Consider the following 69,535-nt stretch of genomic DNA (forward strand, 5'->3'; position numbering starts at 1 on the left):
AGTGAGCAGAAGGTTAGGACTCTGTCAGGTGAGTGCCCATCACTGAATGGGCCCCCTCCCCAGCCCTGAGCAGGAAGGGAGAATGTCTAAGCCCACCCTCCACCTTGTGGGATACCCTTTATTGTGCCTTTTGTACTCCCAGCCCTTCTGTTGAAAAATATTAATCCTAATAACTTCATCTGAACACTTTTTGCTTTGTTTTGTTTTTTTTTAATTTTTTTTTTTTTTTTTTTTTTTGAGATAGGGTTTCCCTGTGTAGCCTTGGCTGTGCTGGACTCTTTCTGTAGACCAAGCTGGCCTCGAACTCATTTTTGAACACTTATTAAGGACCAGGCTGAGATGTCCCCTGCCCCGTGTGTGTGTGTGTGTGTGTGTGTGTGTGTGTGTGTGTGTGTAGGCCAGAGGTCAGCCTAGAATAGCTGAAGTATCATTACTTAGCTTGTTTTTGAGACAGGGTCTCTCACTGGAACTTGGGGCTTACTGATTAAGGTAGCCTGCCTGGCCAACGAACTACAGGGCCCCTTCTTTCTCTACTTCCCAAGTGTTAGGTTTACAAGTGTGTGCCACCACACCTGGCTCGTAACACGTGTGCAGGCATCAAACTCAGGTCCTCAGGTTTCCATGAGGACTTTAGTGCCTTGAGCTAGGGCCTCAGCCATGCATTGATTTAGTTCTGACTTTGCATGTGTGTTTTGCTGAGCAATGGATGCTTTAGATCCACAGCAGCCCTGGCCTCATGGGCCTGACCCTCCAGACAGAGGACTGACAGCCAGCTTGAGGGAGTTTCATGCTGTGCCAGGAAATAAAGACACCCCACATATTAGGTTGACTGTGAGTGAGTAGGGAGGAGGGTCAGGAGTGGGGAGGCAGAGTGAGGCAGAGTTCAGTGTTCAGTGAGTGACAGGGCAGGCTTGCTCAGAGTTGAGTTCTCCATGGTGATGTAATGGAAATGGGAGAGTAAGTTAGCTCAGTGACTTCTGGGGAAGGAACCTTACAAATTGGAAATAGCCAACTCTGAAGGCCTGTAGGGAGGGCTATGTTCATCACAGAGGACTGACCCAATGATGGGACTGAGGACACCAGGACATGTCCAGAGGGCCTGCTGGCCCGCATAAGGACTTGAACTTTTCTCAGATAGAATCAGGAAACCAGTACAGGGAGTGCAGCACCTGGGAGGCATTGCCTCAACCTCCCTGATTAGCAGAATAAGAGCAGCGGCAGAGGAGAGAAATGGGCCTATTAGAGTCACCGCAGTTTTCCTGAGGACCAGACCCTGGTGCTCCTTGACACTCACTTTAATCTTGACCTGGAAGCTATAACCTGGGCTCTGTGCCCAAGGCAGCCCTTGGTGACCAGCGGACACTAAGGAAGTAATTAGGAAACAGAAAGAGATGAATGCTGGCACTCAGCTTGCATTCTCCTCTTTCTGCAGCCCAGTTCTGCAGCCTTGAAGAGCGATGCCACATTTCAGATAAGTCTCTTTCCTCCAGGGTAACCTAGTCTAAAATTTTCCTCACAGACATGCCCAGAGATTTATCTTCTTGCTGATTCTGGATCCCGTTAATTTGACAGTCAGTATTAACCCTTACCCACGGTTACTTCCTGGAGGAGGGACCTACAGGTGCCTAGCATCTACAAGGGTAGGGCCCCCTAGATGAGGGCATCACGTAAAAATAAGGACACCTGCCTGGGTAGCACAGAAGGAAGAAAGGGGCCTTGAAATGGAAGCAGGGAGGGTTTTCCAGCCTGGCAGAGTCCAGGTGGAAGGCCAGGGATGTGAAAGGTTGGGGCTGGGGTTACAGGGAGCTGCGGGTTTTGAGCAGGAAAGCAGCAGGGCATTATTTGCTCAGTTCACCCTGGCCAGGAGAGTGTACCCAGAGGGAAGGCTCTGCTGGAGGCAGGCTGAGGCTTGAGCCGGCTGCACTCTGGCAGATTCCTGCTTCTCTCTACATCCACTAAGCTCAGAGAAAGGCTACTTGGAGGGGGAAGCTACTGAGGGTGGGAGCTTGGGCCAGGCTGAACCAGCTGGCTGCCTGCTCTCCTCCCCCAAGCCCACAGCCCCTGGGAGCCCCCAGACTTGTTTGTTTTCCCTATAAAAGGGAGGGGTGGGGGAACCCTGCCCTTTGTGGGATTTCTGCTTGGGATGGGGAGGAGATGTCTCCGTGGGCTGTGCCTGGATTTCCAGCTATTGACACAGACTCCGACAATGAAAGCAAAGGCCAAGAGAGGCAGAGACAAGGTGGCTGATTAAAATGTTCTTCCAGGGGCTTGCTCAGCCCTGCCTGGGAAAACTGACTGGAAAACCTGGGCTGGAGCTCTTCCATCTGGAGCTGAGTGGCCCAGCGAGATACAGGTGGTGCCTCAAAAATTCTTGGGTAGTTTTTGCATGCCACCCCAAACCCTGAAACCCCTGCTTTTGTTTTGCTCCTCACAAATAACCACACTCTAGGGTTGAGTTTTCTGTTTCTGAAATGGGGGTGCTGCTTGTTGAGATTTTGGAGCAGAAACCCCAGGACAGACTTAGGGTAGAGTAAGGCTGCCAGGCAAACAGGCACAGTCAGATCTGAACGTCAAACAAGCGGGTTTGTTCGTTTCCTTTTTAGTAGGAATTTGTCCTAGGCAATATTTGAGATACCGGGGGGGGGAGGGGCTAAATATCAGCCAATTATTGTTTAAAGGAATTTGACCAAACTAGAGGCTGTGCATTTTGATTTGCTCTCCCCGGCCAAGGCCAAGTATGCAAGGTTCTGTGTGCCTCTTTGGAAAGCTGGATGGGGAATAGGCCATCATGGTAAAGTCTCACAGAGGCCTCCCACGGGGAGTCTATAGACCTAACAAGTCGCTCTCAGTAAGGAGAAGTCACCACCGCGGCGAGGATGTGGTCTGCGCGTACCCTGCCTGGAGTCCCTGGGTGCTGTCTTTCCTGAGCAGGACACATGGCCTTGGACGGCAGCTGTCTTCCACCGAAGGCTGTCCCTGGGGTCTTTGGTCTGGTGGTGCTGGGAAGCAGCACCTCTGCAGCTGTGGCCCTGAGGAGCTGGTTGTGCAAATATGGCCGAGCCCAATCCTGACACCTACTCAGCTGTTATTGATTTTAGTAGTTTGTGAACAGGGGCCAATTTGCTCAGCCAATAGCAGAGCAGGGCCAAGGCGTATCCTTCTGTGGACTCAGCTCCTTTCGGGGAGTCCTTCCTAAATATGTACGTTGGCTTTTCATCTAAGGCTCAGAGCTCCCAGGCCCCAGATGCTGGTGCTCTCGTGAGCATCTTCTCCAGCCTGCAGTGCTGTGCTTCCACCAATGTGAAGTCTCAGAGACTGAGACCTCTGCAGCTGGGGCCCACAGACCCGCTGGGGAGAGCTCCTCCTGCTCAGCCGAGCTTCCTTGAGTTAGGAGTCCCAGATCTCCAACTAGCCTGGCTGCTGTGGGCCTCCTGCTAACTGGAGCCCCGAGTGTCAACTTGTGAGCAGCTTGGTTCTGCCTCCCAGTCCTGAGTATGGCCTCCGTAAGGGAGGTGCTGCGGGAGCTAAAGACTGGATCCCGCCCTTTCACTCACATCACAGGTGTGCTATGTTCCGTTACTTCAAAAAGCCATCATGCTGCTTTGCATTGCTGTTGTTTGAGACAAGGTCTCATTGTGTAGACTACGTTGGTCTTGAACTTGTAGAGATCCTTTGCCTCAGCCTCCCGGGTTCTGGGATTAAACCCATGAGCCACCATGCCTGATTCCACAGTATTTTCTCCTAGAGCTCTCAGGGCCCTTGTTTACCCCTTACCCGCCCCACACATACACAGACGTTAAATAAAATAAAACAAAAATAATAATGATATAAAAAGGTAAAGAGAATCAGGAGTCCAACCTGTTTACCTGTCTGTGAACAGCTTGAGGGTCACGTGTCACCGGTATCAGAGCGATCTTTCTTAGTGTGTGCACATGTGGAGCCCAGAGTTCAACTTTGGGAGTTGTCCCTTAGGAATTCATGAACTTTGGTTTTGGTTTTGTGTGTGTGTGTGTGTGTGTGTGTGGTACCTCTATTACTTTAACTGTAATAAAAACCATCGTACGTAAAATCTGCCAACTCTGTTAATGTACAAAGGATGGTGCTAACTGTCCACAGCCACACAGCTAACTTGTAGGCTTCGTCTTGCCAGGCGGAAACTCTGCAGCCCTAACCACTGCCCACTCGTTCCTCCCCGGCAGGGCCTGGCAACCAGCAGCCTACTTCCGGTGTCTCTGAACCTGCCTACTTTAGTAGCTCATTAAAGCTGGTTCATGAATCACTTGTCTATGACTGCCTTCCCTGAGTGTCTCCCTCTCAGGATTCATCCGCGCTGCAGCACGTGACTGGGTTTCTTCCTTTTTAAAGGCTGGATAATATTTCATTGTCTGTCTGTGTCATATGCTCTTACCAGTTCGCTCTGCAGCGTAAATTTCGGTCCTGCCTCCTCTTGGTCATGGCGCACAATGCTGCAATACAAACACAGTTGTGCAACTGTTTCTTTCAGGTTCTGTTCTCAGCTCTTTGGGGCGCACACAGAAGGCGCGGGGCCGCTCTGTCACATGGTAATTCTATTTTTAACAACTTGAGGAACTGTGGCACTGACTTCATGACACTTGCACAACTCCACAGCCCCACCAGCAGCACACAAGGGTCTCCACGGCCCCAGCAACACTTGCCATTCTCTGTCAGATCTTAAAGTTTATTGACTTATTTATGCACTTATTTATCAGTGTGTGCTTGTGCACAGTGGGGGCGGCACAAATTTGTAGGTCAAAGGACAGTGCCCCTGAATTAATTCCCTCTTACTCCTGCTGTTTCAGGAATTGAACTCAGGTCTCGGGCTTGTGCACCAAATTACCTTTGCCCTCTCAGCTATCTTGCTGGTCCCCTGCTTATTTTTATTTTTTTTTCAGTAACTTTTCTTGAGAGAAAAGTTGAGAGGCTAGCCCTGGCTAGCCTGGAGCTCACTATGTTGATCAAGTCAAACTCAAATTCACAGAGATCAGCTTGTCTCTGCCTCCTCACTGATGGAATTAAAGGTATGTGACACCAGCCGAGGCTTCTATTATTGTTACTATTATTAATTTATGGAGTCAGGAGGTCAAGTGAGTACGTGAATGGATGTAACAGAAAACAGCAGGCCTTGCTTAGCAGCAGAACAGAACACTGTTTCCCTGGGACCTTTTGCAATGAGAAGGAAGCAGGATGCTGCTGGTGGGGTAGTGCAATGGTTATGGGCATCTACCCTGCAACTACATGAGGCTGGCGTATAAACCCACATCTCCCACAAGAGCCACTCCTACCTAGGTCAAAGGTGAAAGAAAGCTGGCTCCCTGATGGAGGAGCTTTCCCTTCGGCAGCTGCCCAGCCATTTCATGTTGGGCTTGAGCTTGGGCAGCCTCGATGAACTTGGGAGGCAAAGGCAGAAGGATTGGAGGCTCAAGGTCAGTCTTGGTTACAGGAGATCCTGTCTCAAAACAAAGCAAAACACAGGGCTGGAGAATGACTGGTTAAAAGTGCTCCGTGTTCTTGCAGGGGACGGGAGTTCAGCTTCGGAGACCCACAGCAGGCAGCTGGCCGCTACCTGCAGATCCAGGCTTGGGGGATCTACCACCCTCAGATGGTCTTCTTGGACACCCGAACACCCTTGGGTGCGCACCCTCACTGATAAGACTAAGGATAAAAACAACCCTGAGCTGGAGCCATTTCTTGGTCAATAGTTGTGGGGTGAGCAGTGCCCCCCACTTGCATAGCTACAGCTCGGGGTGAGCAGGGCCCCCTTCTCTATCAATAATTCTGGGGTAATGGTGCCCCACCTCTCTGTCAGCAGTTCCAGGGATGAATGATGTCCTTTGCTTCCCAGGCTACCTCCCTTGTAGGGCGGTTACACAGGAGTAGGGGCTGTGGAATTCGTGCCAACAGACTCCTTATGTGCAAAGATAGCACAAGGGCCTCTGGGGTGAAGCACCTCAGAACATGTCCCTGTACATGGAACTACAGCTCCACTCTACATTCAGCAGTCACACCAGGAACTCCTGCACAGACACTAGGAAGTTTAGAAACCTTCATAGTTTTTTTTGAAGCCCCAGGAATCCACCTGGTCCCCTAACAGTACTTTACGAGAAGTTAACTGACACGACAAGATAAAAATCAGAGCTATTCTGATAGCTGTGTGTGTGTGTGTGTGTGTGTGTGTGTGTGTCAGGGGTGCCTATGAGGTCACAGTCTCTACTTCCCCATCTTCTCTCCGACCCATCCCTTTTTGAAGGTCTCAGAACTTCCCCAGAGCTCTGTTGGAAACCCTGACTGGTTTATGGAAAGAATCCGTTTCAGTGCCAGAAGACCTAACTTCTACCATCATGTCCTCCCACCATGAAGGATTAGACCCTCCCCCCACCGTGATTTGGTCCTGTGTTTTGTGATAGCAACACTAAGGAGTTAATAGCATCTATTGTGAGTTACCCAGCTCCAGCCCTGTCCAGATTAGGAGCCACATCATTTCTCGCTGTGACGGATCTTTCTTGGCACTGTAGTATGCTTACAGGTCTCCACTCAGAGCAGATGCCAGCTGTAGGCTAGCAAAAATGCTCATTGGGTTAAGCCATTTGCAACCAAGCCTGGCTACCTGAGTTCCATCTCTAGAACCCACAGGGTGGAAGGAGAGAACTGACTCAAAATTGTCCTCTGACCTCCACATGCACACAGAAATGATGAGAAATTTTAAAAAATTAACAATCGCTAGCCAGATAACAGTGCACCCCTACTCTTGAGTTATGACAACAGAAAATGTCTCTGGATATTGCCTAATATCACCTAAAAGGCAAAATCGCCCACAGTGAGAACCAGCAGGTAAGCAGACCTGGTAAGCAAGCCAACTGTCACTGTGTGTGCACGACAAACACGCATTTATAAATCCATTTAATAAAAGGACAGAAAGAACAAGAGTAGAATTGGAAGGGTAAAACAAAAAGGCTGTCAGGCAAATCCCCCCTCCTCTCTCCTCCAACTCCAGCTCAGCCCCACCATCACAGAGCATCTGCACTGGGCCAGAGTTCTGCCTCAGCCTTCATCCAGGCTTTCTGCTTCCCTGAAGCACCCCCACCCCACCCCACACCAGCATGGGTAATTCTTCTCCACCCTTGCTAAGATGGATGCGTTAATACCAGCAAACTATTTCTTAATCTCCTAAGCCTCCGCTTTGAATCTTTAAAAAGGAAAGAGAAACGGCACAAATCTCTTAATTAGGACGCCCAATCACTTCGATAAATATTTACCCGGTTCCAGCATGCGGCTTGGAAACCCGGCGCCATTAGTCAATAGAGGTCAGCAAAGTGCACCTTGGAAACAGCAGGATGCAATTCAGCCTAACTCGGGAGGAGGTGTCGGGAGAATGTTTCCAGTCCCAGGCTTCTGCTAAAGACAGGCGAACAAACACATTCCGTGCCTACTCTGCACACCTGCCCCCAACAAAGCCCCAGGTGGACATGATAGCCTATTTGTAAATCATCACCTGGAAGTCTGGCTGCCTTAGCTTTCTGGACAGAGGCAGTGGGGCCACCAAGCAGATCCAATATCCAGGGCTTCTCCCGAGAGTAAGCTGCCTTGCTATTGTCGGGAGCTCAACTCTCAGCCACCCAGGGCCACAGCGCTTCACAGCAGCTGCCCCTACCGTCAACTCCAACTCTTCTACCCAGTATGATTTCCTGTGCAGACTTCCAGCGCTGAGGCCCTACCTGCAGCTGAGACGGAGAGCCTTGGGTCTACCCACGGCAAGGGCTTCTTTCACATCGCAGCCTGCATAGTGTAGGCTTTCCATAAACTCTTGAGGTGCCAGCACCCCGACGCCATGCTCCCCTGTTACAGCTGGAGAAGCCGAGGCCGCAGGACTGCGCTCTTCCCTCCTGATCTTAGTCTTCAGGGACAGCCTCCATTGGTTGAGAAGGCTCCTACGAGGGTTTTCTTCTTTTAGAGAAGCCAGTGCTTAGCTCCCTTCCTCACCAACTGCTGGGCGGTAAAAGAAGGGTGACTTCTGGCCTCCTCTGCCTACCAGAGCTCTTCTCTACACTCTCGGTCTGAACTCAATCCTACCTTCCCTTCACAGCACTCGCATTCTTCTCCGAACAAGATGAACTACCCTGTAGCTTCTCTCAGAGAACAGGACTGTGGTGGTACCCAGATTTCCCTCTGCCTCTATCCATTCCCAACCCCCTCGAGGGTTAGTTTGAATTAGCCCCTCCCCCATCCCAGTCTTTCCTTCCATCCTCACCCAAGGTTATCAAGGACGATAGAAAAGAATCGGAATTCCAGAGTCAGGAGATGGGTGTGCATGCTCTGTAACTTTCCTGGGGGTTAGAAGGAGCCAGTGCGCCTGGTGGGCCCGGGTCAGGACTATGCTTGGCTTTGCTGTCCTCTGCCTAGACCACATACACAAAATGCTCCAGATGCCGCTGTTGATACTTCTTCATCAGGGCCACCATAGCTAACTATTATCGATCACTTAATGTGCCAGGCCTACACCAAGTAGTACTTGAAGGATCTCCATTGATCCCAGGAGCAGTGCTCCAAGATGGACAGGACTCTTCTCTTCACTCCGCAGAAGAGGAAATGGAGGCTTAGGAAGAGTCCACAAGTGCCCCAAAGTCACAGAACTTGACCCAGCTAGAGAGTTGGAAGAGGGCGTAAGAGAGAGACCATGGGAAGTCCCTTCACCACCAGGAACCTCAGCTCTTTCCTGAGGACAGCTGGGCTCATCTCGCAGCCTCGACTGGCAGGGCAAGTGTAGTCAGTGAGGTTGTGGACTCTGGAGCTGAGCTGCCTGTGTCAAGTCCAGCAGCCACCTCTGTGACCCTGAGGAAGTCACTGTACCACAGAGGAGTGCCAACCGCCCATCTGCCGGGTGGGAGTGACATCAGTGGCTCTGCCCTCATTCCTTGGGCCAGGATTAAATTTGTTAATATTTGTCCAACGCTTAGGATGGAATCTGGTGCAGAGTGAGCACCATGTCAAGTTTGTTAAACAAATACAAATTCCCCTTCTTCTAGCTTCATGGTGTGGTGCCAGCTTTCAGGGGAAGATCTGGGATTACTGATGGATGGGGGTGGGGATGGGGGGGGCACAGACCTGCTCTAGAACAAAGGCAAATCAGAGGAAGGGAGACACACAATCCACCAGAGGGAGGGGAGTGGTGGTGAGGGAGAATGCTGTCTTTGGCCAGCTGAAACAAGAGGCTTCCCAAAAATCAACGCCAGTAGCTGTGGGGTCGGAATGACATGAGGGGAGGTTTACAGCCCCACCCTAGGCCTTGAGATCAGTTCCTCAAAGGGCAGGCCACAGTCTGGTGGCTGGCCAGAGGCAGTTCCCTTAATTCCGGAGAAAAACATATAGCACTCACCGAACGTGTTTTGGATTTATTTTTAAGGAACCAGAGAGGCGTATCTATCCCCACCCCAAGTTCCCACAGTCATCCTACATCCCAAATGAGGAGCTGGGGGCCCGTCCCTGCTGTAGATCCACCCCGGGCTTTCCATCTCACCGTGTGACTTTTTTTTTTTTTTTTTTTTTTTAATGTGCCAGGAATTCCTCTCCCACGTGGGGTGGACTCCGAGGTACTCAATTAAGCAGCCAATGAAAAGTCAGCTCTCCGGTAGCAAATGACCCTGACACTTCTTGTAACATAAACAGTTGAAACGCTTCCAATTAGAACTGGAGACAGAGCTGTTTGAAGTCTTTTTCTTCAGTCCCCTCCTTCTTTAAAATAATTGTCAAGCGCTTCGGACAGTGTGTTGTGTGCGTCTTTCTCTAGCAGAAAACAAGCACATTTTCATTTCTCACAAGATTTGTGGGGTGGCATGGGGGTAGGGGTTCTAAGCAGTGCCGAGCTTTGAGGGACCCGAACCTGGTCACCTAGGACTCTGCTCTCTTTCCGGCTCTAGGTTTTGGTAATAGGAAAAAAGAAAAGGGGGGGGGGGGAGCCTAGGTGAAGGGGCAAACCGGGAGCCAGAAACTCCACACCCAGACCATCAGGAAGGGCTAGAATGAATGAGCGGACGAATGGATGGATGGATGAGTGAAGGTCCGTCAGCAATGCGCAATCGGATTCGGCTTGCTCAGACAAAGGAGTTTCTGAGTTTGGCCGTGGATCTGGCTGTCCTGGATTCCAATTCTAACCTCTCTGCCCAGCTCGCGCGGCCTACTCCTACCCTTTGTTTGTGTATTTGTTTTCAGCCTCTCTAAGCCTATCAGGCGGGCCATCGGACAGGCCCGTGGAGTGAGTGAGGACGTCGTGGGTAAGCACGGCCTGCTTTCTACCTGTGAAACGCTGTCCTCCTCCACTGAGCAGCGCTGCCGCAGGTCGGCTCCGCCGTGGGGGCGGCGCTCTGCAAACCGCATCCATCGCTCCCATCGTCCGGGCAGCCGGCCGGGGCTGGCGCCGAGTTCGCGGCCTCGCTCACGCCGGCTCGCGGGGTCCTGGGACACCGCTGCCCCGGCAGGAGACGCGGAGCCTGCAGACAGAGCTGCAGCGCTTCCCTTACACAGCCCGCTCCCTCCGGCCTGAGAGCGGCGGCCGCGGCGGGAGGGCGCCGTCCCAGCCAGGCCGGGGGAGGCGCCTCGCCCGGGCATCTTGAAGGCATTGTGTTTAATAAATCTGGGCGACAAGCACACCCGCTGGCTCCCCCCTCTCCTCTCGGCTCCCAAATCAAGACCTTCTGTAGGACCCCAGTTTAAGGGGTCTTAAACCCCTGCACTTTGATTAGCGGCTTCAAAGAGATCCCTTTTAGAATTCTCTTTTCTCCCAACCCCACCTCCCCTCCCCCTCGACACCCTCCCCCTCCGCGCCCAGGACCAGGACCAGAAATCGCTGAACTGAGCTAAGTTTAGAGGGGGTGGAAGGAGCCTCAGACTTCCTCCTGATCGAGGCCCACCGAAATCACCGATTTCAGACGTGCGCGGGAGTCGGGACGCCGTGGAGTTTGGGCTTTTGATTTTCTTTCTTCTTCTTCTTCTTCTTTTTTTTTTTTTTTTGTTTCTTTTTCCCCCCCTTTTTCTTCTTGTTCTTCTTTTTTTTTTTTTTCAGGGTTTGTGTGTGTTTTTACCTTTTATTATTTAAATTGATACGTTTCATTACTAGGGAGAAAAATAAAATATTCCTTTGATACACAAAATCAAATTGATATTTAGCCTCTGCTTACTTTTTTATGCATGGCTCCTTTATACCACATGGTAGTGACAGATTGTTTGAGCTGGAAGGAAAAGCCATTCAAAGCTAATTAAGCAGCCATTCCAAGCACTATTTGCAAGCGGGAGGCTCAGAAGCCTCGGCATTTGTCAGCGCTCCCCCACCCCGCGTGGTTTTGACTGACAGCGCGGGCCCAGGACTGACAGCGCCCGGGATCGCCGCCAATCCGCGGGCGAGAGGCTCCCGGCCTGTCTGTGATTGGTCCCCGGGCTTGCTCGGGGCGTGGCTGGCGCGCCCCACGTGGGGCCCGGAGCGAGAAAGGGGCGGGCCGGCTGGAAGCGGGTGCGCCCACCCGTGACGTAAGGGGGAGGGCGGAGGAGGGGGGGAGGGAAGCTCCGAAGAGGAGCCATTTTGAGACTAATGGATGCTGCGGCCAGATGCTCGCATCTGTCGAGCTGGGCTTCTCCCTGCCCCCTCCCCTCTTCGGTGCGCGTCGTACACGATTTATGTTTTTATTTAGGAGAATAAATAAATGAAGAGGGGAGCGCGGTCGCGGCCGGAGCGGGCGCTGAGAGGCTCCATCTCGGGGCGGCCGCTCACGTGGAGGTCCCCGCGCGCTCCCAGCTCCTCATTAAGATGCAAACGCGAACCTCGCTCTCCTAATGAGGGGAAAATATAGATTCCGGGGGCGCGCGGCCGGCTCCCGCGCGCCCGCCGCAGGCCTGGAGTGCGTGCTGGTGTGCGTGCCCGCGGGGAAGGCCGGGAGGGACCCGGGGACACCTGGGCGGCCCCCTCGGCGGTGGCTCTCCGAGGCCCACGGACCCGGGGCGGACAGTGCCCCGACGTGACCCTTGTCTGAGCAAAGGTGCTCCCGAGGCGCATGTCTAAGCCTCCTTGGGCGTCCAGGCCGGCGACCGTGGCCGCCCCGGGCTCGCAGTGGCTCTTCCACGGGTGGCTGCTGATGCTCGTGGGACGGGCAGGCCAAGAATCGGGGTCGGGGCCCTAGCTGGTGGCCGGGAGGGCCCCAAGTCCGTGCCAGCCCCTCTCCACCGCTCCGGCCCGGAGCGCAGCCGAGGGCCCGCCTTGGCAAGGCTGCGGCCAGGACGTGGCTGCCCCCAAGGGCCGGAGCGCCAAGTGGGGCCCGCCGCACCGCCGAGCCTGCTGTCCGCAGACAGCCGGGCCCTTCCATCTGCGCGGCCCGCCAGGCCAGAGTTCTCAGACTCGCCCCTCGCAGCAGCCGCCTTGCCTCAGAGGCTGTGTTTATTTGGCTTTCCGAGAAGAAGGGCGAATGAACAAAGGAGGAAAGCGGGGCGCCCAAGGGTGGGAGAGGGGACGGAAACGGATGAAAGAAAGGGAAACTCGGTTTGGGGACCAGTCTTAGAGGTCGGAGGTAACTTTGGGAGCCAGAATTTTATCGGTTCTAAATCTTCTGAAGTGAAAACATTAAACTGACAAAGTGATTCTGTTTGTTTTATAGTATCTAATTGGGCTGCTTTGCAGCCCTAATGAGATTAGAGGGGGGCAATCGTTCGCCGCCTCTGCAGAATCAACTGATCCATTACTACCAGCCACAGGTTTTAAGGATTGTACAGCTTGTCCTTCCCCCACCCTTTTGTTGTCATTCGTTTTCTCTTTCTCCCCTCCCGCCAAATAATTATTTGCTAGTAGATCGTGGGAAAAAAGGAAAAAAAAAGCCAAGCAGCCCAGGACTATAATATATATCTATTTATTATATGTCTTTCGGTTAATTCCTGATGTGAGGAGCGCTGTTTTTCACTCCCAAGCGAAAGTCACCAGCGGGTAGGGCCTGATTGCTACTTTTCATGCATAGTTTTAGACACAAGAGGGCATTGTGACGTCGCGCCCGGCGGCGCCCAGTCGCCGTCCGCGTCCCGTGGCCCCACGTGGGAGCCTCGCTCTGCCATTGGCCGGCGCTAGGTGAAGCCGCCACATTATTTTGTTACTTTTCAGTCCCTATTTGGAACTGCTCTCGCGGCAGTTCAGACCTCGTGCTCGGCCCGCTTCGCCTGTCTGTGTGTGGTATCCGCAGGTCCGAGGCACTTTTTTTTAGGGGGGGGTGCGTGTACGTGTGTGTGTGCCGAGTGCCTGTGTTTGTGTGTTTTGGGGGTTTGTCGGGGCGCGGAGAGGAGAGCCAGGCTGGGAGGAAGAAAAGAAGCCGCAGAGCTCCCGGGCTCGGGCTACGGCTCCCCCTCCGGCGCTCTCCAGCCTGCGCGCTCCGAGGCGGCGGGGACGCCGACCGCGCCTGGCCGGGGACGCCGCCGCTTCACTCGGGAGCCGAGAGGACCCCTTCGCCGAGGCTTCCCGTGCCCGCCGGAGTTTGGACACCAGGGCGCAGGATTTGCACCGACTGAGCCCGGAGTTCCTCCTCGGCCCGGGGAAGGGCTGGCGGCGGCGGCGCGAGCAGACGGAGCAGCAGGCTCTCCCCTCCGAGGGGGGGCGTCGAGGCGCCCGCGCCGCGCTCCGGCCCCCAGCCGCGGTCCACAGCCGTCGCCCGGCGCCCGCCTCCCTCCCCCGGCCCCCGCGAGCGGCGGCCCGGGCCGCCCGAGGGACCCGACCCGCGCGCCCCGGATGCTCCGGGCTGCCCAGACGCGCCCCCCTCCAGCCTGGTCGCGCTGAGTGAGCCGCGAGGGGACAGGAGAGCGGCCCCACGCCCGGCCTCGGACCCGCGCACTGGAGCCGCCGGGGAGCCGACGATGTCCGCGCGGCCCCGGCCTCTGACACGGTCCACGCAGCCGGGGAACGGCCGCCGGCCGCAGCCGGCCGAGCCCTAGGCGCACAAAGCGCGAGCCCGCCGCCGACTTTGCCGCTCGCTCCGCCGCTCTTTGTCTGCACTTGGGGCGCACGCCCGACTCTGGGATTTCGCTGCGAGAGCGGGCTGGGGGGGCCGGGGGCGAGCTCTCGGTTCCCCGGCCGCCCCCCGCTCGGGCTCGCCTCTCCCCTCCCCCGCACGTCCCCGGCTCGGGCTCTCGGCGCTTCCAAGCTCTCGGAATCGCGACCCCTCCCTGCCATGTATCCGCAAGGCAGACATCCGGTGAGTAATTGCAACTCGGCTTATTTAAGCATCTATCATGGCAGGGTAAACGAGGCAGTTTACCCAGCACCTCCATTTTGCTTGTTGCTACCTTTATGGTGCGCGCGCGCGTGTGCGCTCACACAAAGGGGCTGGGGGGGGGGCGCCGTAGAGAGCCGGGGGTCACTGCGCCCGAGTGGCCGGGGCGGCCTGCGTGGGAGGGGGACGCCGCCTCCCTCCCCGGGGCCCCCTCCCGAGCCTTCCAACTAGCTCCGGCCGCACTTGGTCACGGGAACCCTCCCGCTTTGGGGATGGCCGGAGAGCCCCCTTGCCGGCCCCGGCGGAGAGCGAAGCAAAACTTGCTGGGAAGGCTCTGTGCTGTGGGGTGGTGGCCTGGCCGGGGGCTCCCGGCGGGGAGGGCCAGGGACCCCGCGGATTCGCGGGGCCGCGTAGAGCCCTCCTGATACGCCCTCTCCTCTCCCCTGTGTCGTCCTTGTGGGCTCCAGGCACCCCATCAACCCGGGCAGCCGGGATTCAAATTCACGGTGGCCGAGTCCTGTGACAGGATCAAAGACGAATTCCAGTTCCTGCAAGCTCAGTATCACAGGTAAGGCGGCCGGGAGGTGGGGGTCGGCTCCGGGCTGGCGAGGAGGGCGGCCGCGCGCGCTCCTGCTGTCCCCCGCGGGCACTGAGGGGGACGCCGACCCCCGGCAGCGGGGCGGCGGGGCCTCCGCCTTTTGTTTCCCCTCTCGGAGCGCGCAGCCTTAACCCTTTGTGCTCCGCGGTCGCCCAGCTTCCAAAGCCCGCCCGTTGGGGGTCGGGGCCTGCCCCCGCGTGGCCGCGACGAGTCCCCTCGCTAGATCAAGGGAAGTTTTGGAGTTGATACAGCCAGGCTCCGGGTGGCGAGCGGCTATCCCCGCTACCCGAAGGATGCTGGATAATAGGGGTGCTCTGGGTCCCTGGGAAGTGGAGAGAAGTGCCTCTCCGAGGCCCCAGAGTCCGGGTCTCGGAGGAGGCGGTGTAGGCGCCAGGCCTGAGAGCCTCCTCTTGCCCTCACAGCCTCAAAGTGGAGTACGACAAGCTGGCGAACGAGAAGACGGAGATGCAGCGCCATTATGTGATGGTGAGGAGCAGCCCGCAGCAGGGCGGAGGGAGGGCAGGGCCGGGCAGGGCACCTAGGTTGTGGGGCCAGCAGGGACCAGGCCAGAGCCAGGCCCAGCCTCAGGACAGCCCCCTGGAGGGCTCCCTTCTTCAGCTGCTGCTTCTCCTACCCTTGGAGGAGGGACCAAAAGAGAAACAAACCCGCATTCCTGGCCACCTTTGTAAAGAGCTTTTCATTTGTGTGTGGAGGTTTCCCTGGGGCCTGGTTGCCTTAAACTGGTTAGTAACAGTAAGAGTTGGACGAGAGGTGTCAGGGTTGATTTCAAGTCCCCCCGGGAGCCCTTCTGGGAGTGTTGGGAAACTTTCCTGTTTGGCAGCTGGGACCTAGCTAGAATGGGACAGAAGCGCCCGCCGTCCCCAGAGTTTTCCAGATTGGAGGAACTTTTTAAAGCCCTCTGCCTGGACCTCTCGACGACTTCCTCAGTTGGGAGTCTGGGCCTCCCCGGCTAGACTATCTTTTAGCCTCCGTTAAGGTGACATCTTTGTTCGGTAGGGGGCATGGGAGCCGCCAAGGGCAGGCGGGCAGCAGTCTTTCCACACAGGAGACCTTCCACCCAGTGCTAGGTAACTCTCCGAGGACAGGAGGAGGCGTGTGTGCAGCGTTCCCTGTAGAGCCCGCACCTTGTATAAACAGCATGTGTGGCACATGGGGTGCTTGTGGGAGGGGAGGCCCAGCTTTTCTTGCTGGTGTGAATAATGGTCTCTTGAGCTAGAGGAACACTTGGCCACTTCCCGGGTATCAGCTTTTACACCTCCGTAGGCTGTCTTTGTGGGTGGGTGGGCTTCAGCGTCTTTAGACCCGGTGCCTTGCGGGGGGAGGGCAAAATGAGCCGTATCCCTGTGTTAACTTAATAGCATTATTTTTTTAATTTGTAGTACTATGAGATGTCCTATGGCTTGAATATTGAAATGCACAAACAGGTAAGTGCTTTTTTATGTAAACATGTATATTTTTAAATTATAAAATAGGTGAATTTTTTTGGGGGGGAGTCCTCTCGTTTGAAATGAGCTTGGTTCTTCTGGTCTTCCCACTTGGCCCTGAAGGGTAAATGCTGGTCGGATGCCTGGTGCCAGGGCTTTGTTGTCCCTTGGTTATGTTGAGCTTTCAGCATTTGTTCCTGGGAACTTAGGCCTGGTCTGGGATCTGGGTAGAAAAGGACCAAAGGGAAAGTTGTCTCTTCGGTCCCCTACATCTGTGTGACTCCTGGAGGTAGAGTTGGCTTTCTGCTTTTATCTGTTTTAATGTAAAATTCTCAAAAAGGAAATGCAGGCGGGGTTCCTTCCCCCCTTTGCTTTTCTTTCTTTTTCTTGAAAAAAAAAAAAAAAAAGTGATGTACTGCCTTGATAAGATTACACTTCAAGGGCCTTGAAAGCCAGGCTGAGCTGTTGAAAGTCAGGGAATGAAGCCACTAACGGCCTAAAAAACTTAAAGCCAGAGTGAAACGCAATCCTCGTGCCTTGCATTTGGGAGCGAGTTTCTCAACTCTCTTCATTTGAAGGCAGCTGTGTCCCATTTCACAGGAGGAAGCTGAAGCCCAGGAGTGAAGTAACCTGCCCAGGGGCCAGCCTGGCCAGGTCTTTTGAGAAAGGCTGGCAGTTGAGCTCAGCTTTGTAATCCTGAAGTCAAACCAGTTTAGCTAGTGTGGTATCCTTTGATGGATATGTAAACTACCTCACATTGTCACCCTTCTAATAACAGCACACCTCAGCCCCAGCAAACACAAACACCCTTTATCTCAGTGCATATCAGTAGCTAGTCCTGAGCTAGGCCAGGCTGTGGGAGAGGCCTGTTTGTCTATTTGTGTTCCAAGGAGAGGCTGCCTATAATTTGGCTTGGCTGCCGATTAGCATCGCTTGGCACGTATAAATGGCGCAGGCCGGTTGTTCTTTTTAACAATTGGTGTTCTTGAAATCTCAGAAGGCTGTTGACTCATTCTAGCCTTTGGTGACCGTGACTTGAATGGATTTTCTGCTCTAAATTAACAGTCATTTACAAGGTTTAAGTTTTGCTCTTTAAAGGGGGCAGGGCCCAGGGCAGGTGAGGAGGGCAGGTGACCCTGAGGGGGAAGTGTGCAGATTCCTGCCCGCTCCAGTGGCTTCTCATAGAGCCTTTTGAGTCTAGTTTCTTTTCCCCTGTTGGGCAAAGGATAGCCAGAAAGGGGCCAGCATTTAGTGAGCAATGTGGGAAGCCAGCTGTGGTTTCCTGAGGAATTGGTTCCCTAGGCATGCACACATGGAGGCTACCGCATTTCCACTTCTCGGCCCGCAGAAATAATAAACAGACATTGCTTTATATGTAAAGAAGGCTCTCCTGGGGAGGATGAACCAGAAATGGGTTCTGCCTCATTCTCGGTAGAACTGGTCCAGGGTCTCAGGTGTTTTAAGGACTTTGGGGGTGTTATGCAAAGTTTGGCCACTTCCCTTTCCCCAGTGGCCCCCCCCCCTGTAAATAGTATCTTGGGCATGTTTTTAAAAGGGTAATTGCACCCAGGTTCAAAATTTATATCAGTGGTCGTTGTAGAGCTTCTAATTAAGGTCTCCTATGTCCTTGCATGTTGAGGTCTGCAGGGGTGGTGTTGCCTGCGTCTGCGTAGACGGTTGTTTGGCACAAAGAAGTCACCTTGGCCGGCAGAGCAGGGCTGCTCTGAGCCCTGGGGCTGCTGTGAACCCAGAAGGGTTAAGCATCCCAGCGCTCCTGGTGGGGCTTGTACACAGAGCAGCTGTGTTCATCTGGGATTTCTGCCCATTCCCCAAACGCTTCTAAGCTGAGCATGCCTGAGATCTGGCCACAGTGTCTTCAGCCGGTGGTGGACAGGGGCCCTTTGCCCTCTTTTATAAGTGGGGAAACCACCAAGGCATGTAGGAAGCCGGCAGGGGCAGGAGCTAGGGCCCCTTTCAGAGCCTCTGGGCTGTGCAGCTGGGCCCTTCGCTCCAGGTGCCTTCCCTTTGCCTTCCAGCCCCTTCCCAGCATGCGTTCTGCCCAGCAGTCTCTGGGTTGGTGAACTCACCCTGTGGCTGTGTAGGAACAAAGAGGCAAAGAGGTGGGAGAAACCCTGACTGAGAAACGCAATACAGCCCCGACCTAATGGCGTGCTGGCCACTCCCTGGGCTTGCAAGGTTCTGTAGAAGAAAACCCTGCCACTAATTGCAGTGTGGGTCTGGTGCATTTGGCGGATGGTGGTTAGGCCTGAGCAAACAAGTTTATCAGCTGACCTGGTTAGCGGTTGACTGGTGTTTTATCTGCACACACAATCAAGTGACTGGAGTGCTTGAATTATTCATGCAGTACCCTGCCCTCTAGACTTGACTGTGTGATTACATCTGCCTGGAACAAACAGGCTGGGTTCTTCATCTTTAAGCGGGTGGGGGTGGGGACTGTATGTACTTTTATATAATAGATGGTCTACGAGCTAGCACCTTGGGAAAGTGTGTCTGGCCATCCTCAGCCTGCACACACACACACACTTCACCACATATTTTTTTCAAAAGCTCTTCTTCATTGGCTCCATGGGAAATGCCAATTAGCTGAGAACCTTGCGTTCTGCCAGATGGTCCCTAGTATTGACAGAGGGCAGCTGATGAGCTACGTCCAGCCCGTTTTCATTTCACTTGAGAGGTTAAACTCGCTGTGGCTGGCTCTGTCCCTGGCTGTTTTTCTGTCCCCCGCCCCCATCTCTCTTCCAAGCTGTCAAATCTCAGAGAAGTAATAAATGGGTCCTCCTACTCTTTTGACTCCCTCCCTAATTATGGTAAAGCAAAGATTACAGAATCACAGGCCTGGCCCGGGACTTGAAGAGGTCACTACCTCCCCCAGGCTCCTGCTTCCAGGCAGAGTGTCAAGGATGATTCAGCGAGGGCCAGGAAGGCGATGATGGCTGACCGGCTCATCAGTTCCCGTCTTGTTCCTGCGGCGCCTTTCCAGTGTCAGCAGCAAATGACAAAGCCAGCTTAGAAACAGACTCCAGAGCAACTGTCATGCAGTGGCTTTGAGACGTGCTGGGGGAAGCCTGCAGGATGGCCTTTCACCCTCGGCTGGTGAGCACTGATGTTTGGCAAGCTGACTGGAGGCGTTTCGATTTGGGGGCAGCATCACTGCCAATACTAGACAGTCACCGTTTGCAGTAACCCCAGCAAGCCCCAGAGCTGGAAGAGCCCTTTGGCTTCTTAGCCAAACCTTTAAAGATGAGGAAACGGGCGCAGGGGCCGGAGCCGCCATAGGCAGACTCCCACAGTCACAGGTGATGGGAATGCGGTCACTGCTTTCCTCCCTACCCTGGAACTCTTCTCGTGGGAACTCATAGTACACTGTGTCTTTAATTACCTCAGATTGTCCCATGCTGTTATCCAGTCAGGTTTCGGCTGCAAACTGGGCTCCACCAAAGTCCAAAGTACCCCATTTGGGGTTGTATAACCATGCCAGCTGACCACTGTGTCCACAGTCCTATCCCCATTTGCCTGCTATTTGCACAACTAATGATTTGATGTGTTCGGTAACAACACAGGGCAGGTTCATAGCTGAGGTGAGAGCAGTGGAACTAACCCTTGGCCACAAGGTGGCCGTCCATCCACACAGGGCTGAGGAGGGCTGAAGGCCTCTAGACCTCCAGGCAAAGCAGCTTAAGGGGCCATGTGAGCACGGGGCGTCAGGCAGCAGTTTTCTGGGAAGGCCATCTAAAGACTTGCCTTTGGCAGTAGGATGGGGAGGCAGGCACTGGGGCGGGGCAGTGCCTGTTTGTGTGGCATCTGGGTTGAGCTGTGACATTTAACTTCTTGCTCAGAGCTCCTTCATTCACAGCCTGGACTCTGTGGCCTCAGCAGCCTTGCAGCCCCTCCCTGGAACCACCGGGGCTCTGTCATCTCCTCAGCAGGGTCCCAGCCCTGCTGTACCTTGGGAAGTGCTGAGCCTAAAAGCTTCTCTGACTGTGTCCCACCCAGGTAGAGGGTTAGCTAACCCTCAAAGCTGCCTCTCACCTCAGGCTTCTGCAGTGGAACTACTCAGAGCAAAGCTCCCCGTACTTCTCAGAGTCTTTTCCTTCTTGTGCATCTGACCATTGAGACACCCTGAGAAAGACGACTAGATAAAGATAGAGAAGCCTGATGGGAAGGCTACTCCCAATTCTACTATTCCATAAGCTCTCCTGAAGCAGGAGTGAGCCCAGAGTTGTTCTTCCTCCTCCTCCTCCTCCTCCTCCTCCTCCTCCTCTCTGGAGTCCTCCCTCCACCCAGGAAGGGTCTCATTTACTAAGGGCTCCTTTACTGTGGCCTTGACTCTGTATTGTTGAAGGAGAGAGCTGGCCAAGGAATACATCGCCATTCCATATAGAAAAATGTTTTGTATCACTACAAAATGCTGGGACCCCAGGAGCTGGGTGATAAAGAGCTTTCAAGCAGGGCTCTCCCCTGTGATCCCACACAGCACATATGAACCTCATCTCATCTCAGAGCTGTGGAGGCCACCCCTTTGCCAAGCGCACATTGTGTGTTAAATAGGTGCTCGGTAAGCACGTGGGGTTTCCTTCTTTGGGTTGTGGCGGCGGGTGGACCTGCGCTGGCTGCACAAAGCCCGGGAAGGAAGTGGGGGGTTGTAATTGTGGGCTGCCTGCTGGTCTGCAGGCTGCTCTCTGTGGTTCAGCATACTGTCTCCTCATCAGTAAAACGAGAGAATTGGACCCATTCCCAAAACGGTTATTAGGGGTCTGGGATGTGCTGGGTGTGGGCCGGGGTTGGTTACACAGACGAACAAGACACCATTCCCACCGCCGGGGCATCAGGCCTCTAAATAAGTAATTGCGATGCGGTGAGGTAAGCGCTGATGTGGCCGCTGCGACACACTTGCTTCACTCTTCCTGGGAAAGCGGAGACGGCCGAGAGGATATCCCTGTAGAAGGACTGTTACTTGAGTGGGGCCTTAAAGGGAGGGTGGGGAGGGAGTTGGTGGAGGCCGAAGCCAGCAGCCAGAGTGCCTTCCAGGTGACAGCAGCTCCTGGGGTGGCAGCGAAGTACACGGGTTGGGGGAGGGCAGGGCCTCACTTGAGACGTGAGGCGAGGTGCTGACATTTTGCAGCGCAGTGTTATCCAAAGGCCTCTCCACCCTCACATTCACCACGACTCAGTGGCTCCCTGCGTCCCCATATGGCTCTCCAGGGCTGGCTCCCGTCCATCTGGCACGGGGTTGGGGGTTGGGTGGGGGTTGCTCCTGCCGCTCTCAGCCTCCCCTGTCTGCTTCCCCACCATCATGCTCTGGTTTGAACTCTATTCCCCAAAGTGGCATTGTCTCCTTTCTCATACTGGTAATTCTGTAATGACTGGGTATGACCTGCCCCTCCCCCATATTTAATTCTCATCAGCCCTGCTCTCCACTTTGCTATTAATGATAGCAGCCAGCAAAATAGCTTTCAACATGCCATTGACAGTCTGGCTTAAGAGCGCACTTGAAGTAGTGCTAGACAGCTGAAAGCACCCGTAATTGTGTACCAGGGTGAGAACTGCATGCTCAAGGGCCTTGTTTTTATATGCTTAAAGGGACAATATCTTGTTTTCAACAAATGCTCTCTGAGACATATCCAAGATGCTTTCTTCCTTTCTCTTGTACCTCTCCTCCTCCTCTTGGCTCCTTCTCTCTCTCTGGCCTTTCGGAATAAAGGCTCCTCTCCAGCTGGGGCAAAGAGAATGGAGGGAAGAGGAATGCTCTGCCCTGAGAGCAGGGACGGATGTCTGCTGGGCTTGCTTAAGGCCTCATCCACTCCAGACCCAAAGCTGTGGGGCAGAGCCTCACGTTTCTCAGGGAGGGAGCAGGGAGTCTTAGTTCTGGCATAGAGTTTTCAAGTCTTCTTGTTTACTGGGAACACTGCATGTCAGCCAGCAGCTAGGGGATTCAGGCTACTGAGTTGTGGCTCAGAGGCCGCCGTGACAGGACATGGAGCACAGGTAAGCTTGTTGGAGCCAGACTGGATGCCAAGCCTCCCTGTCTGGTCAGACTCCAGGAGGCCCTTCCTTCTGCAGAGCCCTTGGGTCCGAGGGAAACTAGGAGGCTGGCTTCCTTAACTTAAAGGTTGTTCCGAGCTTGAGGAGAGCCAGAGGAGGCTCTACTGGACAATAAGACCTCTTTCTCTTCACTTCAGCTACCCTTTGAGTGGAGGCCTGAGAACCAAGTGCCTAGCCATGGGAAAGGTAGGAGTGAGGTCTGAGATGGGAAGCCCTGTCTGCGCCAGAGTTTGGCTATAGGTGGTCCTTAGCCAAGGTCTCCTGGCAAAAAAATAGGAGCCGGAGTTGCTTTACCCACGCTTTGAATGACAGTCCAAAGTTCTTCTGAGACAGCTATTACTACATCTTTGCATATGGACGTAAAAACTGATGATCTTACAGATGTCATAGATGGGAGTAATGTAGCCACTTCAGATTCCCCATGATCCCTGACTGCAGAGCAGATGAGGCGTTTTCATCTGAGACCCTGGGGTGTTTGCTTCCCGACCAGACGGAAGACCTGGGCATGGAGATGACTGGGGAGGGGCTTGCCTCTCTGTTTGGGTGTGCGGGGTGGGGGTGTGGAGCGCAGGCCTGTGAGGGCCTGGATTGTCTTCTGTTGACAGTGCATTTTAGAGGAGACTTGGAGGATAATGCATGCCGCAGTCTAGGTTCTGTACCTGATCATCTGTGGAACACCCAAGGGCATCCATGGGCTTTTCTAAGACTGTGATTGTAAAAGGGAAGGTTAGTGCCCTGTAACTTGACTGGAAAGTGTTTGTTTGTTTTTCTTGCTGTCAATTCAGAAGGGGAAGAGGGGGGGAAGGTGCAGGAGAAGGGATGATAAAGCTGGGGTGCGGTGACAGGAATGAGGAAGCACCAGGTGACACTGCTCTGTTTGGGCTGTGAGAGGAAGCTGAGCCGGAAGAGAAGCTTGAGGCTTGCCTTACCTTGGCTTTTGGTGGTAGGACTCCCAGGGCTTGGCCTTGTTTATCTTGGCTTTACAGACTCTTTCAGGTTCGGGTTGTTGGTTGCTTGTAATTTCTTTAATTTATACTGGAAGGCTCAATCTTCCCTCAGGTGGAGACATAAAAATCAGCTGTAGTTTCTCTCCTTAGCCTCTGTCTCAAGGGACTGTGCAGTACGCCTTGGTTCAGGAGGGACACCCCTGCCAAGTCCAGTGGCCATGTGAGTGGAGAATGGAGGCCAAGGCAAGGCCACCTCCTCTCTCCAAGACCATAAGACCTTTCTTGACTCAGGATCTGAAACTGAGGACCTTGGTCAGACAAGCAGCGCATGCCTGCTTCGGGAGCCAGTGGAAGAGGAGGACAGTTTAGCATAGTTTAGCGAAGACCAGTGTGCGGCGAGTGGAGTCAAGTCCAGCCTTGGATTTGAGTGGACATCATGCCCTCGCCTTTGTGATGTCTTCCAGCTGAAAAGATGTTCAGTGGGATGCAGGTGACGCGTGCGTGGTCTGGAAAGTGGAGCCTGTTGGCCAGTGTGGTAGAGCTGGATGGCAGCGAGGAGGAAGCATAGGCTGCAGTCAGGCAGGCACCTTGGTTCAGCTTTGAGCCATCATCCTGCTTTCCTAGCAGAGGCTGACCACGGCCTAGTTTGGCCCCGGGGCCAGGCTGTAGGAACTGAGCTCCTGGCAGCTCCTGCCTCTGCTAGTGAGGCTTAGGGCTTTCACACATCATCCCCAAGTGAGGGCCTCCTTGAGCCAGTCACCAGGAGTTGCCCGCTGCTGCCGTGGTCCTCCTGTTGTGGGTTTGCCACTAGCTTTTTTTTTTTTTTTTTAAGATTTATTTATTTATACATATGAGTGTACACCTGCATGACAGAAGAGGGCATTAGATCACATTATAGATGGTTGTGAGCCATCATGTGGTGGCTGGGAATTGAACTCAGGACCATCATGAAAGAGCAGACAGTGCTCTTAACCACTGAGCCATCTCTCCAACCCCCCGCCACTAACTTTTATGTCATGTCCTTAGTGTGTGTGTTTATGGGTTCTGTACCCTTTTGCTTTCCCCCATCCTGTTATTTCACTTGATTCTAAACCCTCCTTCTCAAGAGACCCTTTTTTTGCAGAATCCTTAAAGTCCTATGTTGAAAGCCCAGGGGCATTTCTGAGGCCTACAAGGTTGGGGTGGGATTTCTGAGGGGCCTGATTTTACATGGGTGACAGTGGAGGTGTCAGTAGGGAGTCTTGCAGGGAGTTCAGGGCCTCTGGAGAGAAAAAAACCAGGAGCTTGGGGAGTGGGGGATGGGATTCTCTAGAGGGCTAGAGTGGGGCTTTGAGTCCCACAGTTTCGGTTGAGGTACCCTGATCTGCATCTTACCAGTGTGACTCTGGACAGCTGCTTGTCTGTGAGCTTTTGCGAGTGGTAGCATGGGTAATGAGCCTACCTGCTAGAGCAGCGGAGCTGTCTTACCATTTTCCCACTGTGGCAGTGCTGTGTCTCGCACTGCCCAATATGGTTGCTGTTAGCTACATGGACTGCTGAGCAATTGAAGTGTGGCCCTGTGGTGGCTGAAGAACCGAGTCTTAGAATCCAGTTGCAGTAGGCCCTGTGGGACACGTGGCTTTCTGGCCATTGGGGGTTTGGGAAGTGTGACAAGGGATTATGGGAATGCATATACAGGAATTTAGAACACAGACAGGTCTAGGCAGGGTATTCTCTCAGGGGGATAGATAGAGCCTCAGAATTTCCAAGGAAGGCCTCAGAGAGGGAAAGGGAGGAGGAGAGGGGACAGATTCCCTGCGCCCGCTCATTGTCGCTTAGCTCCTCTGCACCTCGGCCCTGCGGCATCTGTCTGCCCTGTCCCCAGCACCGTGCAGCAGCTGCACTGCTGTTTGAAGAGGCTGGATGACGTGTGTGTGTGTGTGTGTGTGTGTGTGTGTGTGTGTGTGTGTGTGTCTTCTCAAGCAAGGCTGACCCTTTTGCAGGGTCAGATCAGGGCTACATCTGTGTGGCCTGGGCCACATCATGATCCCTGCCCCAGAACCACTTGGGGCTTTGGTTCCAGTGCTCAGAAGTCTTTATTAAGAAGTCATTATAAAAATGCATGCATTGGGGCATATGCGGCTGTCCCCAGGCTCTTACCCACTGGATGGTTGTCAGTGTCACTGCTGTGGCCCTGACATGTTTCCAGACATTGCTGACTGTCCTGTCCTCTAAGGGCCAGAATTAGCACTGGCTGAGAAGACCATCAGTGTAAGAGAAGAATGGTTCTAGACCTGGGAAGAATGGTCGCTTGGGAGAGCAACCCCTGGCCTTCTCTGGACCTCACATTCCCGCTCTATGAAGTGGGAGGTTTTCTGTCCGAGAAGTTGGTTTGAGAGTGAGTAGATGGAGTGAGTGCCTGAGCTTGATTTTCATGGCCTGTGAAATGCCTGGACTTAAAGGAGAAAAGGAGACCTGCTTGACCCTCTGAATTTTAATTTAAGGAGGAGATGTGCTCAGTGCCTGTGAGTGCAAGTAGAATAGGGCTCTGTGTCTGCCTGCTCAGTGTGCTGCATACCACCTCCTTTTCCCTTCATGCTACCTCGGTTTCCCAATGAGCTCCTGTCCTCGAAATGTCAAAGCAGTTGGTTTCATTTGTAGCTCTGACCTGGTGAGGAGACCCCCGAAATTTAATGAGCTGCCTCAGCAAGGGTAATGTGACTTTTACAGCCTGTTGAGGGGCAAGGGGGAGATTTGCATAATGCTCCAAGGGGGGATTAGGTGGCTGGGGGTTGCCATGGCAACCCTACAGGGATGAATTGAGAATTTTTCCTCCTCACAGGAGTTGGCCAATGGAGTCTAGGAAGGTGGGGGAGGGAACAGGGGGTTATCCAAGGGGAGGGCAGAGGAAAGGGGCGGGGGTCTCTGGGATGAGTGGGCAGCTTGGGGGAAGGTGTAATCTGAAAAGCCCTCTCTGTTCTGTCCATACAAGCAGGCTCTTTGAGAGCTGTCTCCCTTCGTAGGGGGTGGGAGGCAAGCAGTTTAATGTGTTTGGGAACCAAGAAATTAAAGTGAACAAATATTTAAAGATTATTGGATCTTGTTAACAGGAAGCTGGGTGGATGGAAAGTCAGTCAGAGAAATGAAAGTCTTAGAGTCTAGAGCCCAGGGAGGGCTCTCATCAGGGCTGAGTTCTGTCCAATGATCTGGGTGCCCCCATCACCCAGTGCATGCCCCTGTACTCGGCACCTGGGCGTTGCTAAGAGTTCTCAGTGTACTGTACCTCTGCCCTCACCTCCTCCATGCTGCTTGAAACAGGCTCAGTGCAAGGACAGCCCCAGGGCAGGGGGCCAGGCTTCAGACTGGGTAGCAATTCCTTCCCCCATCAGCCCCTCCCACTCTCCCTTGCCTGGCAGTAGACTTCTTACAAGAACAAGGAAGGCTCATTTCTTTCAGGGAAGTGCCTTGAAGGGTCATGTCACCACTCAGAAACCCCAGGCTCTCTGGCTGGGGAAGCCCTAGTGACTTCCTTCCTCCCTACCCTGCTAACTGTTCCTTCTCTCATGGGAAGGGCACTGGAGCTGATGCATGAGGTGTCTGTCCCAGCCACCTTGACATTCTTGCCCTGTAAGACAAAGATCTTCGGGGTCATGTGGAGACATAGACCCTTCCTTGTACGAAGCCTTCCTAGCATAAAGACTCTAGCAGGCTTCCTCAGAGGGCGTAAATATTTAATGGTGTTGTAGTTATATATAATTTGATCAATATGTCAGTACTTAGAGGGCCTTTAAGGAGGCTCACCTATCACCAAGCAATCTGTGATGTAAACCAGTTCCCCCTGCCTTCCGTGTGCCCCCAGAAACCGAAAGCATCATCTCCCAGGCTGCTAAGTGGATCTTTTATAGAGGGAATAGGGCCTGGGAAGGCCACCTTGGCTTTTTGTTATCTTCCTTGTCAGACCCCCTCCCCTGATTTCCCTTCCTTTGTTGATAAACACCACCTGGCTCAACCCAAGGAGGAACTGCCTGGCCAAGGCTGCCATCTCAGTAACTGAGGGGCCGTCACTTTAGAATTTCTAGGAAGGAAGAAGGGATATGTCCAGTCACAATCACATATGCAGACATGCATATGCCATGCACGCACATACATAAAGCCAGTTAAGGAAGGAAAGGTCTTGTTGGTTCATGGACTGAGGGATTGTGATGGGGAAGGCATGGCAGTAAGAGAGAGGCAGGCATCTGGTCACATTTCTTTTGCAACTGGAAACAGAAAGATAATGCCGGTGCCCTGATCCCTTTCTCCTTTTTATGTAACATAGGGCTCCAGCTCATGGGATAGCATAGGCCTACATGTATGTAGGGTGTGTCTGCCACCTCAGCCCCACCCAGAAGGTCTCACTAGCCAGCTGGAGGCTGTCTCCTAGGTCATTCCAGAGCCTTTCAGGTTGATAATGGTAGCCACCAGGTTTCCCTTGCCTAAGGCTCTAGTAAAGTTGCATGCGTCTTAGATGTTGGGTAGACTAAATGGCTCACGGGAAGATTGGACCTCAGGACTCAGCCCTAGGCAGCACCACAGCAGGCTTGCCCACTGTCCCGGTACTGTCAGGGTGTGGCTCGGTACACCTCCACTGCTCTCCCACTTAGGCATTTGTGTGGCTTTGTTTCACAGAGCTGTGTGAGGAAGTAGGAGATTGGAGGCCACAGCAAGTCAGGCTGTCCAGCAGTGTGTGTGTGTGAGGAAGTGGGAGACTGGAGGCCACAGCAAGTCAGGCTGTCCAGCAGTGTGTGTGTGTGAGGAAGTGGGAGACTGGAGGCCACAGCAAGTCAGGCTGTCCAGCAGTGTGTGTCTGAATTGGGCCCCAAGGACATACATGAGACGCCCAGTTTGCCCTTCCCCTTTTCAGGTAACACGAAAACCGGGAGAAGAGAAGTGGTTTGCTTAAACTCGGTGGAGACCTCTGGGAGTGAAAGCTGGGTTGTTTCTTCCGGCTTTAGAGCTTTGGGTACTTTCTAATGTGGCAGATCTCTCCCCAACCTTGTTTTTGCCTGGCTGAGGTTAAAATGAAAGGTTCTCAGAGTCCTCAGGTACGGCGGCCAGGCGGTTTAAGCTAACCCGCGGTGTGGTCGTCTCCTGACGTGACTGTCACCGACACTGAGTACTAAGTCAAGCATGGTCAGCTAAAGGAGGCAGACGGACTAACTGGATGCTGAAGGACCTGCAGCAGCAAGGGTTGCTGGGGGTGAAGACCAGATTGACTCCATCCCCTTCTGAACTCAGTGCCGTACACAGACCGAGTCAGGGGTGGTCTGAAGTTGGACACAGGCAGTAGATTGCTCTTGCAGACATGGAATTTCAGGGTGTTCACATACCCTACGCTTCAGGGCAGACGTTGGGAGGTCTTGCTTTAATGAGGAGTGTAAAGAGAGCGCAGGGAACAGAGTGCTCGTTGGGAAATTATACTTACCCCCCACTATCTTGTTTTTTGTCATTTATTTGCTTAACAATCTCAACAGACACTCAAGGCAGCTGTTTCTCCCAGCACCCAGTTGGTAGCAGACTCTGAATGCTTTAGGACCCCAGGCCCTTCGCTGAACCGCTTCTGTCTGTCTCACAGATCAGTAGCTTGGAGCTGCGGTGTCTTTCTACTGCCACCTTTGAACTGTACTTGAAAATCAGGTTGAAGGCCAGATCAGCCTCCCCAGACACCTTTATCCCAAAATGTTCAAAGCAAGCCATCCTCCGCTCCCACCACTACCTAGCAGGTGCCTCTAAAGACCAGGCTCACGCATCCCCAGGAGGCAGGGAAGATGGGGTCGGGCTAGCCGCACCCTGCCACACTGCTAATGTTGCCTGTGGTTTGTGACCTGTCCTCATTGTTGAAATCGCACATCTAGATTCCTGTCCCCCAACTCTTTTTGGATTTGGAGTGTGCGGAGAAGTTGTTTAAGTTGGATCAAATGCTGTTTGGACAGCTGTTGTAATAAAAAATGCTGTCAATCATTAGCCTTGATGGTCAATTTTCTTTCAAAAACATTTCTCTGAGCTGTCTCAACCTACTGAAATTTGGCTTCCTGGCCGGAAGTCGTTCAGTGGAGCCCCTTAATTGGTGTCAGTTTCCCAGTCTGGAAAATAGAGGCTGTTAGTAGGTGTCTCCTGCAGGGCTGGGAGAGCTGAACATAGAGTGCTGGGAGCAGTAGGCGAGGTAGATGTTTCCCGGCTACTCTTCTTAAAAGTGGTTCTGTCTGGGCAGCTGCTTCCTCTTTCTCTAGCACAGTGGTTCTCCACCTTCCTAACACTGCAACCCTTTAATGCAATTCCTCATGTGGTGACCCCAACCATAAAGTTATTCCATTGCTACTTCATAACTATGATTTTGTTAGTGTTAAGACTCGTGTAAGCTGGGCAGTGGGGTGGGGGGGCAAACCTTTGATCCCAGCAATTTTGGAGGCAGAGGCAGGTGGATCTCTCTTGAGTTTGAGGCCATCCTGGGCTATAGAGTTCCAGGACAGCCAGGGCTACACAGAGAAAACCTTTCCTCCACCAAAAAAAAAAAAAAAAAAAAAATGTATGCACCCCCAAAGAGGTTGGGACCCACAGATTGAGAACCACTGCTCTAACAGAACCCTTCCAATTGTTTGGCAAATAGTTTTCCTACCCTTCTTTGCACCCGGTGGAGTACAGGGCGGCCTGTGCACAATATGGGAAAGGCTCAGTCTGTGCTTCTGTTTGGAGAAGGGACTAAGAAAGATATAGTAGCCAACAGCTCCTGTGGTGAGGGGGCAGGTAACAGAAGCATTTGCAAGCCTGGGTCCCAAGACAGGGAAGTGTGAGGGTTATAAAGTGACAGCGCCCCCATCCGCCAACCCCATCCACCAGCCCCAGCCCCATCCGCCAACCCCATCCACCAACCCCATCCCCATCCACCAACCCCATCCGCCAACCCCATCCCCATCCGCCAACCCCGTCCACCAACCCCATCCCCACCAGTGGTGACTTGTTAGAATTCTTTCTGCCAGGCAGAGGCCTAACATGCTTGAGCTTGGGCATCAATAACATAGGCTTCTAGAATGTTGTTCTTGGAGTTGTTCTGACAGCTCTGTGCTTACTGGGTATTTGTGGTGGTGCAAGACAGATGAAGTAGGGAGGATGAGTGACAGTTTAGTGTCAGCCACCCACAGGGCTCCTGAGCAATCCAGCAATGGTCACTTGGTGGCCTGGTTTCCAGGCCTTGACCTGAACATAGCTGCAGAATCCCAGGGGATCCTTTTCCTTAATGATAGAGGATGCTGGGCTCTGGACCCTTCGAGGCATGAGAAGCTTCCATAGGAAACCGGTGACCATAAGCTTGCTATAGATATGAGGGAAGGGAAGGCCAACTCCTTTTGATTTTCTCTAACTACCAAGACCCTGACCCTTGACCTGTTGACTGGAGAATGTAAGCTCTGTCTGAAACTTTTGTGAGCTGTAGTGGGTCAAATGGCTGCAGGGATCAGAGCCTGCCTCTGCCTTCCGGATTGTGTATGTGGGAATTGATGGGGTAGTGAGAGGCCCAGTGAACCCACTTCTAGTTGACCTGTCTTGGTGTATACTTTTCCCTGTTGGTAAAGGGCTTAAGCCATTGCCTACCCCCACTTCCCAGCTGACTGACATCATTTTGCCCACTACAGCCCCTCCCACAGATGTGTTCCACATAGGGAATCATGACCACAGACAGACAGACACACACACACACACACACACACACACCACACACACTCAGTCACTAGATCAGCCTCTGGCCCCCACATGCACTTCCACATGGACATCGTACAGGCAACATACATGCACCACACAAACAGAAAAAATGATAATGTTATTCTTTGGCCAGATATTTTAGCACATACTGTTTTCCAGTCACTGCTACCTTGATTGTTGGAGGCAAGAGCCCTTGGGACAGGGTGCTTCCTCAGCAATGGAGCTGATGTGTTGGTGTTTTGCTCTTTCTAGTCCTCCTCTTAGCTGTTTGTTCTCTACCAGTTGAGAGTGAGATGCAGGCTGGCTCACTGATTTTAGAACTCCGGCTAAGTACCACTCACTCCTGGGTGTCATCCCCTTTCCCTACTCACTTTGGAGGAAGAAGAAGAACAAGGAAGAAGGGCCCCTTTTCCGGGGTGAAATTTTTCCTGTTTATGTAGGCTAATTCAGACTATACAGAGTGGTCCTCCAAGGGTTCCTAGGGCAAGAGTGGCAGACATCCCTGAAAAAAAAGGCCAGAGTTGCCGTGGTTAAGAATCTTTCAGTGCACAGAACAACTCAACGGAACTAGCAGTTTGTGACCAGCGAGGCTGAGAAACCCTGACATGTGGAATCCTTGTTGCTGTCTGCTACCGTTGTGCAACTGTGGGTCCCACCAGCTCTTAGCTGGAATGCTACTTCTCCAGAGAGCTTTGAAATTGGTTTCCATACTGATGCAGTTGGTCTGGGGTTTGAGGGACAGTCGTTCACAATAAAGAATTGTTCTGCTACAAATGTGTAGAGCAGTGCCTGCTGGGTAACACTGTTCCTAAGGAGAGCCGGCTGTTCCTTCCTTCGTGGCTTCATCTCCACCCAGGAACTTGCACTATAGTGAGCAGGTTTTCTAGGTTGGATCACCTGGCCCTGGGGTCACAGGACACAGGGCTGGCAAAGCCCATCAGGCTTTTGTCAGGGCCTGTTCTCTCCACAAACAGCCATTCTCTTTAAGTGCCCTGAGATGGAAGGGGTGCTGCCCCAGGAATCCCCCAGGCCAGCCTCTGTTGGTGAGGCTTCAGAGGGCATTGTTTTATCTGAGGCAGCCTGCACTCTGCATGCGGAATCATCTGACGTGCAGATGATCACAGGTTTTTAAAAGGCTGTTGTCATGGTTTTGTCGGGAAGATTGCGGAGCACTGATGAAAGCTTTGAAGGCTGCTCTGAGACCTTAGTCCTCGCTGCTCAGGGTTCAGACAAGATAAGAAAGCCAATTCCAAGAGTTGTCTGTCAGTGTCCCAGGCCTTCCTGACAGGCTCAGTTAACCATTTATTTAGCAGCACTCTTGATCTGAGATCTGAGTCACACATGGTCCCGCTGGAAAGCTCTTGGTATTTTAAACACGGGCTTTGCTGGAGGCTGGGGTGGGTAGAGTAGTGATCTGAGGCTCTGTGACCAGCCTGTATGAGCATGTGGGCAACCACTGGGTTCCTTTCTTAGACTGTGCCCTAAGAACTGAAGGCTTACAGGTCTGGTTTCTGACTGTTCTGCAAGGGTGAGAAGGAATGGTGAGGGTGGAGGATGAGGGAGCCACACACTGCTGCCTGGGAGGCTGCCTGGGAGTGCTCACTGCATGGTGCCCAGGGCCGCTCCTGCCTTTGACCCTCTCCAGTCTGGGGCATCATTAAGCAGAGCAGTTCTCGCAACAGAAGACTTCAGTTTGTCATGGGTTTTCCGAAATGTAGAGTGGTTTTTTGTTTAGACATAGTAGGGACTCTTCATAGAAGATGTCGCTCTGACATGGTCTCACACAGACCACCTGTGCTTCCTAACACGTGAGCATGGAGCCCATGGTAAGGGACGACAGTGGACGAAGAGCAAGAGTGTGCCTGTGTGTGTGTATGTGAGTGACTGTTTCAGTGACTTGATTTGTGATCTCTTCCTTTGCAGACGGAGATTGCAAAGAGACTGAACACAATTCTAGCCCAGATCATGCCTTTCCTGTCACAGGAGGTAAGATCTTCTGTTTCCTCCTCTTCTTCTCTGGGCAGCCCCGTGTGGCCAGGTCTCCTACAGTCTAAGCCCAGCCCTTTCTGTCATACTGATCTAGCTGGTAGGACTGGCAAGCCTTCTCCAGCTGATCTGAGGGCACAGGTCACATCACAGGGACCATGTGCTCCTTTTTCAATGGGAGAATGGTCCTAAGTCCAGGGAGGAGGATCTTGGTCTTCATCTACAATTATGATGGCTACCATGCCCGCACACACTTCATCATTGGCCTCTGCTTTCCTGGGAAGAGTCCCTATACCTGGTTCAAGTAAGGCTGGTTGGTGCCAAAGGTCAGACCCTGTGTGGGGTGCTTGCTCCGCAGGTGCCAGGTGCTCTCCAAAAGCATGGCATGGAAGTCTTGTCACTAAGTACCCTTTAAGAGAGAGAATCCCCCACCCTCCCTCAGCCCTTCAGTGGAAGCAAGGATGGGACTCTGGAGCATTTTGAAGGAAATACTTCCAAAGAGATGCCAGAGGTACCAGCTGATGAACTGAGCTCATTGACCCTGTTTTTGTCCATCTGATTCCGCTCCAATACAGACGGGCAGGGTCAGGACCCACCCACCCTCGCCTCACCTTGGTAGATCCCTAGTGGAGCTCTGGATCTGAGGTAGTGATCTGAAATCGTTACCAGGATCTGATTAAATAAATCTAAGAATTTGGTATGATTGGTGCTATCTCATAGCTTTTTTAATGATAGACATCGGTTTTTTAGGAGCAGATTTAGGTTTGGCAGACAAGGTTGAGTGGAAAGTACAAAGGTTTCCCAAAGCCTCCCGCACCAGGGTGGAGTGTCTATTACAATCTGGAGTCCACACCAACGCGTCATTATATTCAGAAGTCTCGAGACTACGTTAGAATTCCTTTGGCCATTTTCACTTTCTCTTTGTAGCTCGACTCTCTGGTCTTTCTTTTGGTAGCCAGCCATAGCCTTTGAATGTAAATCCCTCATGTTCTGCTTAATTTTGACTAACCACTGTAGGAGAACGTACACTGTCCTGTGTGATTACAGTAATGGTACCATACCTAGAAAATAATCACTCCAGTAGGTAACACCCCGCTCATGTTCACATTGCTCGGAACAAACTTCCTGTGTGTGAGGTTGAGGGGATCATGGATCAGCAGCTGTACTTGATAAAGATTTATTTATTTTATGTATATGAGTGTTCTATCTGCATTTACACCTGCCAGAAGAGGGAATCAGTTCGCATTATAGATGGTTGTGAGCCACCATGTGGTTGCTGGGAATTGAACTCATGACCTTTGGAAGAGCAGACAGTGCTCTTAACCACCGAGCCATCTCTGCAGCCCCTCATCTCTGTTTCCTTAGAAAATAGTACGTGCCCATTGGAAAGAGCGATAGACGAGGCTGACGTCACCCATCATCCGTGTCCTGGGCCTGTTGAGGGTGGCCACACCTTGACCATACACTTTATTTCCCCAGCATCAGCAGCAGGTGGCGCAGGCAGTGGAACGCGCCAAACAGGTCACCATGACGGAGCTGAACGCCATCATCGGGGTACGTGGACTCCCCAATCTGCCTCTCACCGTGTGTATAGCCCTTTTATTCCTCTCATTTACCATGAGCAGAGATGAACTCTGATCTTAGGTACTCTCAAAGAATGGCAGCCCCAGGGCCCACGGCTTCCCTAGGATATATTGGGGCTGTTTACACAATGGCTCTGCCACATTGCCTCCTAGTCCCCAAACTAAAGAAATACCAGACACACCTTGAGGCCACCTATAACTTTTTTTTTAGCTTCCACGTTCCTTGGCATCTGGTGTCCCTGACTTCCGGAAGGTACTGATCAGTACCTGGCTGCTGCCTCCCTCCTTCCTCTCCCAGGCTGGGCTGCCCTTCTTTGACCTCCTGGGATCAGAACCATCTCTGCTGTTTATTGATGTGCACCGTGCTGTGCCAGTTTTGGGGGTTGGGGTCTTGCTGGTTCATGTGCTGGGCTGCATGGCTGAGCACTCTTCAAAGGTCCTTGTGAATTTCAGCTGTATACCTGGATGGAACCTTCTAGAAGAAGCTCCTTCTCATCCCTAAACACAGGAGCACACATCCCACAGTGCTCTGTGGAGAGAAAGGAAAGGGTAGGCTAGTTCACCTTTCTAGGCCTTCCCAGCGTCAGTGTGTCAGGAGACACGAGCGACAAACCCCTCAGGTTTATCAGAACGCATGGTTCCAGAGTTCTTTGGCAATGGCCGTTCAATGGGTTCCTTCTAGTGTTAGTCCGTGTTCGAGTTTTGGGGGAAAGTTTAAGCCTCCCTTAATCCTTGGTGTTGAGGGGAGAATCACCTGCCTGCTGCGTGGGAAGGGCAAGAAGCTTGGTGCTGGGAGGCAGCAGCCTAGGGAGAGAAGCCGTGATATTGTAAAGCTTGAAGTATAGCCTGTGATCATCTGGCTCAGGGTTCTCTTTTTAAGAGAGATTTTTAAAAATTTACTCTCTGATAATGTTATCATACATACAGTGTAGGCTGATCCTGTTTACCCCTACTACCCTCTTCACGTGTGTTGTGAGAGGATGATACACTGGAGCCAGTGGTCTTCCACCATATGGGATCCTGTGATCAGACTCTGTTGTCAGGCTTGGCAGGAAGCATTTCACCACTGAACCGCCTCCCTGCTCCTCCCCCATTGTCCAATTGTATCTTCTCTCTCCTTTTGAACCCCTTCTTCCCAAAAGTCCCTTTTTTGCTGAGTTTGATTAGAGTTTCCTAATTAAACTGCGTGGGGTGGGGGTGGGGTGGTATTGGAACAAAGAGCCTAGTTAATTCTTTGTTGCCCTGTGCAACAGCCTTGCTCTGCACCCACCGGGTGTCTGCACTCAGAATGTCTCCAGATATTGCCTATATCTACATGGGCAACAGCGTCTCTGGTTGAGAACCGCTGCCATAGCACAAACCCTTCTCACCCGCTCCTTGTCTGCCTTCCCTTAGGCCTCTCCTTCAGGTGTCCAGGGCAAGCTCTTTCACCAGTCAATATCCTTGTCTGCCTTCCCTTAGGCCTCTCCTTCAGGTGTCCAGGGCAAGCTCTTTCACCAGTCAATAGGGGCTACAGTCTGGGCCCTTCTCCTCTCATTCTTTGGAATTAAAATCCACATATGAAAATTCTTTTTAAAGAGTAAAGTTGGGAAGCAGTGCTCACAGCTGGATCAGCTCCAGTTCCTTTAAGTAGCGCTTAGGAAGCTACAAGTTAGGTCAAGGCAGCCCCAGGCAGATATTGGAATTCAATTAAAGCCCACGAGTGGGGCCTGTGACCCCCATTTTCAAGGTAATTGCTTCTTGGGCTCTGAGTGAATGCGGCCGTCGCCCTGTCATTAGGCAGGCAGCCGTCTAATCGCTGTGCGCCTGACAGAGCCTCACCAGGCAGGAACTGCCAGCAGCTGGGGCGCACCGGGGCTGGGGAGCTGTGCTTGACTGCCCTCCAGCGAGGGTCTTCCCGCTTTTCTCCTGGAGGACAGAGGGAGCCACCCTGCTGAGATGAGGGCACAGGCAGGCCCATGCCCCAGTCGTGATTTCCTCGGAAAGGTTTCTACTGGCACACCTGCTCCAGTTGGCTGGTTGTGGCCTCCTGATGTGGAGTTGGAGCGTGAGGTCTCCACTTAGCTGGGCCACTAGCAGTATCTGGGGCCTGGGTGCAGCCAGAGGGTGTCACAGTGCTGCACTCTTCCAGGGGGGGACTCCTGAGATGGCAGGCCGGGGTTGAGAAGGTCCCTGGAGAGCAGAGAGGAAGGACAGCTGAAAGGACCTGGGCTGCTGGCCACTCACTGCCCCTCAAACTCCTAGTTGGCCCTTAGGGAACTCGTGTCTCTTTGGGGGAAGGTGGGGTTAGAGATGGAGTCCCTTTCCAGAACTTGGCTCTGTACCAGATTCTGTGGTAAACTAAGGCCTTTGCCTAGGAGGTGGTGGGCTCTCGGCTACTTGTTCTAGATTGCCTGAAAATTATTTAGGGGGTGGTGTGTGCTGACTTGGTATTTTTCCGTAGAGGAAAGAAGAGAGGACAAGTCCTAGACAGTGCAGAGATGTGGAAAGCTGCCGCAGGGCTTCCTGTCTGCTGCTTCAGGAGGAGGCTGAGAGAGATGGCTGAGCGGGAGTCAAGTGGTAGAACTTCAGGGAAAGGAGGATGGAGAGGCTCCTTAGCATCAGCTGCTTTAGCCCAGAGGCTGAGGTGAGGCAGGGGAATGCCAAGTTGGTATCCTGGCTCAGATTTCTTTTGCATAGAGGAGTTACTTGGCCCTTATGGCTGTCCCCTCTGTGAAATGGAGATAGTGAAGATCATTGTGACCTCTAAAACATACCGCCAAGCCCAGAAGCTAATCCTGCAGGAAATCTTGGGCACAGGAAGCCTTGGGTACCCACAGAGCTGTTTGAAAGACCTGTTCTTCCCCTTCTTGATGGTCGAGTTATCCTGTGTTACTGGGACCCTATCTGTGTCCTCTGGTGCAGCTCTTGGCCCATTTGGCTCTAGAATTGGAGCGGTTAGACAATGTCCCTAAGTTTAACCCAAATTATGAACCTCAGAACTGCAGCATCTGATCAACGAGCAGAGGCATGAAGTGTGAGGTGTGTAATAGGTTACTCTTACTCATCAGCCTCTGCTGTGAGCCATGCCTGCCAGTCCCAGACCATGGGCACTAGGTACCCAGGGATGGAGGGCACAGCAACCACCACCAGTGGACATGAGCTCTGGTGGGTTTGTGTTTTGTCATGAAATGTTTGAGGATGGAGAAGTGGATGTTCAGGAGTGTGCTTGGTTCTGGGCTTCTCAGGCCTTTTGGGGTTAAGGGCAGAAGGGAGAATCACAGGCTTCCTTCTCACAGATTGAGAAGAGACAGCCAGTATTAGGAGGAACAGTAAAATGTGGAGGCGGGTAGCCGTTGATGACATTTCTTTATCACCGAGAAAGCTTCCAGTTGAAAGCATCATGGCCCTCCAACTCAGACCAAACAATATCTTGAGGACTTTGTGCTCTGAAGCCAGGGGACAGCATTCAAAGGACAGACAGAAATATATCCTGAGGGATGGCTACATCCTGCTTGCCTGCCGAAGGAAGTGACAATGGGCTATACTCCTATTTATCTTCGAGTCAGATCATTGCCAGCTGCTCCTTCCCCATCAAGGAGAGAACCTGGCTTCACTCTGCATTGCCACCAAGACCCCTGCTGGCAGGCCCCCACCCAGGTCATGTAACAGTGTGGTCAGCAAGAGCCCGGGCATCCTGCATCTGTTCTCACCTTGTGGAAGAATTTACAGCTTGGCTTTTCTTCTGTCAAGCTCTGCAGTCTTCTGTGTCGGGCTCCCATGGTACCTCCAGACCACCCCAGGAGACCACGGGGCGTCTTCTGGCTGTGAAGAACCAGTTGCTCATCTCCTTCAAGATGAGAAATGCCCATTTTGCATGGAATCTCCCTTGCCTCTGTTGCAGGGGATACCCCTTGCTGAGACACAGAGGCTGAGGAGCACTGTGACAGTCTTGGAAAGCAGTCATGTTGGCTGAGTGGCTGCCTCTGCCTTTGTCCCATGTTTCTGCTGTGGATTTACCAGTGGCTGTGGGGGAAACAGGACGCCTGTGTAACCTCATTGACACCTCTACCTGGGCCTCTGAGGCCGAATCCGCCATCTTTGGATAATGCTCTCCGCTGACTCGTTTCCCCACCTCTGCTGCTAACCTTCTCCAACATTTCGCTGACTCACCCAGGGGATGGGTAGAAGGATGTCCCTGGATTGTTGGAGATGTTGGAAGGATAACACGACAGCCTTGTCTTCCTGCTTAAAGGCAGTGGTGAGGATTACGCCTATCTGCTCAGGCCGCCTACACTCTGAATTTGCTTTTACGTGGATTACTGTGAGTTCTGCACGGCGCAGGAAACTGGGGCCCAGAGGGGTCAGGTGATTTGTCCAGGGACTCATTGCTGGCAAAGGATGGAGCTGGCGGGCCCACCCTCAGCTGCTCTGCCTGGCTCCAGGTCTGAGGTTTCAAAACTGGGAAAGGAAATTTCCTTCTGACCAGAAGAGTGGGAAGGCAGTCGGTTTGGACTGGGCAGAGGGAGAGGAGACCTTTCAGGAAGGGACGCATCTTTCGTAGACCCACAGTCTTTGGTTATCCACACTCGGAGTCTTGCGTATCTGTAGCAGCAACACCCTGCTTTGTCTCCTTAAGGAGTCGTGTCTTGCCTGTTCCTCCACACTGCAGTGTGGCTCAAGGACCCAAGTTCTTACTTCCAGGGTTTATTAAGTAACTACCATCAGCAGAAGTAAAGGGCTTCCCAGCCAGGTGTTTAAAACAACTGGGCCCCAGTGGCAATTCTCTGTGACCTGGTGTCCGGACAAAGCTGTGTGGTCCAGCCATGCCATGGGATAGTAAATAGTCATGTGTGGTCCAACCATGCCATGGAATAGTAAATAGTCATGCAAAAGGAAAGTCAATTTTTCCCCCCAGAACACTTTTTAAATCGGGTCATAGAACAGTGTGGTCAACGAGGTCATTTGTGAAGAATTGCACAGGAAAATTGTAGATCTGAAAAATCTAGATTATAGATTGACAGACAAGTGGTGTCTTGTGAGGGTGTGATGAATGGGGAACTTATCAAAAGAACAAAACTTAAATCTTAATTTTTTTTTCCTCCAATAAGCCTGTGTTATTTTTGTGATAAGATGTTAAAATACCATTTTCTTTGAAAGGGAAGGTGGGGGAGCTGTGTTTAGCTCCCATCTGAGAGGCATCCAGTCCTAGCTGAGAGGATTGGAGGTCTACCTGGCACCCCTGTGATTCTACTCCAAGAGCTCCCTTGACTTAGGTCTGTCTGTGTGGGTCACATCACTAACACCAGTGGCCACCAAGAGCTTGCACAAGTGCCTAGAAGTGAGGGTTCACCTCACGTCCTTTTTGGTCGGGCAATGGCTGTGGGGGCCAACCCTACAAAGAGAGCTAAGAGATGGAGCCTTTTGAAGGGAGAGTTAGATCAGCGGTTTGTAGCTTGGTTGAGGGGCGCGTAGAAGCCTTTGATCCTTGACCAGGCATCTGTAGGGATTCCCTGGGTCCCCTGAGTTTGAGCCACTGTTTCACAGTGACTTCAAAGCCAGAGAGAGGAGGTCCAAGCTCTGTCAGCCCACGGTCGCCATGTCTTGACTTAGCACCTCATTGCTATATCTCGCTCACCTCCTCTCTCTTGCTTTGGAGTTCTTTGGAACACTCTGTAGATGATGTTAGTGGTTGACAGACAGGAATCCAAATCCCGTTTTGGCATAATGGGACTTGGGCTGCCCACTCCAGTGCATGCCTGTGTCACTTTGCTGCCTGTAAAGTGGGCACAACCCTTCCTTCACAGGCTGTCAGAATTACAGGGTGTGTTTGGACAGTGCCCAGGGATTTATATGTACATACAGGTGGCATTGGTCCCTTTCTCTTGGGCTAGTGGAGAGAAAAAGATGTGTACATGGATGGAGACAAGCATACCCAATGCCCCAGCCAGGCCCAAGAAATATATTCATGTCTAAGAAATATTTGATACCATATAGCCTGTGCCACAATGCCAGTGGTTCTTGGCACTCTTATGAATAAGGGGCCATTTCTGTCTTGGCTCCTGGGGGAGCATTGAACCCTCAGAGCTAGGAACTTAGGCAGGGGAGCAGAATGGGATGGGAGCCTTGAGGTTGGCAGTGGGAAACGGTGTCAGGAAGCAGAGTCCTGGGCTAGGTGTGGGAGGAATGGGAGAATGGCTGTTTCTGTGTGTGGCTGGGAGTACTGAGGTTGTTAGAACAGTGGGAGAGGCCTGTGAGAACCCTGTAGAAATGCCAGCGACTGCCATGAAGCCCATTGAGCGGTGGCTGTGTGCCTAAGCCAACATTACCTTACCATAGTCACCTACAGTAGATGCTGCCTCCCTGCTTAAAGCAGATGAGGAAATTTGAAGCTTATGGAGTGTCTGCTCCAGCCATGCAGATACTAAGTGCCAGAATCAGGACTAGGATCCTGGCCCATCTGGTTTCAGGGCTCTGCTCTTCCCAGTTCTGTGTTCTCTCTACTTCGATGGCCAAAGACATCAGCTTTCATCCCACCAGTCATACCTCTGCTCTGGCCTACCCTGTCCTGACTCCATAAACCAGGCTTCAGCTTCTTCAGAAACCGGATCAGGGAGGCTTTCCCCAGGTTCCAGCTCTGGGCGGGAGGCTCTGGCTGCTGATGTTAAAGGCATGTACGCATGAGCTATGAGCTTAAAAGTGGATTCCTCTCTGTTGAAAGGAAGTCCTAGTGACCGTGTGAGTTTTAGATGCATGCAATATTTATCTTGGGATTGGAAACAGGCATGGGAAACTGGAGCTGGGGGATGACGCTTGAAGACATGAATCTACGTTGCAGTCCATTAACAGATTTTGTTGAGCAAGATGAGCACGTGGGCTGAGGGGCAAGTTGTGGTATTTTGCTTATTTTGCTTCCCAGTGGAGGAGCGATGGGGAGCGGCAGAGGTGGCCCATCCTCTGCCCTGTCCGACCTGTCATCACTTACCACTAACTTCATTGCAGCAGCAGCAACTCCAGGCACAGCACCTCTCCCATGCCACGCATGGTCCCCCGGTCCAGCTGCCACCCCACCCGTCAGGCCTCCAACCTCCTGGGATCCCCCCAGTGACAGGAAGCAGCTCCGGGCTGCTGGCACTTGGTGCCCTGGGCAGCCAGGCCCACTTGGCGGTGAAGGATGAGAAGAACCACCATGAGCTGGATCACAGAGGTGTGGCGCTGGGTGGGCTGGGGTGGGCGGAGTGGGAAGGAAGGGGCTGGACGACACGCCGTGAACGGACATGGCAAGTGCTGTCGCCTCCAGTCTGGGGTCAGCTAAGACTTGGATCCATCCGTTGAGTCCTGAGTTCAGGGAAGTGCTGCCGTCTCCGATTTAGACCTGCCCTGGAGGTAGTCAATCTAGAACAGCCTGCATCTTCCGAGTAAGGGCCCTGCCTGTTCTTTAGCACCAGTCCAGCATGTGTTTCAGGGTGTTTTTGTGACTGGTTGGAGGTCCTTTCTTCTCAAAAGAGCTTGAGCTGGTGCCGTATTGTGGCCTTTTCTTGCTCTCTTCCTGTATCTCGCTATCATTGGCCAGGTTTCTGGCAATGCAGAAAGCTTCCGAGAGGTAAACAGTTGGTGCTCCAGCACTGCTGGGGTGTCGCTCAGTGCTTGCTGAGCATGCCCGAGCCCCGAGTTCATTCCTTGGCACTGTGTAAACCAGGGGTGGTATGGTAGTGCATGCTTGTAAGACCAGCCTTAGGAGATGAAGGCAGAAGGCAAAGGTTTGTGGTAATTCTCAGCTGTCTAGTGAGTTCAGGGTCAGCCCAGGGCATTTGAGACACTGTCTCAGACTAGTTAATGGACCATCTTTAAGTGCAGGTCTCAGGAATACTCTAGCAGAGAGGTGATGAGAAAGGTGAAGAATTCGAACTTTTGCCCCGCTCCTCTTAAGACCCAGAAAATATGACTTATTGGGGCTCAGGAGGACAGCGGAGGAAGAAAGGAGCTGGACCCTTGCAGCTCCTTAGTGAAGTTGGCAGCTTGTCCTTTCGGTTGGCTTTTAGGTACTTAGTAGGCCATTTAGCCAAGCAACCAGGGACTTTGAGGGAGGACTTCCCATCCAAGCCCTCGTCCATTCTGTATTGTAGGAGCCAGAGGCCAACTGTTTTGTCCCTGGCAGTGAAGGGGAGGACAGTGGGAACTGCTGCTTAGCAGGACTGGTACAACCAGGGGCCTAAGCTTCTGGGGGTCTTTTTGGCAAGAAACAGAGTAAAAGTCATTTTCAAATTTCATTGTGCTTTTTAAAGCAACAACCTTCCTGCTCCTAGCTCCTGCTTGTGATTTCAGAAAGTACAGTGCAAAGCAAACCAAGGGAGAAGCAGGCTAATGAATGGCCTGGGTCCCAGGCCATGCTGGGGACTGATGGGAGGGCACCGCTGGAGTTAATTGGGATGCCTGATTTCCAGACTGAGAACTGTCACATAAAGGACCTATCTTCGCTGCACCCAGGGACCTAGCTCCAGGATAACCAGTGAGAGGTGGCTTTAACAAATCACAAAAGTTAGCAGGACTGAGAGTGACTTTTTTTTTTTCTTTTTTTTTTTTTTTTCTTCTCCTTTCTTTTTCCTTGGGGGTCCTGACCCTCCTCCTGTCCTGGCCTTCCTGCCCCACAGAGAGAGAGTCCAGTGCGGTAAGTGTGGGTGCTCTGGATCTTGGTGTAGGGGTGGGTATGGGAGGAGGGTGGGTCTGTGTGGAGGCTTGCCATTAGAACTACAAGCCTGGCGGGTAGCCTTTGCTGCCCACAGCTAACCCCAGAGTTTCCCATCCTGCTATGTGGGTAGGTGCTGGGGTTTTTATTTATCATTTGTTTATGTGTGCCCACAGCTGGAAGACCTGGCTTCAGGGCTGATGTGTAGCTGACCATCTCCATTTAGATCTAGGGTAGTTGTTATCTGTCGAAATGTAGGAGTTGCTGTTCTGTTGAGTGACCTTCAGTTAGGGAAGCCCGCTAGCTCTGGGTGCTTGCCTGTGTGACCTCTAAGTCCCCTCGAAGAAGTGGCCAGCTGAAGCCCTCAGCGCCACATCTTCAAGGGGCTTTTGGAGTCATTTGGCTAAGTAAGCCCAGGACTCCAAATGTTCTGTACCTAATGCTGGGCCTATGGTTCATCAACCAGGTTGGATGCCTGTTTCCAGCATAATCCTGAACCCTCCTTCTTTAAAATGCCTGAGGTTTCTCCCTGTTCTGCCCTTCTACTCAGTTTAAGAAAGTGCTAGCAATCAGGCATTAAGGCCAGGCCGCCTGCATGTCTGCCAGCTCAGAGATTTGCTGTAAATCTTTCTGATCACACAGAGGCTCCGAGGTTCTGTTTCAAGTGAATAAGCTCTCTGAATAAGCGCAGTGGAGTCTGGATAAAAAAAAAAAAATCCTCCAGCGATTAGCAGAGCTATTTTATTCCTCATCGCCATGCTTGTATCCGGGACCATCTTAATCTGCTCAGATGGCTTTCGTTATTACCTCATGTTAAGTAGGACTTGGAATGTCAGGCCGTTAACTAGCCATCCAGGAAGCAGCCTCCTCTTGAAGCTTCCTCGGCCTGACCTGCCTTCCTTTCCCATCCCTCCCTCCACCCAGACTGTTTTCAAACCTCCCATTAGTATGAACCAGTCTCTTCCTGCCCTGTCTCCCTACGTGCTCAGAAATCCAGGTCCCTGCTTGGGCTCAGGAATGGCTAGGCACAGAAGAAAGAAGTGATTAAAGCCGAAAATCCATTTTGATTGCTTTGGTGTTGATCCCTAAATGGTAGCTTTTTTTTTTTTTTTTAAGAGGCAATGTGCCTGCATAGAAGTAGTAGGGCTAGAACAGGTATGTCTGTGTTGTGCCCCTCCCCCAACTCCAGTCTCAGCCTTCTGAGAGGTTGTGTCTTGACCTCTGAGCCTTGGTTTCCTTATGCATACCATGGGAATTAGCCTGCCCAGACAGCTTCTTAGCTTCGCCAGTACGACGCCTTGAAGCGGGACTCATTCCTTGGTCTGCAGGGCCCTTCCCCAGGAAGTGGGTATTTGGCACCCAGCACCCTCTTCTTCGTACCTGTTCACTTGGCTTTGTGCTCCATGTTGAAAGCTTTCTGTTAGGGACCCAGGGGGACCCCCAAGCTCTCCGCCCTTCACCCTATAATGCTCCTTGGCATCCTAGCTTGGCGGACTCAACACAGGGACTGGAAAATGAACGGGGAAGAATCTCATGCCATCCTAGGGCTGGGCAGCTCAGGAGTGGGGGACTGAGAGCTGCCTCCTCCCAGCCACGGTGTCGGATGGTGGAGATTGAAATAATCAGCCTCAGGAAAACAGGTTGTCAACAGTCCAGGCCTCCGGCAGGAAGGACAAGGCTGTGTCAAAGAGGGGAGGGGGCCGGGTGGACAGGCTGGAAGCTGTCCCAGAGGGGATAGTCTGGAGTCCAATTAGAGGTAGCTTCATTCATATTTCCTTGCCTAGCTGAAGCAATAAAAAATACTTAGTTTTCTGGCCGTCTGCCAACCAGAGGCGGGCTGGATCGATGCCGCTAAATGCCTGACATGACTCTCCTGGTAGCGGCAAGGGTTTTCAGCCTGACTGCATGAGAAGAAAGAGTTCCCTGTTCTCGCGCTGGGTCGCAAGGAGAAACACGAGCAGCCACCCTGTCCCCTCCCTCTCTCCATCACCCACCCGCGCAGGGGCAGCCAGCCTGAGGGGCTGGAAGCATTTCTGCTTAGCACGGGGTGGCCGCCACCATCAGAGGAAATGAAATGAAATGACGGTGATTCTTTTTTTTTTTTTTTCCTGCCTGTGCTTGCAGCAACTAATTGAATTGCGGCTGTGCGCGCATCACCGCCGCTCGCCCGGCTGCGGGGAAGGTTGAGCTGCAGTTCCATTATAACCTCCATTTTTTTTCTTCAAGGCTTGATAACTCTGCCATTTTAATTTGCTTCAGGCAGAAACTTGGCAGGGAAGGGCTGCCCAGAAAACCGGCTTAGGAAAGGAAATTAAGTTCTGCAGCTGGCTCCCTCCCGCACCATTCCCCCAAACCCATCCACCTGCTGGCCACCCCCATTCCCTCTCAGTGAACCCCATCCCAGGGCCATCATTGGCCTCTAGTAAAATAGGGAAAGGAGAAGTGAAGGATTACCCTCCTTGCCTTCAGTGCCCTTCTTTGTGAGCAGGTTTTGCTGTATGTTCCCACATGACTCAACCATGCATCTTTAGCCTGCCTACATCTGTGGACTTGTGGCCACTCTCTTCCCTATATAGCTGGACCGGGAGTCTCTTACTTATCCCATCACTCCAGACGTTAGCATCAGTCTGAACACGGGCAGGTTTATCAGTTACTTTTCTTACTGTGATGAGGAAGGGCTGTTTGGCTCATGGTTTGAGGTGGTACAGTCCACGATGGCTACAGGAGCTTGTGGCTGGGGCGGGGAGCAGGAGTGTAAGGCAGCTGCTTACATCATGGTCACACTTAGGAAGAAGCTGGGATGGACCAGAGTTTGGCTGTAATCTTCTGTGGCCTTGTGTCTGCCAGCCAGACCCCAGAAGATTCCAAGACCTCCCCAGAACAGTGCCGTGGGCTGGGAGCAAGCATGCCAGAGGCTCGCTCTCCCAGTACACAGCTGCAGGACACTGCCCTTTGAGCCTCCCTGCTCCACACCAGCCTCAGATTTTCCTCTTTCTCACACCTGTCATGCCTAGGGATTTTCCTCTGTCCCTCCATAGCACAAGAAGACCTGAGAAGCGCACTGCTCTTCCCAGCAGGGAGCCTCTGGGTTTCCTTAGGGCTGCCTTCTGCCGCAGACCTTAGATCGGTCTGCACCCACACAGGCCCCTGCTCTCTAGCTTTTATTAGTGCTCTGTGCAGTATGACTTTGAGCATGGAGTTTTGATGCCAAGATCCTTTTCTTCCAGAACAATTCCGTGTCGCCCTCAGAAAGCCTTCGGGCCAGTGAGAAGCACCGGGGCTCTGCAGACTACAGCATGGAAGCCAAGAAGCGGAAAGCAGAGGAGAAAGATAGTCTGAGCCGATACGTATGTAGGGGTTAGCATGTGGCTTCACTGGATAGGGCTGTGTGCTGGCTATGGCCTCAAGTCTGGCAGTTGAGTTCTGAGTCTGAGCAGGGCCCAGAGGGAGGTTCATATGTCCTGTGGTCAGGTGAGCCATTGGGAGAGAAATGGACAGGGAATTTGTTCCAGCCTGTGCAATCTGGAGAGAAGGTTCTTGTAGAAAGTTACCTACTGTACCCTTGCTCCAAGGGAGTGCCCTGGTACCCTCCAGCACGAGCCCCACAGTCTCCATAGCCCACCCCTGGCAAGTAGACACAGCTGTAACAACCTGCTTGCATGACCTTGACCTGTGAGATCCCTGTGGGAGCATGGCTACGTGTGCCACATTGCCATATTAAACAGAGGTGAGGTCTAAGACTAGAGGGGCTCTTACCAAGCCTTCTTTGGCCATCCTGGCTGTCCTTGCCTCTTGGCATGTTACACAAAGCCCAGCTGTGCTAAGAAGTGAAATTAGTCACCCGCCCCTGAGTGATGGGAGTGCCTTATGAATGACTGTAGCTTAAATACCGGCTGGGAAGGAGGTTCTGGCTGTGGAAAGCTCTGGACTGTGATAATGAGGCTGCTTAGAAACCCCAGGGCCCCAGAAGCTCACTAGAAAGAACCCAGGAGGAAGGCCAGTTCCTGCTGGGGTGCTGCATATAGAAGGCAGAGGGCAAAACAGAGACAGCATGGATTTGGGGGTTTGGCCAGGGAAGGAGTTGGGATGGAAAGTTGGGCTTCAGCAGATTGGGGGTCAACACAGGTTCTTACTGGCTGTCTGCCTGCCCTTTTGCTTATAGGACAGTGATGGGGACAAGAGTGATGATCTGGTGGTGGACGTCTCCAATGAGGTAAGGGCAGGCCCTGGTTGTAGGGAGGCCCCTGGATGGGGCGGTTTGGAACAAATCTTCTGTAGCTGAGGTTTCTGCTGCCGAGCTAGGCAGTGGAGCGTCAGGGAAGCAGGAGGACAGGTGGGGCTTTGCTTACATGGCTGTTTCCTATGTGGGTGCTGAAAGGTCCATGTAGCAGCAGTCTTTGGTTCCCAAAGTTTTCTAGGTGGCCCTGTCCTCTCTCCAGGGTTGGAGAGTATGAGTCACTGGGGAAAATCTCCAATAAGGCTCTATACAACCCTGGCCAGTTAATGTTCTGGGCTTGTGTGTGACCTGGGGCAGGCCCTGCTTCTAGGCCCTCGTTCATCCCACATGTGAGGTGGAGGGCTCGGGCTCTGTGTTAAGAGCTAATGGTCCACCACCAGTGTCCTCTGCCTTCCTGCTTGCCAGGGCAGGGGACACCTGCTTGCAGCTTAAGAAGCGCTCTGTAACACTTGTGTTTTCAGGACCCAGCGACACCCCGGGTGAGCCCAGCACACTCCCCTCCTGAAAATGGGCTGGACAAAGCCCGTGGCCTGAAGAAAGACGCCCCCACCAGCCCGGCCTCCGTGGCTTCCTCTAGCAGCACACCTTCCTCCAAGACAAAAGACCTTGGTCATGTATGTGGGCTCTGCTCTGGCAGCTTACAGAGGTGGGGAGGGGAGGGAGGACGCTTGCAGGGTGGGCGTTGGATTGTGGAAAGAACACTGGGATTGGCTGCATCTAAATCATTAACCCATACTGGCTGAGCCTCTCACTGAATGCTTCAGAGCTTTGGTTTTTGCATCTTTAAATTAGAACCTTCACCACAGTCCCTGCCAAGGAGGGACTTCTGTTCAACCCATGCTTGGCTTCATGTGGGACCAGGGCTAGGCATTTTGCCCAGCTCTTGGGGGAAAGGAATCTTCATGGCGTCTCGTGGTCTCTGTGTCCTCCCTTCTCAGAATGACAAATCTTCCACACCTGGGCTCAAATCCAACACACCAACACCAAGAAATGATGCCCCAACTCCAGGCACCAGCACGACCCCAGGGCTCCGGTCAATGCCGGGCAAACCTCCAGGCATGGACCCGATAGGTATAATGGGTAGGCACCATGGGCCCAGGTCAATCTGATGGGAGAGGGGAGGATGGTCCCCTGGTCATGCTAGAGCCAAACAGATGGCCAAGAACATAGGAGTGTGTCCAAACTCGGGCTTCTTAGGTCTGCCTGGTGGTCTTTATTGCTTAAGGATATCAAAGCCTGGACCTTTGACAGTGGCGTGCCAGGGTTTATGAGGATCTTTGGCATTGGTATTTCAGAGTCTACAAGGCAGCTGCTGGGCCAGGCATGTGGGAAGAGCATATGACAGGAAAAGGCATCATTACCCTGGACCTGTGTCCACTTCTGCTGACGGTTTTGTGAGGGCCTGAGCCAGCCCTCTTCCCTGGGCCTTGGGCTGTCCTCTGAAAAGAAATGATCCCAACCTTGGGCTCTGAAGTCAGGAAGTCCGTTGGCTAGGTTCATTGTAGACCGCTTCAGAATGTAGGAGGGTTTGCCTCAGCCTTTTCCAGCAGAAAGGTGAGCCCACCCTCCCTGTTGCCTGCTCCCCACTGATGCCCACTTCTTCATTCGCAGCCTCCGCCCTGCGCACACCCATCTCCCTCACCAGCTCCTATGCAGCACCCTTTGCCATGATGAGCCACCATGAGATGAACGGCTCCCTCACCAGCCCAAGCGCCTACGCCAGCCTTCACAACATCCCACCCCAGATGAGTGCCGCCGCCGCTGCCGCCGCCGCCGCCTATGGCCGATCGCCAATGGTGAGCTTTGGAGCTGTACGTAGACCTTTTGGCTCCTTTTGGTGGTGGTGGAGGAGGTGGAGGTGGTGGAGGTGGAGGTGGTGGTGGTGGTGGTGGTGATGGAAGTGGAGGTGGTGGTGATGGAGGAGGTGGTGGAGGTGGAGGAGGTGGTGGAGGAGGTGATGGAGGTGGAGGAGGTGGTGGAGGTGGTGGAGGTGGAGGAGGTGGTGGAGGTGGAGGAGGTGGTGGTGGTGGAGGTGGTGGTGGTGGAGGTGGTGGAGGTGGTGGAGGTGGAGGTGGTGGAGGTGGTGGTGGTGGTGGTGGTGGTGGTGGTGACACTGGGCAGGAAGCGGGAGCTGGCAGGGTTGGATAATACGTGCCCCTGCATGCTGAAGGGGCCCCTGGGAGTGTCTTAGTCAGAGTTTCTATCACTGTGCTGAAACACCATGACCAAGAGCAACTTGGGGCTGGGAAGGGCTTATTTCACTCACAGTTCCATGTAGTATAGTTCATCATCAAAAGCAGAGAGGGCAAGAAATCATGCATGGCAGGAACCTGGACCACAGAGAGGTGCTCACTGGCTTGCTCTCAGGGTTTTGCCAGCCTTACAGAATCCAGAACCACCAGGCCAGGGATGGCCTCAGCCCACAGTAGGCTGGGTGGTCCTCCATCACTCACTAATTAAGAAAATGCCTTACAGTTGGATCTTATGGGGCATTTTCTCAGTTGAGGGCCCTCCTTTCTGATGACTCTAGCCTGCGTCAAGTTGACATAAAACTAGCCAGGACAGGTGTGGACAGCTGGTAGCTGCTCTGGAGAAGAGCATCTGTTTAGAAAGAGTTTACTTGGGGGGTGACAGTTCTGGGTTTCACTCCCACCTGCCTGTCAGTCTCAGATGACAGAACAAGGTCTCCCTCACGGCCCTTTCTAGTCTGAGACCTAAAGCTAATACCCTGAAAGGGAATAAGAGTCCCAGTAAGAGCTTACTGACACCTGGGCAGGTAGCAGGGGTTTGGGAGCTGGGGCTGGTAGTGACAGTTACTACAGACAAATAGGATTAAGGCTGGCAGAGGGGCCCTGGGTTTTCAGGACAGTTTTTTTCTGTTCTTCTCCCTGTACCTGGGGTGACCCCTCCACAGGCTTACAGCATACTCACGAAGGAGAGAAATGGGACAGGGTCTGTTCTGCCTGGCAGAGCAGAGGGGCACCGGCTGAGAGGTGGGGTTTAATATTGCCATCTAGTCTGGTACTGTCCTGGCAGAACACTTGGCCCTCCTGGCATCTGCCTTCTCTGGCATGGCTTTGCTCAGCAGTGCTGACATTTGATTCTGGAGAAGTCCTAGGGTGCAGCAGGCCCAGATGATGGTGGTCACGGGAACAGGATGATGGCAAACTGACTAGAGTCACTGTCCTTTCTTTCCAGGTTGGTTTCGACCCTCACCCTCCTATGCGGGCCACAGGCCTGCCCTCAAGTCTTGCTTCCATTCCTGGAGGGAAGCCGTAAGTGCTTGGCTGTTGTTCTTGCATGCTTCATGGCATAGACAAGGAAACGACCCCTGTTCATCCCCTGAACACAGGGTCCTGGCTGGATGTAGCACCCTCTAGGAAGGTGTCCTTTCCTCCAGAGACACAGAGATGAGGTCATGACCTAACGAAATCCATACCAAAAACCCCTCCACCAGGGGCGCTGAAGGACACCAAGGCCCAGGTTGTTGACTCTTGGAGGGTCAAAGTGCTTGTGAGCAGAGTGCGAGGCTCTGTGGGCCCTGGGGACTCCGTCAGGTTCTACCTGCTGCAAAGGCCCCGGCCCCTCCTTGCCTCTAGTTCCCCTGCTCTTCTATAACCCACATGACACTGCTTCTTGCCCCCTGGGTTGAACCGTGCTGACCACATAGGAACGTGCCCTGTCCTCTGGTAGATCTGCTGCCACCATGGCCGCTGAAAAGGCATTCACAGTAACATGGGCAGACCGACCAGGAGCCCTGTGGCTGGCTCAGCGATATCCTGTTGTTTTTGCCTTTAGGGGGACAGGAAGGTTCCCCATCCCTAGTGTCACTGACTTCTAAGGCAAATTGTGGCATTTAGTTGGGTCCTTTCCCAGATCTGGGCATGTCTGGAGACTTCATGTGTGCATGGGCATTGGGGTACTCTAACACCCATGGAGCTCCAAAGCCGATTTGGAGCAAGGAGGTGTAAGTGGAAAGAAATTCAATGTTGGCATATTAAGTAGGTTCCAACCTAACAGAGCCCTTCCAGTACCAAGGGGCTCCTGGATTTGGGGGATTTGGGAGAGAGCGTCTTGGAGTCATTGTGTACCATTGAGTTGGATGGGCTGTGGGAGCGGTCAGGGTGGCTGGCAAGAGTGACCCACCTCCTTCTTGCAGGGCGTACTCCTTCCATGTGAGTGCCGATGGGCAGATGCAACCTGTGCCCTTCCCCCACGATGCTCTGGCAGGCCCTGGCATCCCCAGGCATGCTCGGCAGATCAACACTCTCAGCCACGGGGAGGTGGTGTGTGCTGTGACCATCAGCAACCCCACGAGGCACGTCTACACGGGGGGCAAGGGCTGCGTGAAGATATGGGACATCAGCCAGCCGGGCAGCAAGAGTCCCATTTCCCAGCTCGACTGCCTGGTGAGGATCAGGGCCCCTGGCATCTTCTGCTGCTTGTAGGAGTCAGAGGAAAGCAAGACAGACCCAGCTAGGGGGCAAGGGCCAGGCTCAGCTCTGGGTTGGCTGACAGCTTTGGGTAAGCTGACTGACCTCTCTGAGTCCTAGTTGAGGCGTCTGCAAGTGGAGATGACTCTTAGGCTCAAGATTTTAGAGAAAGGTGTGGGAAACTGGGTGTAGATTTGAGGATGGCGTGGTCCAGTAAGACCTCCCAAGGGTGCTGAGTTACTTAATGTGGCTTTCATGGTCCACGACAAAGCAGGTGGGCAGCATCTTAATCCTGTCCTTCTGCCTCCAGAACAGGGACAACTACATCCGCTCGTGCAAGCTTCTCCCCGACGGGCGCACGCTCATCGTGGGTGGCGAGGCCAGCACGCTCACCATCTGGGACCTCGCCTCCCCCACACCCCGCATCAAGGCTGAGCTGACATCTTCAGCTCCGGCCTGCTACGCCCTGGCCATCAGTCCCGATGCCAAAGTCTGTTTCTCCTGCTGCAGCGATGGGAACATTGCAGTTTGGGACCTGCACAACCAGACCCTGGTCAGGTGAGGCTGGCAAGGGAGCAGCTAGGGGGGTTTATACTCACCTAGCCCACAGCACTGGCCCTTTTAGAGGGGCAAATGGCAGCTAATGGAGGACCCCTTGAGCCTAGGAGCTTGGAGGAAGGTGTTGGGGGAAGGCAAAGGTGTGAGGAAGTTCTGGGAAAGCAGCTTGAGGGGTGGAGACAGCAGAGGGTGAGAGACAGCCACACTGTTAGTGGTGAGACCCAAGTGGAGCGGAGTCGCTGAGCGTTGAGTCCTTCCAAGGCATCATGCCCAGCTCGTTTGGGTTCTGTATGAACTGGGGCTGGTGCAGTGTCTTCCTCTGAGTCACAGGACCTGTGCAAGGACAGCACTGGCTACCTGCAGTCACTTCCCAGTGTTACCCATGAGACCCCTGGGCGTGTTTTGGGTTGTTGCCTTATAGACTAGTTAACCATGCAGACTGCTGTGTCCCAAAGGCAGGACCTGCTTACCCTAAAAATTATACAAAATCCTCTAGAATCTTCCTGCCTACCTCTCTTTTACCTTCTTTAGAGCAAAGCAGGCTCACCAAGGGGAATCAGAGGGCTACTCCTTTTCCCAGGGAGCTTTCCTCGGCAGCACCCCTGAATAGAGTGAGAGGGGCCTGGTCTAGCCCTGCTTCATGCTGTTCAAGGGTTTCACTTGTGCAATGCAGCCTTTTGGGCCTCCGGTTCTCTGGCTTGGCTGCTGAGCTGGCCCAATCCTTGGGATGGTCATCAGTCTGCAGCTCCCTGGGGCTCACCCTTCCTCCTTCCGTGGCTTTCATAGGCAGTTCCAGGGTCACACAGACGGGGCCAGCTGCATAGATATCTCTCACGATGGCACTAAGCTGTGGACAGGGGGCCTGGACAACACCGTGCGTTCCTGGGACCTGCGTGAGGGACGGCAGCTGCAGCAGCATGATTTCACCTCCCAGGTGTGTGGTCCAACCAAGCCTGTGCTCCTCCTCTCTCATCCTCTAGTACCTGTCGTGGGACAGAAGGGCCACCAGGGTCATAATTGCCAAGGGACCAGACAGAGCCATCAGTTCTGATATAGAGTGGCCTGAGATGGACAGGCCTGACCCTCCTCATTCCACACCTTGCTCCCCATAGAGTGGGTGTGGCCTGAGACGGACCGGCCTGACCCTCCTCATTCCACACCTTGCTCCCCGTTCTCCTTGGCTTGCTCATGGCTCCCTCCAGCTCTGGTGTGGGCGCCTGACTCAAGCCTCCGTGAGCCTTGATATTTCTTGCTGTTAGATTTGCTTCATTATTTTAACGTTCGGTACCTTAATGTGGGGTGGCAGTTGCCAGCTTAAGGAGTAGCTTGCGGAATAGGGGAAGTACAGCTTCTCAGAGCCAGCTTCCTCCCTGGGGGGAGGGGCGGGGGCAATAGGCAGCTGTTACTGGATTTGGTTAGTAAGCTGTGGGGGAGGAGTGAGAAGGCTCCAACCCCGCCTAAGTTGCTGCTCCAGCCCCTCTTGCAGAGGAGAGGCTGACCTGTCCGTCCCCGCAGATCTTTTCCCTAGGCTACTGCCCCACTGGGGAGTGGCTGGCCGTGGGCATGGAGAGCAGCAACGTGGAGGTTCTGCACCACACCAAGCCTGACAAGTACCAGCTGCACCTGCACGAAAGCTGTGTGCTATCCCTCAAGTTCGCCTACTGCGGTGAGCCCCGGGACCCCAGCCTGGCGTGGGAGCCAGCACGGCGGCCTGGCCCAGGAGCAGATGGGGGGAAGGGGGACTCACAATCTTTAAGCGAGCCAAGCCCGTGTCCTTCAGATGCCTTGGAGGGAAAATATCTTTCTTATCCCCCGTCCTTGTCCCTTGGAACATAGATGTCACCCTGAGGCACTGAACTCTCTAGACAGTAGGCCAGAACCCTTCCTTGTTGGGCCGGATCTTCTCTGAGGGCCATGGCCACAGGTTTCTATGCAGCTGGGTCCACTCTTTGCCTCAGAGAAACTTGCTGGGAAGAAACATGTGCCTGTGGGGGCTGTGAGGAGCCACAGCCAGGAACCCAGTGAGGGGAGAGTCCTGTCTGACTGCTGCTTCTCCAAACTTTTGGATTTTTGCTGTTTCTGGTGTGCTCTCCATCACCTGCCAGTCATAGACTGGGAAGGACCAGCCTTAGCGGCTTCAGCACTCAGCTCAGTTAACTGAATTTTACTCTGCTGTCCTGGTTCTTCCTGGCTGTCCCTCTAGACAGCAGAGAAAGGCTTCCTTTGGTATCTATGTGCCTTGCTTGTGACCACTCTTCAAGAGTGGAGAACAGCAAGCACTAAGCCCCGGTCAAGCACATCTGAGGATGTCGCCGGGGTGGCCAGACACATCTGGGTGGGTCTTGCTGCACACGGCCTCAAGCCGCCCTCTGACGTTTCCCTTGCTTCCACTTGCAGGCAAGTGGTTTGTGAGCACTGGGAAAGACAACCTCCTCAATGCCTGGAGGACGCCCTATGGAGCCAGCATCTTCCAGGTACACCCCTTCTGATCTTCCTCCACTCCTGAGTCAGGATGTGGCCACAGTGATAGGGTTGAGGGCAGCAGGAGGAGGACAGGAAGATTCTGGAGCTAGGAGCAGAGCTGGCCCAGCCCTGCCCAGCCCCCACTAGATGGAGGGCCCCCAGAGGGGAGGATGTGGGGGCTAGAGTGAGACACACCACTGTTACTAAAGGCTGTGATCCCTGAGCGTAAGAGCGTCTGTGAAGGGACTCACGTGGCACCTGCAGAGTAGAAGTGAGCTTGCCTGGCTCTGGGCAGCTGGCCCAGAGGGTCGCCGCTTTGTTCAGTTACACCCATTCAAGTCACGATGGACATGCAGTTTTACAGGGGTTAAGACCCCGGACCCTCCATCTCACTCACACACACACAGTAAGCAGTGTCCGCTTCCTGCTCAAATGTCTGGTCCCATGTGCCACGCACGTCCCTTGGAAGCTCTCTAATTATGTGGAGGGCCTCAAAATTTGGTATTAGTCTTTCTGGCTGGTCTAGCTGAGGGTCTGTCTCTTAATGCTTCTATGGCTCCGAAATGGTCTTCCCTTCAGTAAACTTAGCACAGAGATGCTTATGCTAAGCATCCTGTTCTCATCCTTTAACCTGGGGAGGATGACACTGCAGCCAGCTCATGAGTGGTTGCCTGTAGAGGCAGGTAGGAGGGACCGCTTTTCCAGCACCTGCTCCAGCCCGAGCTGGAGAGTGGGAGGTGATTTTCAGTCAGAGCCCTGAAGTGCCCAGGAGTATGTTTTCTCCCCACACTAAATGTCTTCCTGTTTCTCTGTCTCCTCCTCCAGTCTAAAGAATCCTCATCTGTCTTGAGCTGTGACATTTCAGCGGATGACAAATATATTGTAACAGGCTCCGGTGACAAGAAGGCCACAGTTTACGAGGTCATCTATTGAACAAGGACTCTAACAGGCCTGTCAAACTCTGGGAGACACCCACGCGGCCCTGACAGGGAGATGCTGGCCAGGCCCCGAGGATGACAGAGGAATGAGGGAGCAGCATTGTGGGGCTGTGCTCCGGAAGGCGGAGAGGATGCACGCCCCTTCATGAATTGATGTGTCTGACAGACTTGAAGGACTTTCTCCTCTCCCCCTAACCAGTGCTGACAGATGCTTCAAGTAGATTTCTCTGGAGGCTTCTGCTTCCGCTTCCCCCACAGACACCCTCATGAGTCTCTGTCCCTTCCTGCCCTTTCTGACCTGTCTGTCCCCTCCCCACTCTGGGTTGGGGGGGTGCTGGAGTAGACCACATTGTTGTTTCTGGGGAGGAGCACCTCGGTCCTGATTGTGCAGTGCACGAGATTTGTGAACATGTAAATAAGAGACTGTGGTTGCTGACTGGCCAGTGAGGGAGGAGGCCCCTTCCCACCAATGCTCGCCGTGTATTTTGCCTGCTGTATTTGTAGCCCACTCATGGTGGTGGCTTTTCTTTCTTTCTTTTATTTTTATTTTATTTTTTAGCAGATGTTCCTGTGGGGAAGGTAGGCAGAGAGAGAAAGTGGGAGAAGCAGAAGGAGAAGTTTCCTGGGGATGGGTGAACTGGCCTGGCCCACTGGGAATGAATGAAGGATACCAGAGGGCAGGGAGTATTCAGATAGAATGATAGGCAGATGGACAGACAAACTGATGGACAGAACTTGGGTGGGCCAGCCTGGGCTATCATCGGCAGGAACAGCGAGGATTTCCTGTAGGTTCTTCTGCTCTCTCTGTATCTTGCCATGCCCTCGCACCTTCTGTTCTCTCTCTATTTCTCTTTCTGTCCCCCAGGAACCCCATTTTCTCTTTGGTGCACACTCAGTCATTGTGATGAGGAATGGAAGTTCAAGGGAACTCCCTCTCTGACTCTCCTCCAGCGCAGCCTAGGAAGGATTCCATATTGGGTGGGGGTGGGGGTTGGGGACACAGCGACTCAGCTCAGGGAGCTACCAGAGAAAAACAGCAACTAGTGGGTGCTTTTTTTTTTTTTAATTTGAATAAAAAGAATTAGAAGTGATATCCTTTCATAAGATGCCTTCTCCCCTTTCCTGCTTTCAGCCCTCTCTGTTCCCTAAAGGGGTGAATGGTAGCCCCCAGGGTTGTGAGTCTGAGAAGGCGGGCAGGGCTGGAGGCTTGGGGCCGCAGCCTGGGGCATCATGGTAACCCTTGCGGCTGTCATAGGCTGGGGCGGATGGAGTGTCGACAGGTGTCACCCCTTGGGTACCAGTGTTTGTGGTATTAGGTCTGTTTTGTTCTGTTTTGTTTTGGTCTTTTGTTGTTTTATTAAAGAGAAGCTGAAGACCGTGAGAGCCCTTGCTGCTGGGCTCCCCGTGGATGTAGCATATGGAAGAGAGTTTTTATATTGCATTTTTATGGATTATTTTATAATGTGGGACTCAGTCTGAGAAGAAAGATGAGGGCAGCTGTGGAACCTGCCCATCTGCAATGCTCTGCTTGAACGGCTGCCCCAAACAGGATGTATGTTGGGACATGGAAAGGCCAGGGCACCCTGCACTTTCCCGAGAGGCTTGCTGTGCCTGTCTGGAGTCTGTCCGTCTGCTTCTGGGTTTCAGATGGTCACAGACCACCACTTGTTAAGGCTCTAGCCAGGAGGGAGGGTAAGGGTGGAAGAGAGTTATTCCTGAAGAAAAAAGAAAAATTGAAAAGTCATTGTAATGAGCTGTTTTTATATTTTTAAAAGTTACTATTTAAAAAGGTTGGTTTGATCGTTGTGTTTTAATTGCCTTTTCCCTCCAGTGTGTCAGTCATGCCTGAGAAAGCGTCCATGGTTGGTCTGGTTGCATTCTGGAGCAGTAGACACCTAAAAGCCATGCCTCCCTCCACCTCCCCACCCCCCCTCCAAAAAAAAGTCTGTCCAGGGCTGTTGGGCTTTCTGTAATCTGGAGCCCACATCATGTCCTTTGTCTAAGTAGCAGGTAGAAATAAGGGCTGAGATGGGTCTCAGAGGACAGACAGGCCATGGGATGGCCCCATGCTCAGGTGTGGCTGTCTACAGGAAGTTATTTGGGCAAAATGAAGATATTTCAAGTGATCTTCAGGAACCCTGGAAGTCGTAGATGTAACAGGAGACGATTAGTCTCATTTGGTGAGCACGGCAAGGGCAAGTGAATGATCCTAAGAGGGCTGAAAAAGCAGAAGCGGTTCAGAGCTCCCTGGCCTTCATACACCCATTGCTGATACAAGCCTCAGGGGACCCAGGATTTTAACGATTCTACGCTTGTGACTGTGTCAAAGTCAGTGTCAGCCACACCAGCGTTTGCCTGCTATCCCTTCATGCAAGGAGGGTAACACTGAAGGCTAAGTGAGGCTCGATGAAGGAGTCTGCCTAGAGAACAGCTGTCTACTTGGATCATTTTGCTCAACAGGAGACTGGCCCAACCTGAGGCTGTAGGCTAGCAGCTCCATCCTGACCAGTATCCTAGAGACAATTTTTCTCTTCCCAGGATATAGTTAGGAGCCAAGGGCAGCTTCTGGTTGGAATTGGTACTTGCTGGTTGCAGAGGGGGCAGAAGGCCACTTTTAACTCCCATTCGTTTCTGACAGGCTCTTCAGCTCAGATAACTGGGTCTATATCTGGTCAAGACTCCAGGGAGAGAAGCCAAATTGCATCCCTGTCCCACAGTCCTGTAGGCACCATAGTGTCTTAACCAGCCTCCTCCTCCTCCTCCACTAGCCAGTTCTGCTTTAGTGCTCACCAGGTCCCCCTTTCCCACTCAGCACTGACCTTCCTCACCTTCTGCCCTGTACATCGGCTTTAGCAGTCTGTGCTCGTGACTTGAGGGGATTCCAGTGCAGCGAAAAGGTTACTGACTCTTCCTCCTGCTACACCGGAAATAAACCATGCATCACCTTCAACCTTTGCTCCCTTAAGAGGAGGGAGGGTGGCAAGAGGCCTTGATGCCATTTCTTAGGCTTTTTAAGAGGTCACTCCCTGTTAGTTTGCTCTTATGAAAAATAAAAAAATCTAGGCTCTTGGCATTCAGCCTTTGCAGCATTTCCTGCACCTTGTTGCCTGTGGGTCTCTGCAATTCAGTCTGGCCGCCCAGTTCAGATGTCAAATGAGCAGTATGCATCAGCTCAGGCTAGCCTCTCAAGTCCAGAGTCTGGTAGTGCTAGAAAATGAAGCAAGGAGTTTTCCTCGTCCCAAAGCAAGATTCACAATCTCTGTGTGTGTCTAGATGGGAAGAGAGCCTGAGTCAGTATTGCCATCATGGTATGTCCAGGTCATTTATGTGGGCACCAGACTAGAATACTTCCAGGCTCTCCACACACTCCCTTTGCCATTTTCAATCCCCAGATTCCCATGTCTCCAGATTGTTTACAAGGGCTCAGAGTGTGGGGGTTCAGGGACCTGGATGTCAGAGCTAAAGGGTCACTTCACAAGCTTGTTAGGTGTTACAAAATAGCTGACCCCTCCCCCCATGATGAGATTACAGCAAGGGAACTGAAAAATGACATCATTTTAAATATAAATTATACTAGACAAACATTAAACTTTAATAATTTCTTTTTTTTTCTTTTTTCTTTTTTTTTTTTTTGGTGCTAACAATATAAAATATACTCAAAACAAACCAAAAACAGGAAAAGGCTCAGGTATGGTGGCACATACCTTTAATCCAAGCACTTACAATGGAGAGTCAAGTGGCTCCAGTGGAGTTCAAGGCTGGACTGGTCTACATAGTGAGCATATTCTATACTTATAGTGAGGTTATATAGTGAGTTTCAGGTCAGCCTGGGCTGTAAGACTTTGTCTTACCCTCTCTCACCCCACTGCACCCCTAGCCACCAGCTGAAACAAAATTGACCGTTGTTATCTGAAGGGTCATGTTTATTGAGTCCTTTGGTTTGGTTTGGTTTAGTTTTTTTAAACCACAGGGCATTTAAGCCCGAGCCAAGCCATCTCAGCCTATCACCTGTCTCACTCTCAAGAAGTGCAGGAAGGATGGAAAGCTGCCCACTGGGCAGGACTCTAGGCTTCCTGTGCCTTCCTGCTACTGGTGGAAAAATTCCTCATGGAGGTCAGATGGCCCTGAGCAGTCATGGAACTATCCCAGAACTCACTTGTTCACCTCGCTCTTCGTCCCATCGACCACCCACACATTCCTACTTTCTCATCCATCTACTCTACCCATCTATCTAGCATGCATCTATCCATCCCATAGGGGTTAAGTGATAGAATCTTCCATGTTGCCAGGCCTGGTTCTAGTTGCTAAGATGTAAGGATCAATAAGACAATACCTTACAGATCTCTCAGCCATCAAGAGAGACTGCTGTGCGGTGTTACAGCAGAGATCTTAATGCAAAGCAGAGCAAAGGGGAGCCCAGTGGAGCAAGAGCTGGGCATGCCCGAAGGATAGAGGTGGCACGCCAAAGGGAGGAGGGGAGGAGGCTCCGAGAGAAGGAACAGCATGCTCTGAGGGAAGAAGCATGGACCTAACACTGCCAGCCCAACCCCCAGATGCCTCTTCCACCTTCTTCCTTCCTTGCCCAGCTGGCTTTCACAAACTCCAGTTCTTGCCTTTCCCTGCTAATGTTCCCCAGTCCAGGAGTCAGGCTGAGTACAGGCTGAGCAGACTGGCAAAGAGTCCTTGGCAGAAAGGTCCCAAGGGATGTAGGTGACTAGGGAGAAGATGGAGCAGGGCTACAGTTGAAGAGCAGAAGGGTCAATGCCCATGCTGGACTCTAGACCTCTGGGCCCTCAGTGTGACTGTCTGAGCTGAACATGCCCAGGCCCTTGTTTGAGTAGTGTGCCTATTCTAAGTTGACCACTGCACTTATGGCTTCCTTCTGCACCCCATCCTCCTCCCCCTCCTCCAATTTAACTTGCATTCATGAATCCACCATTCCTGATGGCTGAGTCCCTCTCCAGACACTAAACTCTGAGAGCAAAGACTTTGTCTTGTTTCTACATAGAGCTTAGCACATCTCAGCATTTAGCAAGTGTTACTTGAGTGAATTAGAGAGTGTAGAGTCAATGCAATACTAATACTCTACAATGCTTAGTGTATTTTGGTCAGAGTTTCATAATTAGCTCTTTTGCATCTTTGACTGTCCCACAAGATTTGTCCTTACCCCCTCCCCCACTAAATTCCATTAACGAGGGAACTTTATAAATATGTACCCTTTGTCCAACATCACACAGATGTAGAGTTTCTATGACACTGATGTTGGCTGGGTAGTTGCTTGACTGGATGATAAACAAACAGATTGATGGGCAGATGGACAGATGTACCGATGAGTGTGAGAATAGATAGATAGATAGATAGATAGATAGATAGATAGATGATAGATGGAAAAAGAATGGATCAATGGGTAAGTCAAAGATGACTAGGTATAGATGGTATGTGGATGAAAGGATGGATAGGTATCAATAGATATGTGGATGGGTACATGGATGTATAAACGGGTATCAAATGGATAGACAAATTGATTGGGATTTGGATATGTGGATATATAGTAGATTGGCTGCCTCATGGGGGCATGCTTGAAGTCTTATAAAGAATTCATCCCTTAAGGGGAGAAGATGAAAAGTCTTGGGATAATGAGTAAGGGGAAAAAGCTCAGAGACAAAAAGTCCTCTGGCCAGTTCAGGCTCCTCCAGTGTTAACCTCCAATGTTACCCCTCTCCCTGGTTCAGTACATGTCCTCTGTGATGACACTGAGAGGAGAAGACCTACTGAATGCAATACACCACCCCAAAGGCTGAGGTCTCAGTTGGAAAGAAAAAGGCCGTATAGCATAGGCTGTCGCCCTGCTTCCTTGCTTAGCTCTTTCTTCTCTACTTTCTCTACCACCATGTTCTCAGCACCACAGCCCAGAAGTAGCAGCTGGTGACTATCAGCTGAGAGCCCTAAATCCTTTCCTTCTCTGGGCTGTCCTGGCAGGCATTATGTGACAGTTATGAAAAGGCTGACATGCCCTTCCAGGTTACTCAGGTAGAGCAGAACTGGTCTCACCCCTGGGGATTTGGTGACCTTGTAAAGCCAGGTGACTAGGGCTATAAGCCTGTGTCTCTTGGAATTCATAGGTGAAGTTTGCCTGTGCCAGTTTTTAGCTATATGGTTTTATGTCTCAAGCCTATTAACTATGTTATTAGACCATAAAAGAGCAAGAATCAAATGTCCAATTCTGGCAATAAAACTGCGAACTAAGGACGAAGCTAAGTTGGACTGGGGGCTAAGGAAACAGCTTATGGGAGCGGAGTATTTGCATGCCAACCGTGAGAACCTGAGTTTGAGTCCCCAGCTGCTGGATAGCTTCATGTCAACTTGACACAAGCTAAAGCCATCTGAGAGGAGGAAGCGTGAGTTAAGACGATGCTTCCGTAAGGTTAAGATGCAGGCCTATAAGGCGTTTTCTTAGTGATTGATGTAGGGAAGGCCCAGCCCATTGTGGTTGGTGCCATCCCTGGGCTGATGGTCCTGAGTTCTATGAGAAAAGCAGTCTGAGCAAGCCATGAGAAGCACACCAATAAGCAACACCCCTTGATGGTCTCTGCATCAGCTTCTGCTCCCAGGTTCCTGCTCTGTTTGAGTTTCCATTCTGACTTCAGTGTTGTACCAAATAAGCCAAATAAATCCTTTCCTCTCCAGCTTGCTTTATTATTATGGTGTTTCATCACAACAATAAAAAAGCCCTAATTAATACACCAGCACACATGTAAAAAGCTAGGCATGAGATGGGGGTGAGCAGCTAGCTCCAGACCTGGCCATCTGAGATAGGGAAATGCCACGGGGCTTGCCAGCCAGCCAGTCTAGCTGAAACAGTGAGCTTCAGGCTCGAGGAAAGACCCTGCCTCAAAAAGAGGAGCAGTTAAAGAAGAGATCCAGCTGCCAATCTCTCTTCTCCACATGTGCCACACAGGAAGCTTACCTACATCCACACATACACAGTATATACATGTAAAAAAATGTGCTGGGCTAAATCTATTTTACTAGCATATCTGAAAAAAAAATGAGAACCCTCAAATGAATAAAACTCAGAAGGCAGAATGAGTTCCCAAGCTTAGACTAACACATCCCAAACTATATAAAGCAAAACTTGACCCAATCATGAGAAACTGGAGGTTTTAACAAGCCTCTAAGAGGAACTGGTAGACTACATGGAGAGAAATGGACAAGAATAAAAGGGTTGAATGACATACTTGATAGGGTTATGACACAACTACACAACCAACCTTTGATTTGAAAAGCGCCAGATTACTCAAGGCCTCCCAATGAAACGAAGCAGATAAAGGATCCTACAAAGTCAACACCAACTTACAGCTTTTAACTTTTTTGTTTTTAATGTATTTAAGATTTTATATTTCATGTGCACAGGTCTTTGCCTGAGGTATGTCTGTGTATTACATGTGTGTTTTGCCCATGGAAGGTATAAGAGTATGTCAGAGTCTCTGAAACGAGTTATGGATGGTTGGGAACCATCATGTGGGTAATGGGAATTGAACCCTGATCCTCAGAGAGCAGACAGTGCTCTTAACAGCTGAGCACTCCTGACTTTTCTTAACGTGTTGAAGCAGAAAGCATGGTGGATAGCTACACCAAGTCTGCAGCCAGTTATTAAATCATGATGATGGTTTAGAAGTATTATTTTAGCAAGAAAACAACCAAAGATATTCTTTTTATGATTTACAATTTGATTAGCACATATAAAAAGTAATGGCTTTCACTATGACATTGTCAGTGTCTGTGCTTTTATGATATTTACCCCTCAGATTAACCAGCTCAATGAGGCAAAATGAAGTGACAAACACAGATACAAAGATGGAAATGAAACAAGGCTGTAGTTATCAGCAGATGTCTTGCCTGCATATATAGAGATACACAACAATTAAAACAAATAAAAGAGTTTAGTTAAGTGATGGGATCCAAGATCAATATTCATTATCCATAAACAGAAACCAATGGGAAACCCAATATAAAAGAAAATGTACTTGAAACAACAAAAAGGTATCTATGGATAAATCTATATGATATTTATGGAGGAAAACCACACCATTTTATCAAAAATTAAAAAAAAATCCTATAGATCACAAGCTAAACTAGTGAGTGACAAGAAAATTCAATTTCATTTAAAAAGCTGCCTCTTTCTGTGCAGTCTATAAATGTAATATTATGCAAAATCTGAGCAGGCTGTTCTCTGTGTGATCTGACACTAAAATATATATGAAGAGTAAGGGGCCAAAATATCACATATGTCTTTGAAGAGAAACGCGGAATGGGAGGAGGACTGCCAGATAACAAGGCATCATGAAGTAATGGGAAAGTGTGCTATCCTTACGGTGTAGACAGCCAACAGGATGCATTCTTATGAAATCCATAGATTGACCCTGGGTAGAGGGAAGTGAGTCCAAAACGCAGATGACGGTAGCTTCAGGGAAGGAAAACATTTCCTGGACAATAGGCCACCTTTCCCCACACCCACAGTGTAGGGGTCTAACCTAGGTTTTTCCACATGTTAGGCAAGTGACTTAACACTCAACTACATTGCTAGCCAACAGACCTTTGCAAAAATGGCTTTACATCTCACAAAACACACAAAAGTTAATTCAGCAGAGGGTCAGTGGCTAAAGGCTTTTTTTTTTCCTTTTAGGATAGAATATTTGATAATATGTTAAACCAGCCTTTGCATCTGTGTGACAAAAAAAACCTAACTTCAGGAGGAGGGGTTTCTCTTTGCTCACAGTTTCAGAGGCTTCAGCTCAAAGTCCTTGGATCTTTTTGGTTTCTGGCCTCGGAGAAACAAGGCCTGTTGGCAGCATGAGCTTGTGGCAGAGGCTGCCCGCCTCATGATGAACGGGAAGCAGAGGCCAAGGTAACAGGAAGGGGCAAGGGCAAGATCCCAGTAACGTACTTCCTCTCTTAGGACCCACATCCCACAGTTTCTCCACCTCTCAACAGCTACTAAGAGCTGAGTTTATCGCTGGATTGAGCCGTTCATGAAGGCTGAGCCAGCAGGGCCCAGTCACTGTCTTTGGCTGATAGCCAAGACCCCATGTATGACTCTAAGTGGCCTTGTAATCACCCCATAACCCTCAGGAGAGGAAGGACCATTGGATACAATATTGGTAAAGCCATCATGTGAGATATATGGACAGACAGTTGATAGATAGATGAATTTTGTGTTAAAATTTAAAATGCCTTTACAACAAGAAATGCCAAACAAGAAATAAGAAAACTAATAAAATAGAGGAGCGCAATACTTCCTACCAGCAAATCAGGGCGTCTAGAGTGTGTAATAAATTCAGAGCCTTCTGAATCACTGCAAGAATTCAAAAAGCTAGAGTAAGTAGGTAGAAAACATTGGCAGGTTTCCACGAGAGAGGGACTCAGATAGGCTGGTAAAGGGTTAGAAAATCTCCATCTTGCTAGTTCTGAGGAAAAACGCAAGTTGAAAAAAAAATCACAGAGGGAACAATACACTCCCACTGGATTGCCAAGCATGTGGGTTTAACAGTAGGTAGCTTTGGGGAGGTGGGGGGATAGATTCATCTTGTCAAATACTTTGTGAGAGTATAAACAGGTTTGAGCAACATGGCGATCTCAAAGTGAATGAAGCATCACGCCCCTAAGACCTGGCAACTCTGTGCCTAAGAATGGATCTGAAAGAAACTCTTGAGCAAGTCTACAAAGAAATGTGGGCGGGACCTGTACTGCCTCCTCAGTTAAGCAGAAATAACTAAAACAACCTGTTCCTTAATGGAAGAAAGGATTTTAAAAAAATCCTATGCATTTTCTTATATGATAAAATCGTTTTACAGATATTAAAATGTATGAGCCAGAACTTAATGTATCAACTAGGGTAAGTTTCAAAACACAATGCTGTTTGAAGAACATTTAGAAGAGTGAGTTTTAGAGACATGGTTCTGTTTATGTAAGACATAAACCCACACAAAATAACTATCTGAGCACAGACATTAAATAGACATTTAGATAGACAGATGATATACAGATGATAAATAGATAAGAGAGAAGAAACACAGATAGATGATGAAGTATAGACTATAGATAGGTGCAGATGACGTCGACACAGACATATAATGACCTGAGTTGCGAGAGTGCCCCACAGCACCACAGGAGAAGGGAAGAAGAGAGATGAAGAGTAGGCAGAGTTCACACCCGTCTATCACAGTGTATTGTTCTATAAAAGATGTAAGTCTGGGATTGTGGCTCAGTGGTAGAGTACTTACCTAGAATTCCATTTATGTATCCCTGAGTTTGATAACACTGATGAGAGAGAGAGAGAGAGAGCGCAATGAGAACAAGCAAAAAAACTTAAGAAATAATTAAAACGTACAGCTTAGAAATTCGTGTAATGGCTTTGGTATGTTTTTTTTTTTCTGTACTTAAAGTACTCTATAGTTAAAGATTTAAGAGAAAAGAGAGAGCTGGGAAGATCAGAACTCCATCAGGAGTCACTCCTACAATGGTTTTTCATGATTCATAGGGTCTAGGGTGGCATGGCATCCACAGGGGCAAAGAATGAGGCTCTTGGAGCTCACTGGGTCACCTGGGACACGCTCATCTATGTAGTCTCCAGCTCTGCATCCTGTCATCCACCAATGCACACCGGGAAGCTACGTGAACAGTCCTGGTGTCTTGTGATGCTAATGATTGCATTAACAGGCAAGAGCAGCTGTGCACTGAGGGTGAGGTTTGTTCAGCTTTTCACTGTGAAGAACACACAGAAAGTTGAGAGGACATTGTAATGACTCCCATGCCGCCATCACTCACCCTCAGTACTCTCATCTCAGGTAACCACACCAACCACTCCAGCTCTTCTGCTCACGGTGCAGTTGCCTCCACTGGACATTTATCTGGGAGGCTGCAGACATTTCATCAGTGAAGTAGTAAAAATTTTTTACCAAATCCAGAAGGTAGGAAATAGTTGTAAAAATATAACATGGATACCACCATTTAACATTGAATATCACTGTTATGTTTGAATGTGACATGCTCTCCGTGAGACTGAGTGTCTGGGCACGCGGTGCCCCGCTGGCATTGCTGCTTTGGGAGTTGTGGAAGCTTGGAGACTGTGGTATTTCTAACAGAAGTGGGTCACTGGGAGCGTGCTTTGATACCCTGTGATACGTGGCGTCCACTTCCGGTTCCTGTCTGAGCTCACTCCTTCCTGACCTATATAAAGATGTAAAGACTAACTGTCTACTTCTAGCCACAAGTCACTCCCACAGCCATGCCTGTCACCACCACCAGGATGGACTGAAACCAAAACAATCTCCTCCAAGCTCGGTCCGGCATTTGTCACAAAAGACGAGAATGATGACAGATACAATAATAAAATGTAGAGTTCTGACTCTTGTCTCATAATTTCCAGTGTTTCCATACTTGGCTTATAATTCAAGTAAAGTCTATAACTTTTAAGGTATCTCTTTGTCCCTCACCAAACTATTTCTCTTTAGAGTGTCACACAGTTTGGCCTTTGCTGATTGCTAACCTACAGTTAGATTCTAAAGCTGTTTAGATTCAGGCAGGTTTGGGGAGTCCTTAGGAAGCACACGGATATCTGGGTATCTCTCTTTTTGTATGGCGGCCTTTGCTGATGGTCATTATGTAAATTATTGAATAACCGCTGTCCAGCACGTCACAACTTGCTGAAGTCCATCTTCTCACCCCAGAAATCGGAAAGTAATAATGGAACAGATTTTAGTCTACACTGCCATTTGGGTTGGTATAGGTCACACATTTCATGTATTTCCTAGTTTCTGACAACGTAATCCCTCCTATAAAATAATAAAAGAGAAACAAATAATGATCCATGTGAAGGCTGCCTTTCTCTTGCATCTAGTGCGTGCTCAGGCTGTGTTCTGTATAACACGCCGTCTTTTCCTTGGCAGGACCAGCATTCTTCTGGGGCCTGCCTCACAGTACAGGCTTAGCACAACCGCTGTTATACAAAGCACAACAGAGATTTCCCAAAGGTAGCTTTTTAAGGTAGCTTTTATCTCTGCCTACTGTTTGGTACTGCTGTTAGTGAGTAATTTCAAAATTTCTTCTCAAAACCAAATGGCTTGATGCCTGACTCTCAGGGTTTAGATGAACAAAAGGGAAAACAAAACAATACACGCACACACACACACACACGCACACACACACACACCCCAGAGGCTCAGTGTGCATTGTTGGGAAGGACGGAGTGCTCTTACTGCGGATCCTCATGCTTAGTCCTTGGCCTCACTGAGTAATGGTAGAAAGAAGCCCCAAGCTGAGATTGGGAAAAGTCCCAAGAATAAAAGGAACCCCACCAATTGTGTGAGACTGCTTCGTCTCCCCTCCTCATCTGAGACTGATCCATTGTGATTGGATAATGCCCAAAAGGCATTATTTCTCCTAGCTGACTCACCAAAGTCATTCTCTGTAATTTCAGGTCAAAAGCTCCAGTTCTGAGAGTCACAATAGGCTGGGTCGCCATCCCAATATACCAATCAGAAGAGACAGATACTTGATGGATGGGATCTCATTAGGGAAAACAGACAGAGCTGGAGTAAACCCACATCTGTCCTCAAGGGCTGAAGAGATTTTGTAGGAAAGGGAAAGGGTGGGAGGCGTCGAAGAGCAGGGGCGGGTTCCGTAGCTGAGAGCACAGGCAGCTAGCCAGGCCAGCGATGTGGCAGAGTGACTATCGCGGCCATTCTGTGAGGGAGGCAGTTGGTTCCTAGGGATGATTGCCCCGCTCTGAGATGCGCCTCCAGTTTCCATTATGGGTAAGAGGCATTTTGGGGGTGATCTCACAGAGGAGGCCTGGCCTGCAATACTTGCCGTTGTTTCAGGCAGATTGATCTATCCTGTCATTTCTGCAGAGGAGGGTGGCTTGGGAGGAGAAAAGTGGATAAAAAGGCAAAAGAGAGCTGGAGGGGGACAGGATGGAGCTAGAGAGGCCAAGAACCAAGTGCGCTTTCGCGGGAGCTGGTAGAGGGTAAAGACTTTGAAATCTTGCAGTAAAAAGAAACTGCCTCTTCCCCCCAACCACTTTGCCACCTTGAAGCAGGATGTAAAGAAAGCACAACATAAGTGCTTGATTTGCGTGTGTGTTCTAGTTTTTTTAATAGTAAGTTAATACCTTAGTGACAAAAGCAACTTAAAGACAGCAGCGAGGAAACTAGTGAGATGCTGGCAGCTCTAGAATCCTCAGAAGTGGGCCAGTGGGTCTGGGGGTGGCGCATTGGCTAAAGCACTTGCCGAGTACGGCTCCTCAGGACAGGTGTGAAGCCATGGGGCCTGGGGTGGGGCTGGCACCCCAGTGCCTGTAACCCACAGGGCTCCCGCAGAGAGATGGGAGTGGAGGCAGGCCGGCGAGTCTGGTGCACAAAGCAATGAACAAGACGCCCGTCTCAAACAAGGTGGACAGTGAGGGCCGACACTGCCCTCCACAGGCACGGTCTGACACATGGACTCACAGTCACATATTCAAACATACATGCACACAAAGATGTTACAAAGTTGACCTCTGCACATTGGTTTCTGAAGATGTCATTGTGATAACTTGGGTTGGACAGATTCGGTGTGCCCCAGTCAAGGGGTGTCACCCCTGAAGGGTGCTGAAGGTCTG

The 69,535-nt window shown here is 51.6% G+C and overlaps 2 protein-coding genes across 13 annotated transcripts; one reads left to right on the plus strand and one right to left on the minus strand.

Annotated features, from left to right (window-relative positions):
* Nucleotides 1-11,610: 11,610 nt before the first annotated feature.
* LOC110550217 (collagen alpha-4(IV) chain-like) lies at nucleotides 11,611-13,138 on the minus strand. Its single transcript, XM_021639933.2, has one exon. The coding sequence runs from the start codon at nucleotides 12,363-12,365 to the stop codon at nucleotides 11,808-11,810; it is 558 nt and encodes a 185-aa protein (XP_021495608.1). The 5' UTR covers nucleotides 12,366-13,138; the 3' UTR covers nucleotides 11,611-11,807.
* Nucleotides 13,139-13,996: 858 nt separating this feature from the next.
* On the plus strand, nucleotides 13,997-57,664 carry Tle3 (TLE family member 3, transcriptional corepressor). Of its 12 annotated transcripts, none has more exons than XM_021639949.2 (20): nucleotides 13,997-14,228; nucleotides 14,714-14,814; nucleotides 15,267-15,330; nucleotides 16,245-16,289; nucleotides 32,936-32,998; nucleotides 34,478-34,582; nucleotides 41,563-41,767; nucleotides 43,212-43,228; nucleotides 46,474-46,593; nucleotides 47,409-47,459; nucleotides 47,945-48,097; nucleotides 48,422-48,563; nucleotides 49,095-49,294; nucleotides 50,682-50,758; nucleotides 51,643-51,892; nucleotides 52,227-52,474; nucleotides 53,261-53,408; nucleotides 53,990-54,140; nucleotides 54,872-54,948; nucleotides 55,763-57,664. In XM_021639949.2, the coding sequence occupies exons 1-20, from the start codon at nucleotides 14,205-14,207 to the stop codon at nucleotides 55,868-55,870; spliced, it is 2,349 nt and encodes a 782-aa protein (XP_021495624.1). In that variant the 5' UTR covers nucleotides 13,997-14,204; the 3' UTR covers nucleotides 55,871-57,664. The 12 variants fall into 12 exon arrangements, with proteins under 12 accessions (XP_021495624.1, XP_021495625.1, XP_021495616.1 ...); XM_021639950.2 differs by having other exon boundaries at nucleotides 34,478-34,552; nucleotides 48,422-48,554; nucleotides 49,095-49,279; XM_021639941.2 differs by having other exon boundaries at nucleotides 14,064-14,228; nucleotides 49,095-49,279.
* The last annotated feature ends 11,871 nt before the right edge of the window (nucleotides 57,665-69,535 follow it).

Source organism: Meriones unguiculatus, chromosome 1 (genome assembly GCF_030254825.1).
Source record: "Meriones unguiculatus strain TT.TT164.6M chromosome 1, Bangor_MerUng_6.1, whole genome shotgun sequence".
NCBI lineage: Eukaryota > Metazoa > Chordata > Mammalia > Rodentia > Muridae > Meriones > Meriones unguiculatus.

Bases quoted from the DNA above. Each gene is read 5' to 3' on its own strand.
- LOC110550217 (XM_021639933.2), bottom strand. From the start codon at position 12,365: ATGGAAGGGCCCGGCTGTCTGCGGACAGCAGGCTCGGCGGTGCGGCGG.
- Tle3 (XM_021639949.2), top strand. From the start codon at position 14,205: ATGTATCCGCAAGGCAGACATCCG. The intron at 16,290-32,935 runs GTAAGTGCTTTT...CTTCCTTTGCAG, and splicing joins ATATTGAAATGCACAAACAG to ACGGAGATTGCAAAGAGACT. The intron at 48,098-48,421 runs GTATGTGGGCTC...CTCCCTTCTCAG, and splicing joins AGACAAAAGACCTTGGTCAT to AATGACAAATCTTCCACACC.